The 72,089-nt window shown below is 38.2% G+C and overlaps 1 protein-coding gene across 1 annotated transcript; it reads left to right on the top strand.

The window, feature by feature from the left end:
- The first annotated feature begins 14,599 nt into the window (after window positions 1-14,599).
- Window positions 14,600-42,582, top strand: LRRC4C (leucine rich repeat containing 4C). Its single transcript, XM_055547819.1, has 2 exons — window positions 14,600-14,653; window positions 39,415-42,582. The coding sequence occupies exon 2, from the start codon at window positions 39,457-39,459 to the stop codon at window positions 41,377-41,379; it is 1,923 nt and encodes a 640-aa protein (XP_055403794.1). The 5' UTR covers window positions 14,600-14,653; window positions 39,415-39,456; the 3' UTR covers window positions 41,380-42,582.
- Window positions 42,583-72,089: the final 29,507 nt, after the last annotated feature.

The following is a 72,089-nucleotide window of genomic DNA, read 5'->3' as shown; positions in this document are numbered from 1 at the left end:
ATATGTGATAATTGTTAAATCGGTTGATATGTGTTGAAACAAAAGCCTTCTTATCGGGATAAGTTTGTCCTCATAACTTAAGTAATTAATATCTATCTTTATTAATTAATAATGCTCCTGAATTGCACTTCTCTTAGCTTGCCAGCTTTTAAAGGTGACCAACAGCCTTTATCTGACAAATGTTAAGTTGGGATAAACATGCAAATTGGCTGTTTTTCAACCTTTCAACCAGTCAGATCAGCTGACTACTCTTTACTATATGGAATGGATGTTTCAAGTACTCCCATAAAAACAGTTAAGAAAGGGAAAATATGGGGCGCATAGTAAAAGTGAACAACCAAACAGGCCAAAGTAGCCATATGAATCCTGCATTTGGTAAAATAATATATTTTTGTGGTCAAATATTGTATAAAACTCATGAGAACTCAGAAAGATTCATTGAGATTAACTAGTAGTACTCTATGGAAATGGAATAAATTCCCTTCAGTACCTTATTTTTCCCCCCAAATATTTACTGTTTTGTATTTTCCTAATCTTTGTGTCTTATCATGTTTCCCATCCCTTCCACACATAATTATTTTATCTCTTTCTTCCAGATTCTTTACATTGTTCAGCAATTTTGAATATATGACAGGATGTATTACCTCTGATTTTCAAATAATTCCTGAATGTACTGTCCTTTCATGAGTTCTTTTAGAAATACCAGATACTTGTGAAATATTTAAACATTGGAAATTGCTTGTTGCTGATTAAAAAATGATTTATGTGTATCAATTTGGAAGCCCTATTCCCAAGTTAATGGTTTATTTAGCTGCCATTGTCTTCATTACCAATCATTAGCAAAATGTGAAGCATAGCCAGGGAGAAATAAGGTTAAAATTTGAGAGCTTTATACTTGGAATTTCAAACTCTAAATCCCATGTTGTTGTTATTAGTAAAATTATAGTAACTATTATATTGAATAGATACAAATTATAGATGGAACCATAAGATGATTTCATTTTTCTCTCCCAATTAAAATTTGTCCTATTGGAACTAGACTTGCTTCTGCCCCTAGATGAAAACTTTCTGGAAATATTTATGTAATTATAAGGTCCTGTGGTAAGTAATTGAAATATTCAAATTATATTGATGCTTAAAACTGTAAACTTGTTTTAACATTGAGATTCCTGCCTTCTCTAGCACAGGCCTGGTTTTGAGTAGGAAGCCTCACATCACAGTCTAGGGTCTAGACAAGACTGTTTTCTTCTCTTTATTGTCACCTAGTTCTCTTTTCCTCCTCCTTTTCCATCTGCCAACTCTGCCCACTCTTCCTTGTTGGATCATGGTGAGGCAAATCAGGTTAGAGGGGGCCAGAATAGCTTTTACTTGCTTGGTACTGTCTTGAGTTAAGATGCCTTTGGGTTTGCCAGACATTTGAAACTGACTTTCTTACGGTGACATTCCATGCGCATGTGTTCTTTGGTGACCCACACTCCACTCTCACTCCCCCCAAATTTGCCTTGCTGAGAGTGCGAGTCTGTTCTCTGAAACATCACTGACTCCTTTGTCAGCCTCTGGGCATCCAGAAATACTCGCAGATTCCTTCTGGTAAGCTATTTACTTCCTGCAAGCAGACCTTTTGCATAGGATCTAAAATATCTCCAAGACTCTCATCAACTCCCTCAAATGTGTGAGCAACATTTGGTCTCTTGCCTTTGAGATTTTTTGCAAGGGATTTAGACAGAACCCCCTTGGATCCTCTCTACTCTGCCATCACAGTCCTATCTTTAATCTTGAGATGAGGGACAGGATTCTTCTACAATCTTCTCTTTCATGTTGATGACAGTAAGTCATGGCCCACTGACAAGTTACTCAAAAAGTTTCCTCTAATAATCTTCTTAAACCCTCTCTTTACTAGATGGAGGGTTGGGATGCAAGACCTTAAAGCTAGGCTTCAGCAGTATGTGTACTGAGAGCAAGCTTGGTTTAGAAATTAAACTTAATTTCTAAGAGATTAAATTGCCAACACAATTGTGCTGGATCACATAGAAAGCAAGGGAAAAACATTCCAGAAAAAACATCTACTCGTGCTTCATTGACTATGAGAAAGCCTTTGATTGTGTGGATCCAAACAAACTGAAAAATTCTTAAAGAGATGGGAATACCAGGCCACCTTACCTGTGTATCGAGAAACCTGTATGCAGGTCAAGAAGCCACAGTTAGAACCTTAAATGGAACTGATTCAAAATTGGGAAAGGATGATGCCAAGAGTATATATTGGCACCCTGTTTATTTAACTTATATGCAGAATACATAATGTGAAATGCCAGGCTGAATGACTCACAAGCTGGAATCAAGATTGCCAGGAGAAATATCAGCAACCTCAGATGTGTGGATGATATCACTCTAATGCCAGAAAGTGAAGAGGAACTAAAGAGCCTCTTGATGAGAGTGAAAGAGGACAGTGAAAAAGCTGGCCTAAAAGTCAGCTTTCAAAAAAACTAAGATCATGGCATCTGGTCCCATCACTTCATGGCAAAGAGAAGGGGAAAGAGTAGAAGCAGTGACAGATTTTATTTTCTTTGGCTCCATAATCAATGCAGATGGTGATTGTGGCCATGAAATTAGAAGATGCTTGCTTCTTGGAAAGAAAGCTATGACAAACCTAGACCATGTATTAAAAAGCAAAGGCATCACTTTGCCCATAAAGAGCCACATAGTCAAAGCTATGGTTTTCCAGTTGTCACGTATTGATGTGAGAGTTGGACCATAAAGAAGGCTGAACACTGAAGAACTGATGCTTTCGAATTATGGTGCTGGACAAAACTCTTGAGAGTCCTTTAGACTGCAAGGAGATCAAACCAGTCAATTCTAAAGGAAATCAGTCCTTAATATTCATTGGAAAGACTGATGCTGAAGCTCCAATACTTTGGCCACCTAATGCAAAGAACTGACTCATTGGAAGAGACCCTGATGCTGGGAAAGATTGAAGGCAGATGGAGAAGAGCGTGACAGCAGATTGAGGTGATTGGATGGCATCACTGAATCAATGGACATGAATTGGAGCAAACTCTAGGAGATGGAGATGGTGAAAGACAGGGAACCCTGACATGCTGAAGTCCATGGGGTCACAAAGAGTCAGACATGATTTAGCGACTGAACAACAACAACAGGATGTAATACTACCCACCCTTAGGACTGGGATGCATAGGATAGCTCTCTCCAAAGAAATCTTCTTTATGAGCTTTCTCTGGCCCATTGATATATCTGCTCTGTGTAAGAGGTTATGAGCTATGTGGGCACTTATAACTGTCTCCATTGTAAGTCTCCATTGTCTCCTTAGAATGTATCATCTACTGTATCTTGGTTCCTTGGCTGAAACCTCCATTTCAATATTCTTTCATTTATATAGTAAGACATAAAGGTGTAGTTTAGGTAGTGATTTTACAAAGGCATAAAAAAACATTCTTTTTTTTTTTTTAAATTTAATAGTCATTTGAATGACTTATCCTGTCCAAACATTATTCTAGGCTCAGGAAATAAGGTAGTGGACAAGCTATGTAATGTCCCTATACTCACAAGGCTCTTCCCTATAGCGCAAATGGTAAAGAATCTGAATGCAATGCAGGAGACCAGGATTTGATCCTTGGGTCAGGAAAATCTTCTAGAGAAGGGAAGGACAATCCACTCCAGTATTCTTGCCTGGAGAATCCCATGGACAGAGAAGCCTGGTGGGCTACAGTCCGTGGGGTCGCAAAGAGTCAGACACGACTGAGTGACTAACACACACAGATACTCATGAAACATATTCTTCTGAATAGCTTTAAAAAGGCAGAAAGTGGGGCTTCCCTGGTAGTCCAGTGGTTAAGGCTCTTCCTTCAAATGCAGGAGACAAAGGTTCAGTCGCTAACTGGGGAACTAAGTTCCCACATGCTGTGGTGCAACTAAATCTTCGTGTTACAACTGGAGAAGCCCACACATGCCACGATAAAGACCCAGCATAGCCAAACTATTTTTTTAAGAGAAAAAATAGATTTAAAAAATGTAATTTTAGAGCAAGAATATGAGTAGCTACGTGCAGATGAGTAGGGGGTCCTTTGAGGAACGTGTGTGAAGGAACATCTGTGAGAAAGTGACATTTGTACAGCAGTTATTCAAAGTAGTTGAGAATGATAGAACCTACATTGTGGAATGGGACTTCCCTGGTAGCTCAGATGGTAAAGAATCTATCTGCAATGCAGGAGACCTGGGATCAATCCCTGGGTTGGCAAGATCCCCCTGGAGGAGGGCATGGCAACCCATTCCAGTATTCTTGCCTGGAGGATCTCCATAGACGGAGGAGCCTGGCGGGCTACAGCCACAGACTCACAAAAAGTCAGACACGACCAAAGCAACTTAGCACACATGTTGTGGAACAATAAATAAATTGTGGAATGCATTTTAATATGAAAAGGTGAAGTGAAAGTGTTAGTTGCTCAGTCCTGTCCAACACTTTGTGACCCCATGGACTGTAGCCTGCAGGCTCCTCTGTCCATGGGATTTCCCAGGCAGAATACCGGAGTGGGTAGCCAGTCCCTTCTCCAGAGAATCTTCCTGACCCAGGAATCACTGGGGTCTCCCGCATTGCAGGCAGATTCTTTACTGTCTGAGCCACCAAGGAAGCCTAATTTAATATAGATAAGCACATCTGGAGAACTATGAATAAAATGTAATGAAAATTTGTATAAAACTTTCTGGTTCTTCCTCTCTTAGGACTTGGGAAAAAACTCATGTCATCTAGGGAAGACTTCGTGATCTGATCCAGTCAGGTTCCCTATCTTCCTCCTCAGTGGGTCCCACGCAGCTGGCCTGTACTGGGATGTTTGTGACCTTGTATCAGGGTTTTTATTACATTTGTTGACTATTCTTAGTCTCTGCTAATGAGATCGCTCAGAGTTCGCTTTGAGTATCACATCTTAATCACTTGATTTCTGCAGACGTTTCTTTTCTCCAAATAAACTCTCCTAAATGCCTGCTGCTCTGCGCTCATTAACCTGGGAATGGCTTCTCTAACTCCAGTTTGAACATTTTCTCTGACATCTGAGACTTCTGTCCTGATCAGGATTCTCTAAACAATAACAATGGGAAGGGGATTTGACTCTTGAGTGTGAAGAAGAAGAAGAAAAAAAAATCAATGACCAATTTCTATCTTTAAGGGGATTTTTTCCTTTATGTGGAGGTATGGACTTCACTCTCTTGCAGTGTAGCATAATTAAGATCCACCCTAACTCCACTGTCTGCCCAATTCCCAGTTAATAATTTCAAACTCAATAAGGTTTAGGTGACTTAAAGGTAACAAAATAATTAGTTAATGAGTAAATAACTGAGCAAAGAGATGAATATTCATCTAGGATTTTTTTTTTTTCTTGTACTCTTTTCCTTCTCTTAACCCACAATTATTGATACAGGTTTCATGATGAAAACAGCAGCCCTCATTTAAATAGCCCCAACATAATAGGACTGAATCTACATTTTCCCACATGCTGATAGGTATTAAATTGGTGACCTGTACTTTTTCTTTTCTTTTTTTTTGAAAGTATTTTAGGTACTGTGCTGCATTGGGTCGCAGCTGCAGCACACAGAATCTGCTGTTGCAGCACACAGGGCTCTCTAGCTTTAACACGCAGGCTCAGTAGTTGTGGCACATGGGCTCTCTAGTTCTGGTGTACGGGCTTAGTTGTTCTGCCTCATGTGGGATCTTAGTTCCCCTACCAGGAATTGAACCTACACGCCCTGCACTGCAAGGCACATTCTTAACCCCTGGACCATGAGGGAAGTCCTTGGTGACCTGTATTTCTAAACAATTGCCACTTTGATGGATCACAGGAAAGATCTCTCAGATGCACAAATGTTCTAATTCAGAGCCAGACAGCAGCAGTTCCTTTTCACTGCTGCCAGATACCACATGCCAGAGATATATTCTCTTGGTAGGTTTTAAGCTTGGTCTGGTAAGGTTATTTCTAACTACTGTTAGTTTTGAAATACCAAATCCTAAATTTTCCTTTGCTCTTAAGAGACAAAAGAATATCTCACAAACTGTAATCGATAAATTGAACACTTAGTTTCAGATGCATGTAGCTTTTGATGTTGAAATCATTCTGGAAAAAAAAAAAGGAACTTATTTAGAAATAAGCTTGAGAGGCACTTACCAGAAACAATATTATGTGGATGCTCTGGAATAGCTTCTATAAGATCACCAGCTTATACTGGAACAGCTACATATACAGAATAAGGACAAGGATTTTATTTTGCTTTGTTTCTCCCCCAGAATCCAAGAGAATATTCTAGGGTTCTATATACATTCTATCAAATGGCTCACTCAATATGAAGATGTGGCCTTTATCCAGGGACTTCACTTTATGAATCACAGCACATTGCCTCCTCCTTTCTCTGTCTTCACTGAACTAATCAGATACTTTAAATTTCAGTAGTCTAGCAGAACTTCAACCTAACCAGGGAGATGTCATACTTGATTGAGATTATCCTTTCTTCAAAAGACATTACCATAAAAATGGGTATTATTTTGATTAAGTCAATCTCTTTGTGTATTCAGAAGAGGTCCCCAAAGTAAAAAAGATAATCTGGAAATTATAGTTCTGTAGAAGTTAAGTATGGAATACATGCAGGCAACAGAGGTGGTAACTGTTGTAGTTAGGTTCTGAAACTTTGTTAGACTTGTACCCAGAGTGCCAGCTTAACCGGAAGAAAATGCAGAATCTCTGACATTCCTGGACATAAGCTGAATGTTATACTATTTTCAGGTTATAATCAAATCACTGAGGTTCTTCTTGGATGCCCTGGGTACTGAGTTGGAATGGGAAAGAACTGGAACAGTCTTGTTTTGACACAAGATGGGTCTAAATAAATAAATAAAATACCTATATCAATAAACACATAAATAAATAAAGCAAGACTGGTCACTGGGTAGGACACCCGCTTGAAGTAAAATGAGATGAGGCCCAACCAGCCATAAGGACTAGGACAAGGGCCAGACTAGGAAAGATAATAATATTTTCAAAGGTCTAAGAATAGCTAGGGAAGTGGAAGTGCTCTCTTGACACAAATGCTCACAAGCATGTGGAGCATGGTGGTGGGGAGATCAGAACAGCTGCTGTTTGGACTGCTACATTGGAAGGTGGCAGAAGGCAAATTTTTGGTTTCTTTTCCTGTCATCCCCATATCCCTAGACAAATATTCTTGCCATTACCTTCCAGGAAAAAGCCTTAAGTATCTAATTCTCTCTATTCTGCTGCCACTCTAGACCAAGCCATCTCTCACATGTGCTACTGACCTACTACTTGTGACTTCAGTCTGTTCTCGTGCTAGAAGTGTGATAGTTTAAAAATCAAATAAGGCTGTATTATTTTCCATCGTGGAACTCTGCAAGAGCTTGACACTGCATATAGTATACAAAGAAATTGCTTTCCTGACCTACCAGGCTTACCAAGTGAAAGTGTTAGTCGTTCAGTCGTGTCTTACTCTTTGTGATCCCATAGACTGTAGATTACCAGGCTCCTCTGTCCATGGAATTCTCCAGGCAAGAATACTGGAGTGGGTAGCCTATCCCTTCTCCAGGGAATCTTCCCAACCCAGGAATAGAACTGGGGTCTCCTGCATTGCAGGTGGACTCTTTCCCAGTGCTAATGTTCTATAATGAACTGAATATTGGCTCCCTAAAAGATGTGCTCACATCTTAAGATCCAGAACCTGCAGATGTGACCTTATTGAAAAAAATGACCTTTGCATATGTAATTGAGTATCTTGCAATGAGGTCATCCTGGATTATCCAGGTGGGCCTAATACAATGACCTGCGTCTTTATAAGAGACACTCATACAAGAGACACATGGAGAAGACAAGCAGGCCCTGTGAAGACTGAGGCAGTGGTTGGAATTGTGTAGTCATAGACCAGGAATGTCTGGAGCCACCAGAGCTGGGAGAGGCAAAGTAGAATTCTCCCTTAAAGTTTTTGGAGAATCCTGCTGATTTCTTAATTTCAGACTTCTGACTTCAATTGCTGGGAAATAATCAATTTATGTTGTTTTATGACATCATTTTTGTGATAATTAAGGAAACCAAAGGAAACTATTATACTCCTCATTCACATCTCTTACTCTTCTGCTTTCTCACTTTCTTCCTACTAGACTAGCCTATATTTTCCCTTATTATGTTTTAAGTACAACATGCTTCTTGTTGGAAGCATGTTGGACTGCTATAACAAAATACCACAGATTGGATATCTTATAAGCATCAGAACTTATTTCTCATACTTCTGGAGAGCAGAAGTCAGAGACAGGTTTGGTTTGCCAGTGTGGTCGGGTAAAGGCCCTCTTCCTAGTTGCAGACTCCTCATTGTATCCGCAAATGAGGAAAGGGCTAGGGGTCTCTCTGGAGCCTCTTTTATAAGGGCACTAATCCCATTCATGAAGGCCCCATCCTTATGACCTAATCACCTTCCAAAGGTGCCATGTCCTAATATCATCATTTTGGTTATTAGGATTTAACATATGAATTTGGGTGAGTGGTGGACACAAACATTTAGACTATAGCACTTCCTCAAACTTGGAGAATTTATGTTAGCTATTCTCTTTGCCTGGAATATTTTTCTCCTATATATATATTTATGTCTGAGTTCTTTCTTGCCATTCTTAAAGTTTAATGTCTCTTTTTCAGAGGGGGTCTTCCTAGACCAAATCCATGTAATATTTCCTATCAGTCATCCCTTGACTCATCACTCTTAAATTTTCATCTCAATACTCATCTTTATCTGATCTTTTCTGGTTTGTTTATATTATCTGTCTAAACCCTCAGAAGCAAGCTCTATGAAGCAAGACTTTTGTCACTTTCTGACTCACTGCAGAATCCTAAATGTCTAGAATCATCCTTGGTATTTAGGAAGCATTCAATTCATGTTGAATGAGATACCTAACAGAAAACCTATCAGTGCTGGAGGGGATTAAGTTGGTAATTTGGGGTATCTAGAAATGTAAAGAACAAGCCAGACCTTTAGTCACTGAGGGCCTCAGCTCTTGAATATTTTATAATAACAAAGACAAGAGTCCCTGTAAGAGGTTGCAAATAAATATGGAGGAATGGACTTGGGATAAAATTGGTAACATTTCCCAAAGTAATTCGAGAATAGAGTGTAATCTACTGGAGCATAGGATCAAAGATGAATTTGAAAAAATGATGTCATCAGGCCAAGTCTGAGAATTAGACTGGAGAAGATGGTTGGGATCTGTTCTGCCTATTGGTGGAGGTCCATCACCTACCATTAAATGATCCTAAAGACTAACAACATTGGAAATAAGTTAGATATGGGCAACCAGAGGTAAAACTGCAATTTCCAACTGCTTTGGAAGAGAAGAGACTTGGCCTTCTGATTAGCTGGGAATAATAGTTTTCTAGTGAACTAACTCTAGGGAAGTAGATTTTTCCTAACAGGGAGAGATCCTGATTAGGTTTAAGTTTCCTTTAGTACATGCTTACATTTGAATGCAAGAACTTAAAATGATCCAGTATGCTCTCAATGGTGCTACAGCAGGGTTATGTACAAAACCCCATACCCTACAGGGCAGGGCTCACACTGAGTCCCCACATTATCTGGCTATGGGTTAGGCACAGAGAAGATCCTGGATGATGCCATTATTCGGCCTTCTGTACCCTATCCATCTTACTGGCAACTAAAAAGCTCAATGAGGATATCCTAGTCCAATTCAGAAATTAAGTAATGCATATCTTCTGATGATAATGAATGTCCTATGAGAATAAAGTAAACCAGTAGCACTGTCTGTTATACACATAGGAGGTCTTGGAAGTCACTCTGTTGAAACCACCATCTTTGTGAATTTCCTACAGGTTGGTGAGTGCTCTAGTAAAGTATCCTTGGGGGGCCTTTGTGACTTTCTCATAGCATTATCTTAATGACAGCATCCAGAGACCCATGGAAATCCTATTTTGAGGCTTATAGTCATTTTAGAGTTTCCAGAGTTAGGATCTCTTGAGGTGTCCTCTCCAGCGGCATAATTTATAAAAGTGATTTCAGCATTTTTCATCCTTTATGACTTTCCCACAAGTTCTCCATTGTTCTTGTTAGCTGCATATTTGAAAATAAAATTTTTAAAAAATCAGGCTTTGAAAAGACCTTCTCTATGTTTGCATCTGTAGACATAAAAGCGGGAAAATATATAGAATGCATGGGTGCTGATGTTTTGTGTCATTTATCCTCATTTGTGAGGGGAAATGGGATAAGTCACTCATGACTGTACCAATCCTGGTCCATTCTTGATTACTGCACTCATGAAGATAAATGCCACATTTATGCAGGCCACAAGTATCCTGTGTCCTTTCCGACCAGGAATTTAGATCAGTCAGAGCAGAAGGCTGTGATTTGAAAATCAAGGACACTTTAGTATGTACCATCTCTTACTCCCACACATCTTGATCTCCAAAGTGAAACGAGGATACCACTAGGAGCCAAAAAAACTTTTATGTAGGATATAGATTCACATCCATGTATATCCTTTAGGTACTTCATTCTAAGTAAGAGTTATTTCCTGTGCGTGCCCAGAACAGTGTTTTGTAGTGGCCATGTACTAGTTAATAGAAGATGGTCTTGATTTTCCCACGCTTACAGATGGTATAATGAAGAGAATACTGTGGGGGAAAAAATGATGAGCAAATCGTTAATTCTCTCCATGGGAAAGTCAAATAACAAAGGAGGAAGTCACAATAGAACTATGAGAAGTCATAGTATTTGAGCAGTGATGTTAAGAGAAAATAGCATGAATACCTTGATGTACCAATGTCTGTACCATTGGATTTAGGGTTATGGCAGAGCAAGTGGTTGACTTTTCTGCTCGATGTTTGTGGACCTGATACAGATAATCAGTAGACATGACCTCTTTATATCCCAGTGCTGAATGTGCTTATTCTGGTTTTATTTTAATTACCCATTCACAAATTGAATGTTTTAAGCTAGAAGACTTTCCACCAAAATCAAAGTATTGGCTCTTTTTTGGTACATAAACGTTTTTACAATGAGAAGTAAACTGAAGAGGATTTCCATACATTTCAGAAATTTGATTGGGAAACTGAGTATTTCCAAAATCATTGTTCATCTTTGGGAACTATCAATATTAGCTTGGACTATATGAAATTGTTGATGTCAACAGGTTTTGATTACGAAATAGCAACTTTTTGAGGTTTGCTCTAATTGTACTGATTAATTAAGTGATTTAGATTCAGGATGTACTTTCACCACTGTTTTTTTCTGTATATAACCAACTAAGCTGTTTCATCCACTTATTTAGGAAATGCTTACTGAATGCACACTATGTGGCTGTAACTGGGCTGTGCACGCACATAAAATGGGATATAGTGCCTGTCACATTAGGACACATAGTCTAATGATGCAGAAAGACAAGTAAGTGCAATGTGGATGACTAACACGAAAGCTGATAATTGCTCAATAAATGTTCTTTTCATTTTCCTCATATGGAAGTAATAGTGAAATCTGTTCAAAGAACAAAAAAAGCAGTTTCCTATGAATTTTGAGAATGTTGGAAGAACTCACAGCATAAGTAGCTTCTTCCCTCCCTTAATATAGTCATGTTAAAAACATATATTGGGCAGAGCACTAGTCTAGGGCTCCAAAGATTTAACTTCCTATATCAATAGCTATTATATGTTAGCTTTTTAAACTTGATAAGATTATTTAACTTCCTTAAATGTTAACATCTCATCTGAAAAATGAAAAACAAAGTATAATCACTTCTGCGTACTTTCCATAATTATGAAGGTCTGATATGATAATGTATGTGAGAAGATGTTCTAATCTGTGATGAATAATAGAAACAAAAGTTATCATTCTCATAACCATCTTTCTTATTTCCAATCTCGTTTCCATGGTGATATGTAAAAAGTCAATGGTTTACCATCTTGATTTATATTTTCCATGTTCAGGCATGATCACATATTTAGGGATGTGCACCACATTCAACACCAGATCATCATTTCATAAAAGTGGGTAAATTTTTAGCCACTCTCCAAGTGTTTAGAGGTAGCACTAATGATAAAGAAGCTGTCTGCCAATGCAGGTGACATAAGAGATGTAGGTTCGATCCCTGGGTCGGAAAGATCCCCTGGAGGAGGGCATGGCAACCCACTCCAGTATTCTTGCCTGGGAAATCCCATGGACAGAATAGCTGGGGAGTGGGCTACAGCCCATGGGGATCACAAAGCATGAGGCACGACCTAACAACAACGACAATAGCAAAACAAGGAAGCTGTGTGTCCAGAGTGAAATGAGTAAGGTGATAGTGGTAGCAAGATAGGATTAAAGAAGGAGAGATGCAGACGAAAACTCTAAATGGCCCCCTAGGCCACTGGAAGCCCTGTATATTGAGTGACATCAGAAGCCATTGAGCACTGAGCAGAAGATCAAATGTGATCTGACTTTCATTTTGATAGGATCCCTCTACAATGTGGAGAAAAGACTCAAGAGGGGCAAGAACAGAAGCAAAGATACCAAATATTGAAATAGGTTGTTGAAATCATCCAATTATAATGGACTAATATGTAGCAGTGGATGTGAGAAGTGCCAAGACTCTTGATAACCAGAATTTCCATTGTATAGGCAATAGGCTGTAAAGGTAATAAGATATAGAAATAATAGGATGCAAAATTGGGGATGAGACCAAAAAATAAAGTATCAAGGGGACTTGGTCCTGAGCTCTTACAAGGATGGTCCCTGGAACCATTGTTTGGCACTCGGTAAGAGGTTAATTTTTTTTTTTTGGAAGGCATGAGTGAATGGAGTTGCTCTTAGAAAAGTCTTTGTTAGGGATAGGGGTTAAATTGGAATCAAGAGTTTTATTTTTTGACAGGTTGACTTTTGGTACCTTCAAGTGGAAGTCTTGCATTAGCAGTTATAGACATATACTACAAGTCTACATTGCCAGCTGGATATAAATGTTTGGCAGTGTTCAGTTTGTAGATGATTTCTAAACTCACTGTAGGATTCACTTAGAGAATCACTTAGACAAAGGAGAGGCTCACTAACAGAGCCCTGGTACACTCCAACGTTTAGAAGCCCCAGATCTAGCGATGGAATTTGAGCAGAGTAAACAGAGAGGTAGGGGAGAGAGAGAGCAGTTCCCTAGGAGTCAAGTGCAGAGAGTGTTTCAGGAAGGACAGAAAAGTCACTTATGTCAAATGTTGCTAATTTTCACCTAGCTGAAAACTAACAATCAGCCACTGGATTTAGTAATAAACACAGCTTTGACTCCCAACTCTTTGTTGCCCTCTCTACACATACTCACTCCTACCCACTGCCTTACCCTCACATTGTTATAAATACCAGGCATGTTACCTTCTAACTCAAATTTCATATTTCTTACTGAAGTATTGTTAATGGTTCCTGAAACCATGGGATTTAGGGAAACTTCCTGTAAGTCTGAGTTACGTGTTTTTCAAAACCAATGATATAAAATCCACATAGCATCTCTGAAATAAATGTTAAACATATTCAATTTTACTTATACAGTAATAATACTATTTGAGAAGTTTGAGAAGCTCTTTTACTTACATTATCTGTTCCAAACAAAACTCTCAAACATAGCAAAATGCGCAGCTTTGAAGCTTACACCATCAGACCAAACAGCTGCTAATGCCTCCTTGTTGGAATCAACCACAAACCCAGTCTTCCCTCCTCTTTATTCCTTGATGATTTTAACATCTGCCTCCCTGATGCTCTCTTCAGCCCTCCTCCTGATATAATTCTTGGTGATTTCAATATTCGTGTCAGTCCCTTGATCTTGATTGCTAATTTCATGGATTTCTTCCATCTGCATTTTCTAGTTGTTTCCGGTTTGTACCAACTGTATGGTGAAGTTTGGGCTAGAAAGATTTGTAATTTGTTGGCATTAGAAATCATTTAATTTACTTCACTATACTTTGCGAAATGCCAGCTCTATTCCTTTGTATTTCTTTGCTCCAAGTATTGTGTGACCCTCTATCTTTGATTCTAATTTTTGATTTACCATTGTCACAGGAGTGTTGGGAAGGGAATAGTGGTAGATGAGGGATGCACAGGAGGAAGAAATGTTAGTATCTCTCTTGCTTGGGGATGTAGAAAATATCCCAGTTAGGGTTTGCAGCAGTTGCCTATGTCAAACTCTTAACAGCCCATTTGATTTAATATTTCAGAGTATCTCTTTAACTATTTCCTATCCATCTTCAAAAGACATGATCTCATTTGATCTGAAGAGGTGGTTCTGAACAGGATGGAGGATCAGAGAGAAAATGTGACTTGCTTCAGGTTATACATCTAATAAGTCAGAACCAAGTATAGACAACAGATCTTCCAACTCTAAATGTGTTTTTTTATTGGCATTAAACAATGCATTGTTCAAAATGGCCAGTGGTTAAAATAGCTGCCTTGGCTTTTTGCCCAGAAGAATGTAAAAATACAGTGGCAATTTAATAAATATTGTCACCAGTGTGGTCTGTGGTGATGGGGGGAACAGCAGATCGAGAAATGTGCTGAATTATTCTAATGGATGCTTTTTCCCCTTCTTAGATTGGCAAACATACTGCCTGTTTACAGCACGGAGACCACAATGGAGAGCTAGGTGGGTGATGACTCATGCTAAATCTTTGCCACAATATGCTGAACGCTACAGCAGCAGCTGATGTGAAGTGGCTCATTATACACTGTCAAATCCAATAACAGCCAAAGACTGGCTTTGCTGCAGCACGAGCAACTTGTGGGAAGCCTAGCTACTGCAAACCACTACTGAATTGCAAAAAAAAAAAAAAGAAAAAAGAAAAAAACAACAGGCTTCAAGAGAGTGGAAGAGACAGAGTCACTGAGTCATATTTGCAAATTTCTCTTTGTCACTTTAGAAATGGCCTTCATGGTCCCAGCTTGATGCCAGAGATGGCTCTCCTTGGGATTCCTTTCTCTTGTGAGCACCTCTCCCTTCAGTTATATTTTATGGGCTAAAGATGATCTCAGGGCCACTGCGCATAGACAGAGCTGGAAATGTGGTTCTCTTCTGGAAATATTCCTGAAGCTCCCCCTCCCCTCTCCACCCTCCACCACCCAGTGGTGCCATTCACATAAACACATTTACCTTCTACTGCCCCACGGCATCTGTGGATGGTATTTCTACCTAATAGAGAAAGAAGATCAGGAGGCAGGAGGCAGAAATACTGCCTCCTTGCTTTAAGACTTAGGATCATGTGTATTTTTGTCTTCATTATACTGTGATCTCCTATAAGCAGGATCCTGGGTTTATTTATCTACTTAGTCTAATGTCTATGAGCCATAGTTGACCCTCTACAAATATTTATCAACAAAATTAATGTTGTTGATAAATATAAATACAATAAAATCCATAATGAAGCTTGAGTTTAATCTTCTTGCCTCCCTTGTTCCAGCCACAGGGCCTGACACATAGTAGGTAGACATCAGGTACTTGTTTACTGAAGGAACAAAGATATGAATGAGTCCATCACTCATATGGTTCCCTGCTGCCAAATTAAAGTCTCAGCAAACCTCTTTCAACCATCAGAGACAGAAAAGTCATGGCTTCCAGTCATTCTTTGCCAGACCACCAGGAATAATGCCCTCAAAGTGGTTGTTTATTTTGGAAAGCAGAAACTAATCTGAAGCTATTTTCTTTATTTTTATATTCAAATGCCTGTAAAACAGAAAAACACCAGAGACCTATTCATTGCTCACAAATGATCTATGGGGTAATAATGTGCTTGCTCTTCCAGCTGTGCTGCACTTTGGTGCCATCCTGAGTTTAATTGAAAATATGCTGTGACCTTGGTTTTGTTTGCTGGATATGGGGGAGGGGGTAATTGGCATGAAGCCTCCAAAGAACTCCCTCTTAACAAATGTCATTTGGCTAATTTGGGGTTCGCCTGCAGGAAATAACGTGTGAAGTCCTAGAAAAACAAGGTGCATTTAATTTGTATGCAACTCATATGAAGCTAATGATTTAAAAAAAAAAACACAACTTTTTTATTTAGCCATACTTATTCATTGAATTCTAAATACTGTGAGGATGATAATGATATTGTGTCTTACAGTTTCATGTTTCATCATAATTAAATAAACAGCTTATGAATCGCAGTCCAAAAAATGTCTGTGTTCCACTCTTAACTTAAGAGGGTTTCCATAGAAACCATGGGCCGCGAATTTAACTGACATTTATTGGACTTGAGGCTATATGTAGCATTGATAGCAGAGTTTTTCTCTGCCCCTCTGTGTATATGTCTTTCTTTTCCTTTAACCTTCACAACCATCTCTTCCCCTCTCGGTCCCCTCCCCCTCTCCACCTTCCTCCCCCCTTTCTCTTATTAGCAATGAGGAAGTAATTTGGACTCAGTTAGATTTAACAAATGCAATAATACTAAAATGAGCTCTGATACTTAAGTGTAATTGTGTTATTAGCTGGAAATGTTTTTCTTCAAAAACAAAAGAATTGAGAGTGAAGTTTACTGAAGTGGCGCATGCTTATAAGAAGAAAGCTTTAGCTGCCAGTTGAAAGTCTGCAGGCGACATATCACAGTCCACATTCATACCCCAGGGATGGTTTTTCCTTGATGTAGTTACCCCAGACTGATGTTTCTCTTCCGTCCTAATTTTCACTCTTCTAAATGGAACACATAATCATTGTGCTGATCATATTCCAAGAGAAAGGAGGAGTTTACTTAGAAAGACAAAAACATTCTATATACTGTGTAACTGTGCCAGAGAATTTACTAGGCACTTTCCTTTAGGTTGTCTTAGTTAATGCCACAAAATGTATAGCCAGGCCATGGACTGAGAGGAAAATGAAACTGGAGCAGGTGGTTGAAATTCAGGCTTCATCACAGTCTGGATCTAAACCTTGCATATAGCGCTTCAATACTCTGTCTCAGAAACAGACTCACAGACTTGGAGAATGAACTCATGATTATCAGTGGGGAAGGATGGGAAGGAGGGATTGTTAGGAAGTTTGGGATTGGTGTGTACACATGCATTTAAAATGGATAACAAATAAGAACCTACTGTATAGCACAGGGAACTCTCTTCAGTATTATGTGGCAGCCTGGATGTGAGGGGAGTTTGGAGGAGAATGGACACATGTATGTGTGTGGCTGAGTCCCTTTGCTGTTCACTTGAAACTATCACAAAATTGCTAATTGATTGTTTGTTTGTTAGTTGCTCAGTTGCCTCCAACTCTATGACCCCATAGACTGTAGCCCGCCAGGCTCCTCTGTCCATGGAATTCTCCAGGAAAGAATACTCTAGTGGATAGTCATTCTCTTCTCCAGGGGATCTTTCTGACCAGGGATTGAACCCACCCAGGCCTCCTGCATTGCAGGTAGATTCTTTATGGTCTGAGCCGTCAGGGAAGCCTTACTCCAATATACAGTAAAAAGTTTAAAATAAAATAGATAAATAAATATTCTGTCTCAGTTTCTCAAAGACAGAATGAATATGAGCATTTTTAAGAAATGGGGTTTTATTAGGATGAGAGATGCTAATACAGATAGTATACCTTAGTAGGTCCTTGTCTTCATCGCTTTATAAATGAGGAAAATGAGCAGCCAAAAAAGTGAGTCAGGTATCCAAAAGTTTCACAGCTAGTAGAAAGTGGATTCGTCCATTGCAGTGATGAAAAGGAGTGGACTTAGACCTAAAGTCAGTTACTAATTGTGCAATTTGAGGTAAGTGACAAAGCTCTATAGAGTATCCGTTTCATGCAGTTTTTATGAGGATTAAATAAAACTGTGCATGTAAAGTACACAGAGTCAGCCATATAGAAATCTATGGGCTATGCTTTTTACTTTTTCTCTCCCTCCCAACTTTCTGATTTGTTTTGTTTGTATGGACACAAAGTGAAAAAACAATCAGCCTCCTAACACTGTGTAATACATCTAGTTTTAAATTATTTCATAATTCATAAACTATTTCAAGCTATGCTGATAACAATGAGAAAGGCAAGGCCGATAAGATCGCATCCATTTTATAGGTTGGGAGAAGTGAAATTTAGAGTTGTTATTGACAAGGTTTCCATATAGTGAATGAGGAAATGGAGTTTGGACTTTGTTCCCTAGGATTTCTTTTTATAATTAAAACTCTCAAAGTCTATTATTCTTAATTTGGGTCCCATGTTCATGAAGTCCCATGTTCTAACTTACCTATCTAATCAATGGGCTTCCCAGGTGGCTCAATGGTAAAAAATTCGCCTTCAATGCAGGAGATGCAAGAGACTCAGGTTCAATCCCAGGGTTGGGAAGATCCCCTGGAGAAGGAAATGACAACTCATTCCAGTATTCTTGACTGGAAAATTGCATGGACAGAGGAGCCTGGTAGTCTATAGTTCCTGGGATTGCAAAAGAGTAGGACATGACTGAACACACACACACACACACACACATCTAATCAGTGTTGAGAGAGAGAACGTTTTAGCAGAAAAGAAGAAAGGAAGGTGAGGAGGTGGTAACTGCAAAGTCTGTCTCTTGCAGACTGTCTTTAGGTCATTCTCCCAGGATCCAAAGGGGGATGCAGAAATATAATCTTCAATTCCTGGTATTAATGAGGCATTGATTTTGTAGGGCAATGCATCTTAATATTGCTGGTTTAAAAAGGGCAGGGGGAGAAAAAAATGCTAAAGAAGCCAGGTATCAATCAGAGATGTGGGTAGGTACCTAGTGAGTTCAGAAAAGAGTATACAGCTAGGACAAGAGAGTGATGGGACAGGGTTTCTGGAGAGAGTGATTGTTCCTCCTCCTACTCTTCACATAGGCCCACATGCACACATGCATATTCAAGACTAAACAGAACAAATATTTCTTTGAAATATAACCATTGTATGGCTCCAGAGAGCTCCTGCTGCTGCTGCTGCTGCTGCTAAGTCGCTTCAGTCGAGTCCGACTCTGTGTGACCCCATAGACGGCAGCCCACCAGGCTCCCCGGTCCCTGGGATTCTCCAGGCAAGGACACTGTAGTAGGTTGCCATTTCCTTCTCCAATGCATGAAAGCGAAAAGTGAAAGTGAAGTCGCTCAGTCGTGTCTGACTCCTAGCGACCCCATGGACTGCAGCCTACCAGTCTCTTCCGTCCATGGGATTTTCCAGGCAAGAGTACTGGAGTGGGTTGCCATTGCCTTCTCCTAGCAGGAGGTAAAAATGTTAGCTCTGCCATTTTTATTCGTTCTGTGCTTCTGCTTGCCTTATGACCAGAATATTCATTCTGTGTTGTCTATAGAAGGATTTCTTTAAGCTCCTTTCTCCAATTTGTGTTAGTTTAGTTAAAACTAAATAAAATAATTCCCAAAGTCACTTAGCTAGACGCATGGAGATAGCAGTCCATCACGATGTACTAAAACCACAGGGACACAGAATGACACTATAGAAACCTCCTCCGAGTTGTGGAACTCCCTCTCCTGCTCAGGATTCCTCACAAAAGTTACATGACACATGGTACTATTGCCAAATTAGTGGAACTTAATCTCTTTCTTCTTTCTTACGTGACAGTGAATGATAAATAGAAAGTTTAATATTTTTTTCTTTTATGCCCTCATAGATCATCCTGTTAGTTTTGGGGTGGAGGAAAATGTGTAAGAAAAGGAATTCCTCCATGTGCTCTAGAGCAGGATTAACAAACTTTCTATGGAGGGTCAGAGAGTAAGTGTTTTGAAGCTGTATAGATTTTTTTTGCAAGCCATAGTTTAGCACAACTACACAATTTGGCACATTAATAGGAAAGCAGCCATAGGAAATACAGATATGAATGGGTGTGGCAGTGTTCCAATAAAACTTTTGACAAAAACAAGTAGTGGGCCAAATTTTGCCTGTGGATAGTGCTACTGATCTTGGAGGATTTTTGTTTTTTGGTGTTTTTTTTTTTTTTTTGCCTACATATCCATCCATCTTGTGTTTCTGTTCACGTGGCAACTACAGCTTAAAAGACAAAACTGGGAAGTGTGTGGTTACAACCATATCATAATTACCCTCATTTTGTGGGTTTTACTCTTTGTTATACTTATTTTTCGGAGAAGGCGATGGCACCCCACTCCAGTACTCTTGCCTGGAAAATCCCATGGACGGAGAAGCCTGGTAGGCTGCAGTCCACGGAGTCGCAAAGAGCTGGACACGACTGAGCGACTTCACTTTCACTTTTCACGTTCATGCATTGGAGAGGGAAATGGTAACCCACTCCAGTGTTCTTGCCTGGAGAATCCCAGGGACGGAGGAGCCTGGTGGGCTGCCGTCTATGGGGTTGCACAGGGTCAGACAGGACTCAAGAGACTTGGCAGAAGCCGCAGCAGCATACTTATTTTTGAATAAAGTTATCCTTTCAGTATTCCTGCGGCATAGGAAGGCATAGATAGCCCGTCTTCACTTTTTAGAAGGGCACAGACAATCTAAGTGGCTTGCATTAGAGGTGTCGCCCCACAGCTATAATATCTGTATCGGGATATGACTGTCCCATTGTGGGTTTTCAATTGGATTATTCTCTCTACAGTGCATTCTTTAGGGAATAAAGATTGTGGGAGAGATAACCAAAAAGTAATTTTCACTATCTAAATCATGAAGAAAGTAGCTAACTAATGGCTTGAATAAGGACATGCATAGACTTCTCTACTTTCTTACACCATTAAGATACCATAGGATATCCAGTTCTTTCTTGCTTGTATATTCCTGAGTTTTTTCCATGATATATTTTTGGAAATAATTCATTGTAGGCAAATGAATAATAGGGAGTTCTGGCTTTGCTTGGTACTGTGTTAACTGAAGCTTGTGCATCCTGGAACTGAGTCCTCATTTTGCAAAGTTCCATGGTAACTGAGAGCAAATCTGTTATAAAAGAACTGTGTAAAAAAAAAGGGGACTTGTTTTCAATAATGCATGACCTCTGGTTAACACGGCAGGCAGGGAACAAAATGAGGACTGCCTTGAGTAAATAAATAAGAATCTTATTTTCAAATGCCTGCATTTGTCATATAATTCCCTCTTTTGTGGTCATTAAGGGAAAACAAAGAAATCACAGATGACAGTCACTTCCAGTGTCTAACATGTCATCACCCAGGTTTCCTCATTATGCAATGTGAACAGTGTTGAGGTTACATGAAACCAGTTCCAGGTTCAAATAGGAGGCCATCCCTGCTATCTGTATTCTGATTAAACAACACTGCCTGGAAATCACAGAAAGAGTCTACTCTGTTTCCTCCCCTTGCTCACATCTCATAACCAGACTCAATTAAAGACTTTCCTTATCATGTTTTTCTGGGTCATTTGGGTGAATTTATAAAACTCTTGTCATGCTGAAAACTGAAAGGGGATGGCCCTGAGATCTTCAATAGGAGCCAGGACCAAATGTATAGGACTTGTTTTAATGTTTTCAGTTCAGTTCAGTTCAGTTGATCAGTTGTGTCCGACTCTTTGCGACCCCATGAACCGCAGCAGGCCAGGACTTCCTGTCCATCACCAACTCCCGGAGTTCACCCAAACTCATGTCCATCAAGTTGGTGATGCCATCCAACCATCTCATCCTCTGTCGTCCCCTTCTCTTCCTGCCCTCAATCTTTCCCAGCATCAGGGTCTTTTCAAATGAGTCAGCTCTTTGCATCAGGTGGCAAAAGTATTGGAGCTTCAGCTTCAACATCAGTTCTTCCAATGAACACCCAGGACTGATCTCCTTTAGGATGGACTGATTGGATCTCCTTGCAATCCAAGGGACTCTCAAGAGTCTTCTCCAATGCCACAGTTCAGAAGCATCAATTCTTCAGTGCTCAGCTTCCTTTATAGTCCAAATCTCACATCCACTCATGACAACTGAAAAAACCATAGCCTTGACTAGATGGACATTTGTTGACAAGGTAATGTCTCTGCTTTTTAATATGCTATCCAGGTTGGTCATAACTTTCCTTCCAAGGAGTAAGTGTCTTTTAATTTCATAGCTGCAGTCACCATCTGCAGTGATTTTGGAGCCCAGAAAAATAAAGTCAGCCACTGTTTGCACTGTTTCCCCATCTAATTCCCATGAAGTGATGGGACCGGATGGCAGGATCTTAGTTTTCTCAATGTTGACCTTTGAGCCAACTTTTTCAGTCTCCTCTTTCACTTTCATCAAGAGGCTTTTGAGTTCCTCTTCACTTTCTGCCATAAGGGTGGTGTCATCTGCATATCTGAGGTTATTGATATTTCTCCCGGCAATCTTGATTCCACCTTGTGCTTCTTCCAGCCCAGCGCTTCTCATGATGTACTCTGCATATAAGTTAAATAAGCAGGGTGACAATATACAGCCCTGATGTACTCCTTTCCTGATTTGGAGCCAGTCTGTTATTCCATGTCCAGTTCTAACTGTTGCTTCCTGACTTGCATACAGGTTTCTCAAGAGGCAGGTCAGGTGGTCTGGTATTCCCATCTCTTGAATAATTTTCCACAGTTTATTGTGATCCACACAGTCAAAGGCTTTGGCATAGTCTGATCTTTTAGAGAGTCCCAAATATATACAGATGTGAAGCAGTCAATGATGGGTCAAGAATCAGGAGACCTAGTGAGTGTAAAGGGAGTCTCACCAAGTTAAGGACTGTGCACCAGATATAGGAAAAAAGCATGCTGTCATGTCAGCCTATATTTTAGGTAAAAAACAGAGCTTAGTACAGGTCCTTATTAACTCAAACCTCAATTATTGACATAATTTTGTAGTTGACCTTCAGGCCTTACAGTGCTCTCTTTCCTAGCCATATCCCATATTATTCAAATTTGCTTTTCCATACTCTTATTGTTCTATTCCTTACCAACAAAAGGAAAAGAAATTAAGTCCCGGCAACCCATCCCACGAATCAATATAGATTCCCATTTCTTTTGTCTATTCTTCACAATCTTGTGTTATTTTACTTACTCTACGTTATCCACCTGTTTTTCAGTGTAGATTCCTAGTAGAAATCAGGTTGTATGTCTAGAAATCAGATTGTTTTATGTTTATATTCGCTGCCATACTTTTCCCACCCACCACATGCCTATTTTCCTGCAAACTCTCTTGTGTTTCTCTCTCTGTCTTTGTGTGTGTTTCCTATTACATGCATTCTTCCCTTGCAGTTTCTGCTGTGTTCCTTGTTTACCCCCTTATGAATCCCACTAAACTGTACTTATTTTTTTTTTTTTTTTTGGATGTGGACCATTTTTAATGGTCTTTGTTGAATTTGTTACAATATTGTTTCTGTTTTATGTTTTGGTTTTTTGGCCTCAAGGCATGTGGGATCTTAGCTCTCTTACCAGGGATCGAACCCGCACCTCCTGCATTGGAAGGCAAACTCTTAACTACTGGGCCACCAGGGAAGTCCACAAACTAGAAGATTCTTGATGGGTGGGTGACACTTAGCCCTAAGTGTCAAGACCTGAGGATGCTGCTTGATACTTGGAAAGCACTCAGCAAATATTACTGAAGGAATAAATGCCTATTTTTTTTCTCTCTTGGAATGTCAGAACTTTTGCTTATCCAAATGTACATATCCTACTAAATCTCATGTCTACATAGCTGTTACTGACTGTTTAAATCTTACTGTTTCTCTCTAAACACCAGCCTCCTTGTAATTATCCACACAGTCACATACACACTCAAGATACACAATGGCATTGGTTCATGAATATTGTTTATGTTAGGGATGTCTTAACAGAGTGTTTCAAATGATCAAATGACAGGCAATTACAGAGTAGGAGGAGTTCCCTCAGAGGTAAAATTCATACAGTGCTGGTGAACTAACTTAGAATCATGTATTATTGGAGCTGAAATGACCTTTGGAGATTATCTTTCCCAGCATCCTACTATGAAATGAATCCCAGACATCTTTACATATATATCTAGGTATATATGTATATATTTACACATATGTGCTGCTGCTACTACTAAGTTGCTTCATTCATGTCCGACTCTGTGTGATCCTATGGACTGCAGCCCACTAGACTCCTCTGTCCATGTGGTTCTCCAGGAAGATTAGTGGAGTGGGTTTGCCTTTTCCTTCTCCAGGGGATCTTCCTGACCCAGGGATCGAACCCGGGTCTCTATGTCTTACCTGCATGGGCAGGTGGGTTCTTTACCACTAGTACCACCTGGGAAGCCCAGGTATATATGTATGTATGTGTACGTATATACATACATACATATAGGGCTTCCCTGGTGGCTCAGTGGTAAAGAATATGCCTGCCAATGCAAGAGACACAGGAGATGCGGGTTCAATCCCTGGGTCTGGGTCAGGAAGGTTACCTGGAGTAGGAAATGGCTACCCACTCCAGTATTCTTGCTTGGAAAAGTCAATGGACAGAGGAGCCTGGTAGGCTATAGTCCAGGGGGTCGCAAAAAGTCGGACCTGACAGATTGACTGAGCATGCCCATATGTACATGTTTGTGTGTGTATATATATATGTGTGTGTGTGTGTGTGTGTGTGTGTGTGTGTGTGATCACAATCTAGGAAATTAAGGCTGTGTACAGTTTAATAATAACAGGGAAGAAAGTACTTGACAAAGTATTAGAAGGTGATTTAAACATCTGAATTTCTTTGTATATGTGGTATTTATTCTCTTCAGATTCTTTGCATGGCAATTTAAATTGTTTTAAAAATAATTACAAAAATCCATATGCTTTTTGGTTGCTATTGTTAGTTGGTTTATTTTCAGCATAAGAAGGCAATGATGACCTTGGCACAGGGCATTTCCTAAGGATTCTCGATCAGTTGGGTGTTAATGGCTATCAGCTCCTCTCAGCTAAGTCCAAAGGAAGCATGGAAATCTAGGTCATTAACTGTATGACCAACTTCCAGAAATCAAATCCTTCTTTACCCACCTCACCAAGGACTTATACTTAGGATAGGTTTGTTGGATTTTCAAAAGCTTCTTTAGTTACTTGCCCTTTCATTATCCCAGACAGAAAATGTATAAAACTATTTATGTCAATATACAAATATATGTAAAAAGACAGAAGAATAAACATTAGCTTCTGTGGACCCACAGGGGAATGTCATTATTAGAAAAATAAGTTTTCATATTTTGATTAAATGTAATTATAAATATAATTGGAAACACTCACCCTCTTCTATTTGTTTCTTTTATTACCTTTTTCAAATTGAAAGATTAGAGAGAATCATTCTATTGTGCATCCTGAGAGGCTAGAACATGTGTCCAGTTTTTGCAATTCAACCTCATTAAACATTAGATTTTTTTCTTTTTTGGTGGAGAGGGTGGTTCTCATTAGGGTTTAGTTGTTTTTGCTTTAATGGAATATTATTTTTTGTGATCCCTGTTATACAGTTGACCTTCACTAATAGTAATAACCATTATTTTCTCCTTTGGCATTAGTTATGATTATCCAAAATATTCTAAGAGATAGATAAACATAGCAATTCAGCTAGCGAAATGAAAGAAAGTTCTAGAGCAGAGAAGTCCCTGTTTCTTTTCTGTGGAGGAAATTCTGGATCCTATTTCATTGTGCATCATTCTGATTCTTATGCTGACACAAATTTTTTAAAGAAATGACACGGAGTGACAAATTATCCCTGAATACCAATGTTTAAGGTATGTAATAGGTCTCATCATCACCAGAGAAGACTGCACTCCAAGACTTTTCCCAATGGACACTTGTCTGGAAGAATTTACTCAAGACCTCGATCAAGTCTTTAGTTTCTTCATTTCAGAAATTTGGTTCTGGTAGCTCATCGTGAGAAGGGTGTAGTCACACTTACTAAACACATAGGAAATATAGAATAGAGACCAGAATGCTAATTGGCTAAATTATAGCTAGCACTATAACAAACCCTTCAAGTACTTTTTAGTCTGTCAAATCTTTTTCTGTACAATTTAAACTTTTTTGAATCACAAATCTTTTTGAAAATGTGATGACAAAGCCAATGAATAATCTTCCTATAAAAATATACAATCACATTTATATGAAAATTTACATATGATTTCAAGAGATTTATAAATAGTTTGAAAACCACTCATGAATGTCTTAGGAATCCAGGGATTGAACTGTGAATTTTCATGGAAAATCAAATTATAATTAAATAAGGTGGTTGATAAGAAATCAAACTAAGAAAATGTGATTGTATGATTTGGATTGCTTTAGCATCAGATTACGATAGCCTGATGCATCAATCATTCTCCACAATTGGATTTCAGCTGTCACCAGGATTAGACAAACAACAAGAAAAAGAGCAACGGACATTCATACAGCATTGACTGTGTACCAGACACTGTTCTAAATCCTTCTTTATATATTAACTCATGTATGCTCACAAATGGAGTATATACATCAAAATATCATATCCAACCTATAGGCAGTTGTAGAGACAAGTAATACACACATTTCAATCTCTTATTTTTTAAAATCTATATTCCATTAATATTCACTTAGTTATGTAAGTAGTTGATAATCTGCACCAACCAGTTTTTTCTTGAGCGCATTATTCTTCCTTACTTCCTTTTCTTCCCTCCTTTCTTTCTCTCTGTTTCTCTCTCCATACACAGATATTTAGTATATACCATGTGCCAGGAACTCAGATGTGGTTTAATAAACTTTAGGATACAGTTTATTGCTGATAAGGATAGAGTTTTATTTTTTATCCTAAGCAATTGTTTTTAATCACCCATATACATGCTGATTTTTGATAATCTACTTCATCTCAAAGTTATTGTATTTATGAGTTTTTATGGAGGGATAGGAAGACAATAAGTTATTAATGAGTCCCCTCTTTACCATTTGTACTAAGTTGTGTGCCATTTTTATTTTTTTGTTTTGTTTTACATATGGGTCTTATCACTAAACCTTGATAAAATTACTTAATAAACCTGGCTCCTGACTATGAATTTAAATGTGGACTACATTCCACAATGCAATTCAGCAGATATTTACTGAGTGCCTAGACATCATCCAATCCCTGCCTTTAAGAAGCTTATGATTAACTAGATTGAATGCATTCCCAAACATTTGCATTCAAACACAGATTTGATAAATGCTGTAGTTTTGGCATTGCAGATCCTTAGGGAAAGGATGGATTAATGCTGTCCAGTAAAACCAAGGAAGATCTACTAGAAATGGTCACTGTAAATTAGCTCTTGGATACAATTTTGAAAGAAAAATCCAGGTAGGACTTCCCAGGGCATGGGAAAAACAGGAGCAAGACTCCAAAGTAGAGAAGTAGGGAGTATATTTTTAGAATCAGAAACAGACTGTAGCCTAGACTGTACTATGGATAACAGTGGGGGAGGAGATGAGGAAACAGTATGGCTGAGCATTGTGGAGTGTCTTACGTGTCACATTAAGACAGCAGTTTTCAAGAAGTCACATTCGCCGCCCCCCAGGGGCATTGGCAATATTTGGAGGCACTGCAGATTGTCACAATTGGGGGTGCTACTGGCATCTAGTGGGTAGAGAATGTAAGAGATTTAGTTTTTATTCTGTAAGCACTGGGAGACTATTGCTGGGTTATGTTTTCTTGGACAGTTATTTGCCGAGGTCCCTGTGTGTTTTTACACAAAGTGTGCAAAGCATTACTTTGAAAATCTCCCTCAAGAACAGTATGAAAAGACTAATGTTGGAGATAAGGAATAGTATGCATGAATCAGTTGGTTAACCTTGAATCTGAGTAAAAAGAAAGAATGAATAGGAAAAGAGGAGAACTGAAGTTTTCCTGTGTGGAGAAGGCTCCAGACTTAAAAACTATTAGTGCACAAATGAATGCAGGCATTGTTACAGGCAGGCAACATTTCTGATCATTGGAATGGTCTGATTTCATTTCCTGAAGAGTGAAATATCAAGCAGTATATGACGCTTGAGGTTTTAAGCTTTTTTCCTTGGCTATGCATTTCACTAAACCAACACAGCCGACAACTATCATAAAAATGCAAACGCAGACCTGAACACCTCGAATCCCACCCTTTAATTTGAGAAACAGGGAGTCATCTATATTTCATTTCTTCATAAATAATCAATATCAGAATGTGACTATGATTCAAAGGATTCATAAACAGTCAAAAGCTTCGTACTAGGTACACTTTAGCTCTCCTGCATCATGTGAGGCTAAAAAAACAGGGAAAAACAAATTAATTTTATCTTTAGCCTTGCGAAGTCTTTGGCTGTATTTCTAGGTCTGCTTTCCTAACATGAAATAGATTTGACTTTTTGTTGCTAAGGCAAAGTTGGAACTGTCACCGCCTACCCCAATACTTTGCCTCATCCATCTTGTTCTTTTCGATTGTGACAGAAGAATTAGATCTTTCTCACACAAGGATTTTCTAATTAATGCTTCAGATGTGTTCTAGAAGCAGGGGTGTAATGATCAAGATACTCTTCCATTTTAAAGAAGATATGTAGATGATTTGACTTTCTGCTTATAAGAATTCTTATTTTCTGCTCTAAGTGGTCTGCCCCAATGGAGGGCCTGAAAGCTGAGTCAAACCTCCCTAGTTCTGCAATGCATCTGAGTGCCACATGAAGCAAGGAAAAGACTTCATTGCATTATCTAGTTGGAATTTTCAAGGCAATCGTGCTATTTTAGGCACATACAGCAGAGGGCATTGTCTGGCCAAACTTAAAACTGCTATTGACAAGAATAGATGAAGAAATAGAGAAGGCTTTTCCTGCAAAATAAATAAATAAACAAAGAGGGCAAGGAGACAGCGGAATGACCTTTATATTGCTTTGTTCTCTCCAGCTTTTCTTTGTAGGAAGACCTCTATGAAAATAACTAAAAACTGAACAAGGATCATTCCAGAAATTAATGAAATTTCTATTATATGAGCTTGTTGTTGTTGTTTAGTCATTAAGTCGTGTCTGACCCCAAGGACTGTAGCCTTCCAGGCTCCTCCAGATTTCCCAGGCGAGTATACTGGAATGAGTTGCCATTTCTTCCTCCAAGACATCTTCCTGATACAGGGATTGAATCTGCATCTCCTGCTTGGCAGGTGGATTCTTTGCCACTGAGCCACCTGGGAAGCCCCTTTGAGTGAGTTGGACTCTACAAGATGCTAAGGATCAATTAGTAAATATGACATTATTTCAGTCCTCAGTGAATGGATAGCCTTAACTATCTATACACTGTTTCTGTCTGCTTGAACACCTATGCATTCTTTCCTGCATTTAACAAATGTTCGATGAGTATTTTTTGGAAAAATATCATTATGGTAGATAAGATATTTCTCCAAGGAATTTAGCATTCTACTCAGATGAGGCAAGCAGTAAGAAAATAAACATTGATGTGTATGAGGACAGTATCAAATTAGAAGTACTCTGATGAAAATTAAAAATGGTAATCTGGGGACTATCCTTATGGTCCAGTGATTAAGACCCTATGCTTCCAGTGCAGGAGGCATGGGTTCAATCCCTCGTCAGGGAACTAATATTTCATGTGTCACATGGAGTGGGCAACACATTTTTTAATTATACAAATAAAAATGGTAATCTGATTGATGGTGATAGAAGATCTGCTTTTTTGCTTTAGGCTGAGCGATCAAGAAAGAATTTTCTGAGAAGATAAAATTTAAAGGGAATCTTGAACGACAAGGGATATCAATCATGCAGAAACCAAAGAGCAGCTGTTGCAGGCAGAGGGAAACAGTGCAAAGGTCCTGAGGGAGGAAAAGGCTTGGGACACTTGAGGAATGAAGGAAATTCAATATGGTTGAAGACAGAGGGAAATGAGAGGAGTTAAAAGATAAGAGGATAGGCAAGTATCAGATAATCATATATTAGAGGCAAAAACTATTTACATTTTCTCCAAAAGGATGTGAAGCTAATAGGAGCATTTTCAACTGGAGCATGGCATGAGCATATTTATATTTTTAAACTTCAGTCTAAGTGCCGTGTGTACATGCTCAGTCTCAGTCTTGTCAGAATCTTTGTGATCCCATGGGTTATAGCCTACCAGGCTCCTCTGTCCATGGGATATCCCAGGCAAGAATACTGGAGTGGGTTGCTATTTCCTACTCCACTAAATGCTGTATGAAGAATTAGCTGTGGTACAGCATTTGCAAAAGTAGAGAAACTTATAAGAGGGTATTTCAGTGGTCCAAGTTGGAAATGAAGAATATTTTATCTAGGAAGGGACAATGAGGAATATACTTATATTTTAATAGTGAAGTCAATGTTTTAATAAGTAGGGTTATGGTGAATGTAAATAAAGAAAAGAAACAGTCAAAGAAGATCCTTACATTTTTGCCTTGAGCATTTGGATGTATGGTAGTGGCATTTATGAAGGTATAGGGCAGGTTTGGGAATTTTCTTTCAGTAGATGCTATAGAATATAATTCATAAAATCCTCTCAATGTCTATTAATGTTACCATCACTCCCACTTAGGAAGGTGCAGCTCAGAGAAAGCCAGTTTACCAAAGAATGATTAGTAATACTTGGCCAACCCTCTAACCCACCGGATTTCACTCTAAATCTGATTTTTGTCCCACTGGGTTTTGCTAATATAGATTGGACGTCTTTCTATATTTCAACATAAAGTTGAAGTGCATTATATCATCAAAGAACAAAAGCTTAATGTGTATTTAGTCATTCTCTGTATATAATTTACAGTGTGGACATGAACCACATTAGAGATTTTTAAAAAGTTTATCTTTCCTTATTTGTGCATCAGAGTTTCAAAGTGATCGTCTGCTGCCTCTATGTAACCTGATAGTTTTTAATGTGATTGCATACAGAAGCTAATTTTGCCTTTATTGGTATTTCATCCTCTACAGGATTTCATGCAGGACTGATTAATTTGAGGCTATACATGTTTCATAATGTATAGATATTGGATTGATATCTATATCAACAGGTAATCGGATTGAAGATCTGTTCCATTCAGTTCTAAAGTAATGCTAAGGATGTCGATATTGAACTCATTTGACTTTTCCATCGACTACTCTTCTCTCCAGTTTCTTTTATGCATAAGGGCAGAGCCTCCCTAAAATAATGTTCTAACCCTTCCCTGCTTAAGAGCCTGGAGTTTCTTTCTAAGTTTCATCATTGAAGCAAATCCAAACTCTCCTACCAGACATGTAGTGCGCCTCAATTGGGCCAACTTAACAATCTAAATTCTATTGTATAAGTCACCCGCTTTCATTAAGTCATTTCTCTTTTATTTCATGCTCCTATTCCCCTGGTTTTGTTACAGTTGCTGTTATTTAGTTGCTTCGTCCTGTCTGAGTCTTTTGCAACTATATGGACTGTGGCCTGCCAGGCTCCTTTCCATGGGATTTCCCAGGCAAGAATTCTGAAGTGGGTTGCCATTTCCTTCTCCAGGGGATTGTCCTGATTCAGGAATTTAATCCACATCTCCTGCATTGACAGATGGATTCTTTACCACTGAGCCATGTGGTAAGACCTTCTGCTTTTACAAGTCATCCATTATCACCTCTACCACCTGCCTCAATACAAAATTATATCCCCTTAAGGACCTACATAAAATCTCAAACCCTCTTAAAACTTTCTATGGTTATCTATGACATCTGACAATGTTTTATGGAATTTGAATATTGACTACATTGATTTACATTAGTTCCTAGATACATATATGTGTGCTTTTTATTTTTGATAGGTATCTATGCTTTTGTATTATAGCTTCAGTAAGTTTGTAAAGTTCTAAAAGGTATGGTCACCTTAGACTCTTTTATATCCTTTTTTATACTCAACAGAACGTAGCAACATATTGGCCACATCATTTATTATGTTTTTTCTTACTTAAAAAAACATATACATATAGTTTTCTCCACTCATTGCTTCTTCTTATCTAATGATGTTGTAATCTTCTCACCTCTAAACACATGTAGGTTGTTTTTTTTTTTTTTTTTTACTGTAAGTCGAGCAAGTCATCTAGAAAAGTGAAATGTAGACCCAGGTGGTTTTTCTTTCCTTAAATATCAATTTTTTTTAAGTCTCAACATTTTCTAGAAACATTGCAAGGTCAGTGTATATAGCCAAAGAGCCTCTTGTTGACTTGACAGGTTGAATACCTGGGTTACAGCGATTTAAACCTTGTATCATTTCCATTACATTTGCCTTGAGGGTCAGCCCTGGGCATATTAACAAAAATTTTCTTTCCCTGAAAATCTGCAGAACCATATATTCCTCTATGAGGGGTGGAAAGCTCAACAGATTTGCAAAATTGGGTTTCAGATGGGAAAAAGTTGAATTATATTAGGAAATATTTGTAAAATAAATTTGATTTGGAGGGATGAGCTACCTTTGATAATGGTGCTATTTAATTTGTTGTTTTCCCTTTTCCTGTGTATTATAGCACTCTTAAAAATTTAAAGAGCTATCTTGAGAAATGATTATAATAGAAAGCTTTCTTAGTAAGATGAGAATGAGCCTCACTTCCTTTCTTACAAGCAAATCATGTCACCTCAGCTTACTTTGTTCTTTTTGATAGGTCTCAGATATATAATGGTTTAAGCAATTAGATTTTTTTCTTTTACCATTTCTTTGCTGTTGGTTTTGGAAGCAGGAGTAGTGAGAGATAGATAAAAGGAGAGGGAGAGAGGAGAACGAATATGAAAATATCAGGTAGGTTTGACTACATGTAACCAGAAAAATAATGAGCTGTTTATGATGTATCGAACTGATTATTACATATAATAATAAAATAGAGAGGAAAAACAGTTACAGGATTCGTTCATGTAGCTGCTTGTCACAATATCAAGAATGCAAATTCTTCCCTCTTTCCATTTTTTCCTTCCTTAGCACAACAGCTTTGTCCTCAGGCTGCCTGCTTTCTTGGCCACAAATTGTCTGTAGCAATTCTCAGTATCTTATACCCACAACAACATCCAGAAACAGAATAAAAAACTACTCCTTCCCCTGTCTTTCTTCTATTAGGGGGAGATAAATAAAAATTCCCAGAATCCCCTCAGCTGACCTCTGTTTGCATCTTATTGGCCAAATGGTGTCACATGTTCAGAACCAACCAGTCTCTGGCAATAAGAATGGAACAATCAATGTTTGTTTAGACAAGAACTCAGCAACCAATAATCCAAAGTTTAGCCCACCATCTGTGTTTGTATGCTCTGTGAACTAAGACTATTTAGAAATTTTAAAATGGTTGAAAAAATATTAAGAATTAACCTTTATTAAAAAAAAAAGAAAACTGTAAAAAAAAAAAAAAAGAATATTTGAGACATTTGAATGTGCATAGTTTAACTGGAAGATAGCCATGCACATTCATTGACTTTTTGACCAGAGCTATTTTCAAGCTTCAGTGGCAGAGCAGAGTGGTAGCAACTAGAGACCATATGGTCTGAAAACCTAAACTATTTACTATCTGGCCCTTCACAGAAAAAGTGTGCTTAGTCCTAACTTAAGCCAGATTCTAGTAATACATCAAGGCTGGATAACCTTCTCCTAAAGAAGATAATATAATTCTGTTTTTTGGGTTTTTTTTTTTTTTGTTGTTGTTGTTTTGTTTTAAGAAGAGACTGAATCTTTCTGAACAAAATTTTCTAAGGAAAGAGTATGGGAGTAGGATACTGGGTATACCACATATTCAGAGAAGAAGACAGAGAGATTGAAGTTCAAGCATATTTCAAGGGAATAACCCAACTTTAGTTTCATAAAGCAGTTGATTCTGAAAATGTTACTAGCAAGAGTGGTTGGTAAGACAGACCTGAGTCTTCTTCCTTACTAAGACCCTACAGAAGTCCAGGAGAGTCTGAATGAAATGGTGATGATTAAGCCATAATTTATTGAGAATTCGAAGTTTAATTTTTAGGATTTTTCAATATGGGAACTTGATGAGGATCAAGTAAGAACCATAATACAAAGATCCAGGATTGGAGAAAACACCAACATAAGGCAAAAGATCCAAAGAATCTTAGAGCACAGTTAATGCTTTCTATGAAAGAGTTGAAGGATCTTTGGGCAAGTTTCGCTAACGACCGTGAAACTGTTTGCTTTAGCAGGAGAGTTTCAGAAAAGGATAGAGTTGCTAATAGAAACCATGGAAGAGCTAAGACAAGTTGATGTTGATGGCGAGGTATGATCTGGAGGTCTCAGTGTCCATTCTGAGTATGGGGGTTAATGGTTTGGCTTCTCAATGCTTACAGAGGTCCATTGCATGTATATATGATAGTGAATGTGTGGTCTACTGAGATATGAGGACTGACTGGGGTTAAGTAAATTCATCTTTCTCCCACCTCACTTGAAATCTAGTTCCAATGTCTAGACAGCAGTCTTTGCTGACTTAGCAATGATACTGTGCTAAATAAAGCATCCCCATTAGCTACTCTCCCTCCTGAGTCCCTTCTGTGTCTCTCAGTGCACTGAAGCATGGGTAAGCAAAGAAGAAAGGTCTCTTGACAAAGTCAGGATATCCTCTGGGACAAGGCTAAGAATATTATTAGTTTAATTCAAAACCCACACAGATCCATTTGTAAATAAATGCTGGGAGATGACATCGTAATGGATAGTGAGCACCTTTAAATTAATTTCCTTTTGATGTGATAAAAACATCTTCTGAAAGAGATGTTGAAACCTGGCTTTTGATGTAAAGTAACATAATTTAGATTTTAAAATAGAAACCTTTTGTTGATAGTAGTTTATTCAATCCTGGGTGTGTACCAAACTTTATTTGCTACAGGTTATAAATTAGCTTTGAACCAGCTATAATTCATAAATCACTATGACTGATTTGCAGGCAATCTCATTAATTGAAATAGCAAAAAGGCCTTGAAGTAAGCAAGAAGTAGAAAATAAAACAACCCAGAGACTGAAAAAAGGGAGACACATATACTCTACAATTAAGAGCAATGCATCATATTTGGATATGTTTTACTGATAGTGTGTTTCTGGTCATTCCAGTTCATCCTTACCACAACTTCGAATAATAGGTATTAGTGTTATTCCTATCTTATCTAAGAGGAAGAAGCTTACATCACTTTATTGTAATATGTATTAAATATTTATTCAGTATTATATATTACTTATTATGAGTCAGTAACTTTGTATATATTATATGACAGTACTAAAAAGAGCCTATTGATTAAGTAGCTCTGCTACTTTTACAGATGGGGAGAGTAAATTACAGACAGATGAAGTAACTTTCCCATTAATAGGGTTGTGGGTGTTCAAGCAGGCATATGAATTCATGAATTCATCATAAGCCTCTTCTCTTGCCCATTGGACATGGTTGTCTTTATTATTTCATATTTTAAAGGAATGTTGCTGCTGCTGCCAAGTCGCTACAGTCGTGTCCGACTCTGTGTGACCCCATAGACAGCAGCCCACCAGGCTCCTCCTCCCTGGGGTTCTCTAGGCAAGAATACTGGAATGGGTTGCCATTTCCTTCTCCAATGCATGAAAGTGAAAAGTGAAGTCGCTCAGTAGCAAATGGCAGAGTAAAGACTTACCTTTTTCACTTTGTGCTATTTCCAGCCCACCAGTTATTTTGACCTCTAGTACCAGAGACCCTAGGACTCTAGGGAGAGTCATGGGCTTGGAGGTGGGAGGAGGGATAGAAAAGTAAGGTCCTAGGACCCCCATCCTAAAAGCATCAATCAGTTAGTATATTAGAGTTTAGGTGATATTCTTTTTTCTTTCCCTTCCTTCCTTCCCTTTCTCCCTCTCTTTCTTTCTTTCAAATTCCCAATTACCTTCAGAAGTGTGTTTTGAGAAGACGGGAACACATGAATGAAAAACTGAATCACAGGAATGAAAATTTTTCAATGGTTATGATTTTTGGCAACTTAAATAGCATCCTATTTTAAATGGAAATCTACAAGGGTTTTCAAGGTCGTGTTTCAATTTACAATGAAAGGTACCTCCTAATCTAACTCAGAGTGAGAGGCCTACCAACCACACTGTTGTGATATGAGTAAATTCAGTGAGTTCTGGGACATAGGGTCTGTCTAGTTGCCTGGAATCTAACCCTGGGATGATGAGGGCAGAGGGGTAGTGGCTTGAGAGTAAATAGCACAGTAAGAACTGATAAAGGAAGTGGTTGGGGTACCTGCTTCAGAATGGTTGGTTTAAATATGGCAAGCATGCCTGTAGGTCTGCCTTTTACTATCTGTAGAATCTGGCTAGCCTTTGGATGGGCAGAACCCTGGTGGCTCAGATGGTAAAGAATCTCCCTGCAATGCAGGAGAACTTGATTCAATCCCTAGGCCCCCCTGGAGAAGGGAATGGCTACCCACTCTAGTATTCTTGCTTGGAGAATTCCACAAAGAGAGGAACTTTGTGGGCCACAGTCCATGGGCCGCAAAGACTTGGAGACGATTGAGCAACTAACACTTTTTATTGGTTAGGCTGACTCTCCAGATTCAGCAAGGCCTTGATATCAAAACATCAGAAAATTCAGAAAATATGCATATACAAAGTGTTGGAATTAGATAGTAAATGTTTTGTACTTTTTCAACAGTCATTTTATTTAGTGTCTACAGCACACTAGGTACTCTGTTGTCCAGAGGCTAAGAAGAGACATGGCCACTGTCCCTAAGGAGCTCACAGGCTAGTGCAGGAAACAGAACCAGGGACAAATGATCATAGTACTAGATGGTGTGAGAAGTCAACTTAAAGCTGCAAGAACTTGGAGGGAAGAAGCAAGTCCTGAAAGAAAGAGTAACAACTCACAACCTACTGCTCAAGTTTCTTTGCTGCCATAGGGAAGGAGACCAAAACAAGCTGCTAAAGCCAGAAAGCATCTGTGATTTTAAACCTCACGTTCATAAGACTCAGGTCCCTTTCTACAGTCTGTCAATGTGGGTGTGTGTTTAAGAGTTGCTCATGACAGACATCTTTACTGAGTGAAGCATCTCCTATTTTTGGAAGAGTCTCTTCTCTGTCTTGTGTACTCTAAGTAAATGCATTTATTTACAAATGCTAATTTACACTGAGACTCTTACTACTGGTAGAAGGGTTATATCCTAGAATACAGCCAAGTTCTCAAGACCTTGGATGGTATGCATAGAAGTGGCCAAGGAATTCCAAGTATCTCCGGCATTGACTTCTCTCCAAGTTTCATTTAGAGCAAGTGGAAGATTTTACTAATCTTTCTCCTTGCTGCGGGTTTCTTATAGAGCTTTTCTGTCTAATATATTAATGTAGCATTGCCATTCTTGAAAGCAAAGCTGATGACAGCATTTCTTTGTATAAACAGAATATTGAATAGTCATTTGCAGGATAAACAGGAATGCTTACATTGAGTCTTGATCCGATCTCATCCCAACTTCTTTCCCATTCTCTTTCCTGGACCTTCCAGTCTCCTGCTATAGGGGATTTTATGGTTACTTGGTTGTACTAGTACTTTCTTATTTCCTTGTCTTGGTTCAGGCTGGTCCCTCTGCTCTTCTTTCCTTTATCAACTTCTACAAAATCTAGATCAGATGACTCTCCTCTTTCAAAATCCCCTGACTTATTATACCATCACAGATTTAGTTGCTCTGACTTTAGTGCCCATGTGCCAATGTGGCTTGGTCTCATAGCAATGAACATATATTATTGTGTTTCATCTCTTTGCCTATCTGTCTTACCTTCTGAATTATAATTCCCTCAAGGGTGAGGGTTATATTCTTCACTTTTGTATGCTCATCATTTAGCAAAATACCTAACTAAGGAAAATAACAAAATGGTAGTAGTAGTAATAGTAATGTCTATTGAGTTCCTTCAGTATGGAAGGCATTATTCTAAGCTCTTTATGATATTATTTTTTTTTTGACAATAACACTAAGGGTTATATAATAATATCGTCCCCATGGTGCAAGTGAGATTGAGCCGTGGAGAGGATAAGTCACCTGCCCAAGGTGACACATAGTAAATACTAAATTACTGTCTTAGTGCCTTTTTGAATTGGTTATGATAAGTCTCCACATTTTGTTTTTCTTCCCAAGTGATTCTTAGAAGAGGCACTGTTTATTGAGGAATTTGAGAAAAGTCATCACACAGGTACCCAATTCATAATAAGCCAGTTGAATTGGGGTGTATACTGGGTAACACAAGCTTTGGAATTCCTCTGTGCTGTAAGAGATGCAGAAAGTAAGTTGTTTTATTTCCCTTCTCAGAAATCAATAAGAGTAGGGGCATAATACATATATAATCCTGTTATATTTAATACTATGATTTTTTTTCTGTACATAAACATTATGTTTCATGAGATGTGATTTAATTGGTAGTATGTCTACCTATAGGTAGCAGTTGGCTCTGTTGTTGTGAGTTTTATATACGAAAATCTCTAGAAATTTACACATATTTGTGCATGTTATTATTTCAGTGTATTTTCACAGGTACCATACATTAAGTTGCCAGTGTTTACAGCTGAGGTGATCCCCAGAGGAAAGGTATTTTAACAAAAATAAATGTGAAAAATATTTTGCTTTTGCCATCATTCTTGAAGAAACTTTTTTCATGGAATGTTTGAGATCGTATTCTCCTGGACCAGTGAGATGAATATCTGACCCTGATTCTCTACTTGTTAACCATGTGACTATATGCACGTTACTTCCTCTACAATTAAATGTCTTCTTGAAAATGGAGGCTATAACAATTCCTTCCTCAGAGAAGTGAAGTAAGGAAAAGAAAGGATCAGGTCATGAAGCCTGTGCAGTTACAAAGGACTCCATATTCAGAAGGGCCCGTGCTTGACTTAATGTTCTATTATAACTGATTTGAAATTCTTAATAAGATTATTAAGACTTCTTTTGGATGTGGACCATTTTTAAAGTCTATTGTGTTCTGTTTTATGTTTTGGTTTTTTGGCCAAAAGGCATGTAGGATCTTAGCTTCCCAACCACGGACTGAACCCACACCTCCGGTATCGGAAGGCAAAGTCTTAACCACTGGCCTATCAGGGAAACCCTTGAAATTCTTAGTAATTTTTGACAAGACATCCCATGTTTGCATTTTGCCTTGAGCTCTGCAAGTTATGTAGCCATTCTTGGATTGTTCATGAAGTCTATAGCCTATGGCACATAGACTACTCCTCAATAAAATGTCAGCTATGAATAATTTTGCAAGGGAGTTTTTAGTTTATTGGTATAGCCCCCCAATTTTATTTTCTGAACTTTTCCAATCTGGTCTGGACATTGAACCTAATGACAGGGTACATTTCATGTGTTCTCATGCATTCAGGTTACCCTTGGTTGATAAACACTAGTCAAACCCTCTACCTCATTCTTCCATTTCTCTGTGATTGCACAAATGATGGAATGTGGGCTGTGACTGGCTGATAACTCAGAGTATGGAAACACTTCTTAATAAATATGAGCCCCGTTGCTCAATACATGGCATTAGATTTATTGTTATCTTAGTTTGAGAAATGAAGGCTTGAGCTGATACACTGTCTCACTGACAATGACTCGAGAAAGACATTTGGAGGAGATCTAATACTCTTTTTTGCTCTTATTGCATTGCAGATTATTTGAACTCCAGAAGGACCAACACCAGATAAATTATGAATGTTGAACAAGATGACCTTACATCCACAGCAGATAATGATAGGTCCTAGGTTTAACAGGGCCTTATTTGACCCCCTGCTTGTGGTGCTGCTGGCTCTTCAACTTCTTGTGGTGGCTGGTCTGGTGCGGGCTCAAACCTGCCCTTCCGTCTGCTCCTGCAGCAACCAGTTCAGCAAGGTGATTTGTGTTCGGAAAAACCTACGTGATGTTCCAGATGGCATCTCCACCAACACCCGGCTGCTGAACCTCCATGAGAACCAAATCCAGATCATCAAAGTGAATAGCTTCAAACACTTGAGGCACCTGGAAATCCTACAGTTGAGTAGGAATCATATCAGAACAATTGAAATCGGGGCCTTCAATGGTCTGGCAAACCTCAACACGCTGGAACTCTTTGACAATCGTCTTACGACCATCCCGAATGGAGCTTTTGTATATTTGTCTAAACTGAAGGAGCTCTGGTTGCGAAACAACCCCATCGAAAGCATCCCTTCTTATGCTTTTAACAGAATCCCTTCTTTGCGCCGGCTAGACTTAGGGGAATTGAAAAGGCTTTCATACATCTCAGAAGGTGCCTTTGAAGGTCTGTCTAACTTGAGGTATTTGAACCTTGCCATGTGCAATCTCCGAGAAATCCCTAACCTCACGCCGCTCATAAAACTAGATGAGCTGGATCTTTCTGGGAATCATCTATCTGCCATCAGGCCTGGCTCTTTCCAGGGGTTGATGCACCTTCAGAAATTGTGGATGATACAGTCCCAGATTCAAGTGATTGAACGGAATGCCTTTGATAACCTTCAGTCACTGGTGGAGATCAACCTGGCACACAACAATCTGACATTACTGCCTCATGACCTCTTCACACCCTTGCATCATCTAGAGCGGATACACTTACATCACAACCCCTGGAACTGTAACTGTGACATCCTGTGGCTCAGCTGGTGGATAAAAGACATGGCCCCCTCCAATACAGCTTGCTGTGCCCGGTGTAACACCCCTCCCAATCTGAAAGGGAGGTACATTGGGGAGCTTGACCAGAATTATTTCACATGCTATGCTCCTGTCATTGTGGAGCCCCCAGCAGACCTCAATGTCACTGAAGGCATGGCAGCTGAGCTGAAATGTCGGGCCTCCACGTCCCTAACCTCCGTATCTTGGATTACTCCAAACGGAACAGTCATGACACATGGGGCATATAAAGTGCGGATAGCTGTGCTCAGTGATGGCACATTAAACTTCACGAATGTAACCGTGCAAGATACAGGCATGTACACATGTATGGTGAGTAATTCTGTGGGAAATACCACCGCTTCAGCCACCCTGAATGTTACCGCAGCAACCACTACTCCCTTCTCTTACTTTTCAACTGTCACGGTAGAGACTATGGAACCTTCTCAGGATGAGGCACGGACCACAGATAACAATGTGGGTCCCACTCCGGTGATCGACTGGGAGACCACTAACGTGACCACCTCCCTCACGCCACAGAGCACAAGGTCAACAGAAAAGACATTCACCATCCCTGTGACTGATATAAACAGTGGGATCCCAGGAATTGATGAGGTCATGAAGACTACCAAAATCATCATTGGCTGTTTCGTGGCCATCACACTCATGGCTGCAGTGATGCTGGTCATTTTCTACAAGATGAGGAAGCAGCATCATCGGCAAAACCATCATGCCCCAACGAGGACTGTTGAAATTATTAATGTGGATGATGAGATTACAGGAGACACGCCCATGGAAAGCCACCTGCCCATGCCTGCGATTGAGCATGAGCACCTCAATCACTATAACTCTTACAAATCTCCTTTCAACCACACAACAACAGTTAACACAATAAATTCAATACACAGTTCAGTGCATGAACCGTTATTGATCCGGATGAACTCTAAAGACAATGTCCAGGAGACTCAAATCTAAAACACTGACAGTTACGGAAAACAAACAATAAAAAAAAAAAAGACAGTTTATTAAAAATGACACAAATGACTGGGCTAAATCTACTGTTTCAAAAAAGTGTCTTTACAAAAAAAAAAACAAAAAAGAAAAGATTTATTTATTAAAAATTCTATTGTGATCTAAAGCAGACAAAATTATGTGTATTCCTCAGAACCTGTTTTTGCTGCACTTATTTACTATTTCCCACATCTCGTCCCTGCCTTCCCTATCGCCATATTTTTCATAGGAGATCTCAATTCCCTAAAGAACTGGTCTAGGAAATTTTGTAAGAATTCTGTTATACTTTGAGATTTTTATGGTGAATTCTAGTGGTGAGATCCAGTCTATTTTGTCTTTCTTTTATTTTTTTCTTCTCTCTCTCTCTTTCTTTTCTTTCCTCCCTCTCATGCCCTTATGAAGTAGTCCAATGGGGAATGCAGTATTAGAAATAGATTTTTAAGAGAGAACAAGGAAAAAATGCAAGATCTTATATTTTTCATGTAATGATCTGTTCTGTATTTATGAGGAGGACCATTCAATGGGAAAGAAAAAAAAAAGGAAGCAAGCAACAGATTAATTTACATATGAGCATCTATAAAACCCATGATCTTTTAAACAAATCTAGAATCTGATTTGTAGTGCAAAAACTAAAAATAAGATTATAAATAAAATATTGTTGGTTTTTCTGTACCTGGATACAACTCATTTGTAGTTTGGCTCAAATGTAAGAAACTTGAAGGAAGCTAGACTTCCTGCTTTCTGAGAAAGGTGATACTACAGTAATCTTCAGTCACAGCACCAGTCTCTACAGGGTCCTGTGTGATTAGATGACGTGAGTTTCTGATCTATATTTAAGGATTGTGGTCTTCTTTTCATTAGTGCCACCCTTTGTAGAATGCTCAGATTTTTAGATTTTTGTGAAGTAAATTCAATTCCACTTGAAAGAAAGTTTCAGTATAATTTATTCCCTGGCTCCTAAATAAAAATATTCTGTCTAGATGAAGTATAGTCACAGAATGCTAAACTATCCAAGTTGAAAAATCATTGTTGGTGCTGAGTGTCAACAAACTCAGTTCAATTCAACACTGTTAAAGACCTACTATGTGTTAAACACTGATGTTAGTGCTGTGGACACATTATTAGAAAGACCTGGTTTCTGCACCTGAATCACTCATGACCTATATGTAACATCATTGAAGAAACATCAGTTGATTACCAGGGGCCAGCTCTAATTTTCCTGTTAGGTGGCAGGTGGCAGGATCCTAGAGTTTTGAAATAATCAGGTTACTGTTATGACCAAAACCTCCTCATGATTTTTTTTTCCATTCTTCTGGAAGAGCTGATTCTGTTCTTCCAAATGCAGATTGTAGAGTGGTAAAGAAGTGTAAGTATGGATTTGATTTGCTACGGCCAATGGATGTTTACCAAGAGATAGCAATGCTAACACACTAGTAATTCATTAAAGGTACTTCAAGGAACTGGAGATATTTTTGGTATGAGAATATCCACTAGCTTGCAAGTTAAAAAGGAACTTTCTAGTTACTGGTACCTCAGCACTCTCCTGATATTTTAATATAGTATATGTCTGACTTTTGTCTTTATCCATGTGAAGCATAATGAAAACAGTCGTGTAACAGTGTGTTAGTCGCTCAGTCGTGTTGGACTCTTTGCACCCCCATGGACTGCAGCCTGCCAGGCTCCTCTGTCCATGGAATTTTCCAGGCAAGAATACTGGAGTGGGTAGCCATTCCCTTCTCCAGGGGATCTTCCCAAATATACACCTCTCATTGCTGGCCCTTGAAATCTGCCATATCATTGGTGAGACAAGTGTTAAACTAGAGAAAACTAAGATAAGCTGGAGAAAACCTCAGCTCCTAATGAATGAGCAGCTTGGATACTCACACATAACTCTAGCTGGACATGACACCAGGGTTTTGGGATCTCCAGGTGTGAAAAACCAATTGTTACTAGCAAAATAGGTCAGAGAACTGGGAGGAAGAGATAGCAAACGAATGAGACCACACAAGGATCTCACCTCTATTTTTTGAGCACCAGTTCTTTAGTGGCTTTTTCTTCCTCATATCCTACCTTTCTCTGTTAGGAATACAATTCATATTAGCTTTTACTGTGGAGAAGACTCAAGGGAAAACACATGTTGGCTGTCATTTGTCAAGTGATTCAGTATTGAACGTGCTTCATATTTCTAAGCTGCGGATCAGCTTGGAAACCAACCAAACAACTCACCAAGGAATATCAAGTGCTAATACAAAGAAGACTGGTATAAACCCAGAAGGAAAAGAATCTTGCCTTCTCTACTTGGTTTCTGATCTCTGTCTTTGCTGATTATAAACTTTCTTTCATTTGAGCTTTTAATTCTTAAGAAGTTAGTTCCAGCATACAATTCCTCTTGAGTAAACTCTGGGAGTTGGGGATGGACAGGGAGGCCTGGCATGCTACAGTCCATGGGGTCGCAAAGAGTTGGACACGACTGAGTGACTGGACTGAACTAAACTGTGAGGGGTGGCTAAGTAGTTAGATAAATTCTACTAGAATAAAAGGTGAATTTGCACTAAAAATTTAGGTAAGAAAGTCAAGAATACTTGAATACATATTAGAATTTTTTTTAAAAAAATCTACATATATTGATGAAAGATTTGTTAAGCCACATTTGACTTTTCCAGTCAATTTAGAAATACTTTTGACAAATGGTCCTCACTGCAGGTTTTAGGGATGAAGGGCATAGTGCTATAAAAGTATTATTTAAAGGACACTAAAATGAATTCTATGACTTTATGAGTTTATGATTAGCAGTGCCTATATTTGCTCTGCATCATGTACTAGTTTGGGGAGCTTCAACAAGGTAGCTGTGCTAACCAGAGTTCATCACTCAAAATGGACTTCCTTGGATCAGCAGAAAGTCCATTTCACTGTTTAAATATCTGGTCTATCCTTGTAGCAAAACGCACTTTTTATGTCTGCTACTGTTTTTATTCTACCCAAAGGTGACCAAGCGGCAGTATGCTTAAATACTCATGTGCATCAAAAATATGTCATTCACAATTAACCAAGTTAAAATAATGTAATGATAATTTTAGTATATTTTTCCTACTGAAGATATGCAGTTGACTTTGAGAAAATATCAAAGAATGCTTTAGAAGGAATCTTCTCTAATATTTTTTTTTTTCTATTCTGGACTCTTGCTCTTTTATAACTGGCTATCACCTCAAACTCCTAAATTCTTTTGCATGTGTCCAAACACATTTATTGGTGGCAAAATATGAGAAGAATTTGGTATAATTTGCATACATAGGACCCAATATAGCTTTAATCATTTTTCCTCATATTCTGAACATTCTAGAATCAAATGTCATCTTTTCCAAAGATTAAAGTTGGTAATTAGAATTTTGGACCATTGGTTAATGATTGGAACATTGATCAATTCTTTTTTTGAGGAATTGCTTAATTGCTATAATTGCTTTTAGGCTTTATAATCAAAGAATCAAAAATCAGGACATTATTTGAGACCTGCATACTCTTAAATTCTGAATTTAGATCTGTTGATAAATAACTTGACAATGGAAGGGTTATTTGTATGGGAGAAAGAAAATGAAGAAGACATTTATAGAAAAAGATTTACTGAAACATGAGGAAAGTATTAGGTGCATGGCATCAAGCTACCCAACATTTCCAAAGTAAATATTGATCAAGGTGAAAAAAAAGTTAAACATTTTATCCTCTTAGCATAATCTTCAAAATACTTAGACAATTCAAAGAGTCAGATGAGTGCTTATGGACAGTGTGGTGCTTTGAAACAATGTAATTTTTAAATAATGTTTTAAATTGTATATTTGGTGCTTCAGCTTACTGGGATTAATAAGGATATTGAAAACAATTGTATCACTAAATATCACAGGTATAACACATGAATGCTTGATTGAGGAGTCATAGTCTTCTAGAAAGCCAGGTGTCTGTTTTTCATAAAATAAATTTTCACAGAGTCAAATCTCTTTTTTTAAAAAAAATCTCTCCCCAAGGTTTATACACATTCTTATATTTGATTAGAATATGATTTCTGTACAAAAGCAACCAGATAAAAATAAGTCAAGCTGTTGCCTTAAAACATCAAATTACCTTCTGTTTTTTTCTCTTCTGCCATAATAAGAAATATGAATTCCTGCACACTCTGTATTAGATAGAAGCCAGCTGTGATGCCATTGTCTTTCCAGGATATAAAATAAGATACATCTGGTTCTATGAGAGAAAAAAGAAATCTCCTAGAATTACTGATAGTACACTGTCAATTAAGATCCAAATGTAGAAGGTCAAAGAAGCATTCTTAAAACACATTTAAAAACCAGTTCCCATCATTTTGTGTCTTTAAGTGCTGCTAACCAAACTTTTTAGATTTCAACCTTTCTTAAATTATTTGAGAAAATATACAAATTACATATAAATTATATAATTAAATTGTATAACAAGTGCCTAACAGCAGTGAGAAAACTCCATTTTTTTTTTTTTTTGCCTTAGTCCAGAATAAATAAAAAGAAAAGGAGAGAGAGAGAGAATGAAGTGTTGCTGCAAAGATAGGCGATGCATTAAGCTATGAGAGCACATGTTACTGGAAAATCCTTCTATTTTATAAACCTTATTAATGCACAGTAAATGAGGATACTCATGCATCATCTGGGCAAAATACAGAAAGCAAAGCTCTACAAGACTCCAGACCCTGAAGATTTTCTTTCAACATTTGGTCCAGTAATTTAGTTTCATTTTCCAGGTTATTAATGCTACACTGTATTATATATTTGATGTTGAATCGCTGAATTTGAATTTGTCCAAATGGTATCAATCCTGTCCTTATCTGGTTGGCTGAAGTAGTTAATATATAGCTTTTTACTTAGATCAAAGAGAAGATTCAATGTTATTTGACAGAGAGGGGCTGGTCTCCGTGGAGGCCGCAGCGCCCATTTTGATTTATGTCCTCCAACCCTGAAACTTGGCAGAACACCCACTAGCTCAGCCCTAGGAGATCCTGACAAAAATCCATCCATTATGGGAATCCCTACCCTTTATCATGTCTATGTATCGGTAAGGCTTCTGAATGACAATTAGTAATTCTTTCTTTTCGGTCCTTAGTCCCACATTAAAAGTGGTAAATTAAAATGGAATTTAATTTCCATTTAAACACAGTTGGTAATTTTGTAAAGTGTCTAATTCTCTGAGAGAAATAAATGAAGCTTAAATTGAACTAAATATATTAAAGCATACACAAGAGTAATTATGATGTATTTTCTGGTATATACTTTTTTATGGTAGATACTATAAAACTTTAAATCAAATAATTTGTTAACACTACGGAAATCATGGGTTTCTTTACTAATGGAATCATTATGAAAAAATTTAACTATAACAACATTTGTAAAATGCCTCAAAAATCAAATGTTGAATTGGACTTCCTGGTCCTATGGCTAGTTCTATTTTTAAAAAATAAAGTTTTACAAAATGAAAGGGAGAAGTAATAAAGTTTCTCTTTCCAGCAGCCCTCAAGCAGAAAAACGCATGCATGTAAAGATATTTCTTAACATAAATGGATGTTAACAAATGAACTTTAGTTAATGCTGACCATAAAAATATCATGTAGCTATGCATTTCCCACTAAATTTTTTTCAAGAGTTTTGCAAATAAGTCACTCTTAAAAAGTTAATGCTAGCCTTTATGACAGAGAAGGCAATGGTAACCCACTCCAGTACTCTTGCCTGGAAAAATTCCACGGGCGGAGGAGCCTGGTAGGCTGCAGTCCATGGGGTCGCAAAGAGTCAGACACAACTGAGCGACTTCACTTTCACTTTTCACTTTCATGCATTGGAGAAGGAAATGGCAACCCACTCCAGTGTTCTTGCCTGGAGAATCCCAGGGATGTGAGAGCCTGGTGGGCTGCCGTCTATGGGGTCGCACAGAGTTGGACACGACTGAAGTGGCTTAGCAGCAGCAGTAGCCTTTATGAGATCAATTGCATTTTGTTTTTTTAGGACAAATCTTTATGTAGAAGTATATTTTATTCCTTGCTTTCTTTCCTTAGCATGTTTTCAAAATTTCTACAAGTACTATAAAATGAGAATATGTCATTTCTATACAACATTTAGTTATTCAATCTGGAGTTCAACCCTATCAATATTGGGGACAACTTGCAGAAGTGAATAAATTATTTCCTAGGCACTTCCAGAGTGATGCCTCTTTTAAATTTCTATTCTTGAGTTCCACTTTAGAGATTTGATTTTTTTTTTTTGAAATTTGATATTTTTTATTATGATTAATATGTCTTCTACCTTCAATAAAATGGAAGAAAGCAGGAAATTCACAATACTGAAAAATACAGATGCAGAATATATATATATATATATATATAATTTTATGAACATAAACTTGTTACCATACTTCCTACTGAAGACAAATGCCAATATAGATTATCCATCAGACAATAAATGCAACTAAGATAAAAATCTCATTTATTAGTCAACATGGTTTCAATTTATTGACATCATTAAACTTTTATAAAATTCATTTTCTAATAAATCCTGAGAGTGATTTGTGATAGTTATTTAAAAGCCATATTAGTAATCAGAGAAAGCTCTGATGTTCAGAAGTGGAAATCTACAATTAGATAAATGTCAAAGATAAACTGGGCTTATGGAATTTAGTGGGATGCCATTAGGTATTCATAGGATAATTCAAAAATAAAATCTCTGTGCTTTATAGCTCAGAAAGTGCTTTCACCTGTTTTCTCATGTGTTAAGCCATGAAAGAATAGTATGTAAGTGCATTTTAATTAATGTATCAAATTTTCCCTGAATAGTACATTTGTCTCTATGTAAAAGGATTAATATTTTGAAGCCATAACCATAGAAAGAGAATAGATTATTGGAGGAAAAAAGTAAACGGTAAAGTATAGAACATGGTGAGATTATTTTTGTATTATAATGAATTCATGCACACAGTGAATAGGAATTGAGAAACTAATTGAATTCTAAGCCCTGTTCAAGTCTCTGGTTATACAACAGTGAGCAAAACAAAGCCAAGCCTAGGTGATTCAGTGACCAATTCAGTTTGGTTTGCCTAGACTTTCCTTGTTTTACCACTGGATGTCCTCTATCCCAGAAATAATTTAGCTCAAGGCAAACCAGGACAGCTGGTCAAACTACTTACAAACCTTGTGTGTGTGTGTTTGTGTGTGCTCAGTCATGTCCAGCTCTGTGACCCCATGTGCTGTAGCCCACCAAACTCTTCTGTCCGTGGAATTTTTCAGGAAGGAATACTGGAGCAGGTGGTCATTTCCTACTCCTGGGGAACTTTCTGATTCAGAAATCAATCCTGCATCTCCTGCATTGGCAGATGGATTCTTTATCACTTCACCACCTTTACAAATCTTTTGTTGTTGTTCAGTCCCTCAGTTGTGTCTGATTCTTTGCAACCCCTTGGACTGTAGCATGCCAGGCTTCCCTGTCCTTCACCATCTTCCAGACGTTGCTCAAACTCATGTCCATTGAGTCGGTGATGCCATCCAACCATCTCATCCACTGTCATCCCCTTCTCTTCCTGCCTTCAATATTTCCCAGCATCAGGGTCTTTTCTAATGAGTTGGCTCTTTGCATCAGTTGGCCAAAGTATTGGAGCTTCAGCATCAGTCCTTCCATTGAATATTTAAGGTTGATTTCCTTTAGGATTGACTGGTTTGATCTCCTTGAAGTCCAAGGAACTCTCGAGTCTTTTCCAACACCATAGTTCAAAAGCATCAGTTCTTTGGTGCTCGGCTTTCTTTATGGTCCAACTCTCACATCTGTACATTACTGCTGGAAAAACCATAGCTTTGACTATATGGACCTTTGTTGGCAAAGTAATGTCTCTGCTTCTTAATACACTGTCTAGGTTTGTCATAAAAACCTTATCATCAGGTTATTATCTTGACTCTATTAATCATATTAATGTTCTTATGTCATTGCTATTGACAATGCCAGATAACATTGGCCACTAGTATGCAGTGGTCAGAACATTTGCCTCTAAGTTGGTCAAGTCATAAAAGCAAATGCTTATAATGTCAAACTCTGTACAAAGTTTCTATGTTGTTCTCTGTAGATGCAACAGAAGTACAGAAGGCACCACTTGCCCTCTAGTAGGAATTATAGTCAAGGATTGACAAGGATCATATCATTATGGTACTTTATCTACACTCATTATCTCCAGTCCTTACAAAGCTCTGTAAGGTAGACATTATCTCCACTTTAGAGATGAAAAGCATTAGCGTAAACTCTTTCCAAGGCACAAAAATTATATAGAAAATTAAGACTGAAAGAAGAATATTGGTGATTTAGCAATGGCATTTATTATTCAGAATAGACGTTGTTAACAGTCTCCTCAGGATACGTTATCTCTCGCAATCTATTAGATCATGTTCTAGAAAACAGCCTTCTTCTTGGGGATGTTAGTGTGGGTGTTAGTCGCTCAGTCATACCCTACTCTCTGTGACCCCATGGACTGTCTATGGAATTCTCCAGGCATGAATACTGGAGTGTGTAGCCATTCCCTTCTCCAGGGAATCTTTCCAATCCAGGGATTGAATCCTGGTCTCCTGCATTACAGGCAGACTCTTTACCATCTGAGCCACCAGGGAAGCCCCTCTCTTTGGGGATACAATTTGGTAATTGGGTATTAGCCTTACTTTTTCCTTCAAATGTACGGATGAACTAGGTAGGCCAATTCCTTTGAAGCACTGGATTGGTTAATATGGCAATGTTTTGAATATTGACCAATATTGAATTTCACAGAGGCGCTTCAAATGGGAAACATAGATCAGCTAGCATTCAAAGATAAAAATGAATCAGTCAAACTAGTTTTATCATAATTAATGAGGTTTAGGTATTTTAAAAGATTGTATTATGATTTACTTTTACATTCTAATCAAAAGTCATTGATGGATATATTTATGAATAACACAGTAACTAAAAAATTATGTTCCAATTCCTTTCTGCTAAAAAAAAAAAATCCCTTTAATGATCTTAATTGTTATGTTTACATGAACATATATAAACCACTTTCATGAAGTCAATATTTATCTTCATTAGAATACACACACTAAACTGCTTATATGAAAACATATAATCTGTTTTTATGAAGTCAATATTTATCTTTCTTAGGCTACAACATACTAAAGCTATCTAAACTACTTAAGAGGTGAACACCAGGCAATGTTTTAGTAGCTCAAAGAGAGAAAAAACAGAGCAAACCCCCAAGTCTAGAGCTTAACTTTTGAAAACTAGAGAGTCAAAGGGACAATTCTGAATTTTAAAAAATTAATTAACCAACCAAGTACTCCTGACACATTTAAGCATCTATATATCAATGTTCATTTGTTGTTTTTCATACTTAGTAAAAGCATTACTTTTAATTTATGAGGAATGCAGCCAAAGTGAATATATAAGAAAAAAAAATAGATCGGTACCTGAGAGAACTAATGGTCAATATGCACCAGCAATGAAGTACAGTGGAAAGTTTTCTCTCCATATAAAGGCATGAGTGATAGACTTGAGAATAGGGCTCTGGTTGAAGACGTTTTAATATGACATAAGTGGTTGGCTTAAAATCTTTGACACTTTTTAGCATCTTTTCATTGCTAAATACACTTATTTGTTTATTCATGAAACATTCATTGAGTGCCTACAATGAGTACATTTGTCAAAAATACAAAGAATAAGGACAGATTTTGCATTCAAGGAGTTCTGTACTATAGTATTGCAAATATAATATGATGCATTGAATGGAAGAGACATACAATGTAAGCAGAAAGAAGGGCAATAGACCTGGGCTGTGTGATTAAGGGAGGGGAACTCAGGTTTGCCTCTTCTATGAAATGAAGCCTGCGTTGAGTCCTACTGGATGTCTAGGAATTAGGTGAAAGGAGGGTATTCATCAACTTTTCCATCACAATGGACAGCAAGGTCAAGGAATAAACAATATCACATATGGTGGAATTCCAAGTGGTTTGGTGTTGGTGGAGCAAAATATGCAATTTGGAGGTTGTTAAAGACAAGCTAAGACAATGATTAAAGATCTTATAGAATATGTTGACCTATTGAATTTAGCTTATAGATGATGATGAACTATCAACATTATCTAAGCAATGTCGTGGGCTCCTCAGATTTGAGCTTTAGATAGGCTGCCTATATGCCAGAAGAAAATTTCAAGGAGGGTGTTTCACTACAACTGTAAAGAGATGATTAATGGAAATTACAGGCAGGTGGGATGTGCTGAAGGATCCAGTTAAAAAACAAACACAAAATCAAGTTGCATTGGCTGGACTTGGTGTCTCATTGGAAGGTGGGGACAGGAGAGGGAGACACAATTTCTTAGATTTGTTTAAGTAGTAGAAATACAGAGACAAGTAAGGGTTTGTTGTTGCTGTTCAGTCACTCATTTGTGTCCGACCCTGCAACTCCATAGACTGCAGCACATCAGGCTTTCTTATCTTCCTTTCCTTTCACTATATCCCGGAGTTTGCTCAAACTCACGTCTCTTGAGTTGATGATGCCATCCAATCATCTCATCCTCTATTACCTCCTTTTCCTCCTGCCCTCAATATTTCTGAGCATCAAGAGTAGAACATGTTTATAACTGTCAATTCAAGTATAGTATGCTGTTCAGGGTGGTGGCTTGGGTAGCAAGGTTTTATCTAAATAGTAGATATAAAAAGTTTGAATACTGTCAAAATCCAAAATCTTCACACTGAATGATACAAAGAAGAAAGATAAGTTTATTGCAAGGCTTTCAAGTTGCAAGCTAGGAAACTCAAGTTCTGAGGTGCTCACAGACTTGGGGATGTCTATGGGGTAAATGCAAAAGCTACCTGGCTTTTTTAGCTGATGGGTTGACTACTATTCTTACATATTTGAGTCAGAATCTCTGAGTTATGTAAACAAGTTTAGAGATGGGGTGAAAGACTTAATGTTTGGAGACTGACTGGTAATCTCTGCTAACTTCTTAGAACAGAGCCATACATTTCAGTCAGGTTAGGTTAAATTTTGTTTGTGCAGGTGCTTGACTGTCTCCATTTTGTCCCTGACATAAGTGACTTCCTTTTAATTTAGTTCTACAATGCTGATGGGGAATCCAAGTAGAGTGGTCCAGAAGGAAGTATTTTTGGATTAGTGACATTTATCTTGCTGTCATCAATATAAAATTTGGAGTGAAAGATGAGAGAGTGGCACCACCCAGTACTCAGTGGGTAAAGGATAGGACAGTGAGAAATAGCAACATTTGATAGGTGTGGTAAGGAAGAGAAAATTTTTATTCAAAATCCATTAAAGAAATATTCCAAGAGTCTTTACTACATGCCATAGTATGATAAGTGCCATAAAGTAAAATTTTAGCATCAGAAAATTGAGGGTGTAAAACAAGGGAATTTATTTAGCCTAGGAGCTTTCTTTAATGCAGGCATGCATGCTCTGTCACTAAGTCATGTCCGACTCTTTGCGACCCCATGGACTGTAGCCTGCTAGGCATCTCTGTCCATGGGATTATTTGACTTTTAAAGGGGAAAGAGAAGAAATTAATTACTGCCAGGCAAAGAGGAGTGAAGCAAGGAAAAGTAACAGGAGAGCCTTATGAAATAGAAACTGATGTGGGCTAAGTTCCTAAGATTTAAAGAAGCAGATGAACAAGGAGACAGAGAAGAAAAAAATGAAGAGGAGAACCAAGAGATTTAGAAGAGCCAGACAAATAGAGTTTTACAAAGAGCATAAATACAATCATATAAAAAATTTTAAAATAGCCGCTGAATTGCCAGTCAGGAAGTTAGTGATCACTTTAGCAAGAACAGTTTTAGTAAATGATTGTATGTGTTGATGTGAGTGAGTGAGAAGGGGAAAATATTACCATGGAGAGAGGAAATTAATTGACAGGGCATAAGTGGAGTCAATGAGAGAGACTACTTTGATGGAATTTGAAATGAAAAGTGGAAGTAGATAGATTCGAGGGAGCTAATATTAACTAGAATAAGAAGCAGACAAAGGTCAAGGGAAGCTAGCTGCTAGTCTAAAGAATTTAGACTTAATTCCATAAGCAATAAAGGAGCCATGGAAAAGAAAAATACACGTGGACAAACACTTATATCAGAATGATTAATTTATGAGAATGCAATGGTCAGTCCATGAAGTTGTCAATCTTGATCTAGCTAGACTTGAAAAAATGACAGAAAGATGCCCTAAATTTTTTAAAAAATTAACTGTAGTCTCTGATCTATATGACAGGGGTGAACCATTGTTAGTGAGAGATAAAGAAAATTTCCTGAATAATCACAGACTCATGATCTCTATATCCAGACTGCTTTATAATTCAGAACATTTTGAGAGAATAAGAAACAGATACTTTTGATAAGTTTCCTGAATAACAAAGAATCCATTTTAGGAGGTTCTTTCATATTTTTATATATAATGGAGTAATAAAATTAGCATTTAATTGAAGACTAATGGAACATGGTTTCAGTGTGTCTGCCCTCGGATGCCCTCTTGCAACACCTACCGTCTTACCTGGGTTTCTCTTACCTTGGACGTGGGGTATCTCTTCACAGATGCTCCAGCAAAGCGCAGCCGCTGCTCCTTACCTTGGACGAGGGGTTCTCCTCACCACCGCCCCTCCTGACCCTGAATGTGGAGTAGCTCCTCTAGGCCCTCCTGTGTCCGCGCAGCCACTGCTCCTTGGATGTGGGGTTTCTCCTCTCGCCACCACCCCTGACCTCGGGCATGGTGTCCTCCAGGCTTCTGCCCCTGACCTCGGACGTGTGGAAGCTCCTCTCAGCCCCGCCTGTGCACCATCACAGCCGCCCAAGCTTGTGCGCCGTTTGGAAAACTCAGCAGTGGCCACAGGACTGGAAAAGATCCATTTTCATTCCAATCGCAAAGAAAGGCAATGCGAAAGAATGCTCAAACTACCGCACAATTGCACTCATCTCACACGCTAGTAAAGTAATGCTCAAAATTCTCCAAGCCAGACTTCAGCAATACGTGAACCCTGAACTTCCAGATGTTCCAGCTGATTTTAGAAAAGGCAGAGGAACCAAAGTGCCAAAATCCCCTGGATCATGGAAAAAGCAAGAGAGTTCCAGAAAAATGTCTACTTCTGCTTTATTGACTATGCCAAAGCCTTTGACTGTGTGGATCACAATAAACTGTGGAAAATTCTGAAAGAGATGGGAATACCAGACCACCTGACCTGGCTCTTGAGAAATCTGTATGCAGGTCAGGAAGCAACAGTTAGAACTGGACATGGAACAACAGACTGGTTCCAAATAGGAAAAGGACTACGTCAAGGCTGTGTATTGTCACCCTGCTTATTTAACTTATATACAGAGTACATCATGAGAAATGCTGGGCTGGAAGAAGCACAAGCTGGAATCAAGATTGCCGGGAGAAATATCAATAACCTCAGATATGCAGATGACACCACCCTTATGGCAGAAAGTGAAGAGGAACTCAAAAGCCTCTTGATGAAAGTGTAAGAGGAGAGTGAACAAGTTGGCTTAAAGCTCAACATTCAGAAAATGAAGATCATGGCATCTGGTCCCATCACTTCATGGGAAATAGATGGGGAAACAGTGGAAACAGTATCAGACTTCATTTTTCTGGGCTCCAAAATCACTGCAGATGGTGACTGCAGCCATGAAATTAAAAGATGCTTACTCCTTGGAAGGAAAGTTATGACCAACCTAGATAGCATATTCAAAAGCAGAGACATTACTTTGCCAACAAAGGTCCGTCTAGTCAAGGCTATGGTTTTTCCTGTGGTCATGTATGGATGTGAGAGTTGGACTGTGAAGAAAGCTGAGCGCCAAAGAAGTGACGCTTTTGAACTGTGGTGTTGGAGAAGACTCTTGAGAGTCCCTTGGACTGCAAGGAGATCCAACCAGTCCATTCTAAAGAAGCTCAGTCTTGGGTGTCCATTGGAAGTACTGATGCTAAAGCTGAAACTTCAATACTTTGGCCACCTCATGTGAAGAGTTGACTCATTGGAAAAGACTGATGCTGTGAGGGATTGGGGATAGGAGTAGAAGGGGACGACGACAGAGGATGAGATGGCTGGATGGCATCACCGACTCAATGGACGTGAGTTTGAATGAACTCTGGGAGTTGGTGATGGACAGGGAGGCCTGGCGTGCTATGATTCATGGGGTCACAAAGAGTCGGACACGACTGAGCGACTGAACTGAACTGAATGGAACATGAAATTCAACATATTAGGGAGTACATTATGGGAATGAAATTAGATTGTGTGTGTGTGTGATAAGTAGCTTCAGTTGTGTCCAGCTCTTTGCAACCCCATGGACTGTAACCCAACCTTGCTCCTTTGTCCATGGGATTCACCTGGTAAGAATACTAGAGTGTATTGCTATACCCGCTTCCATCTTCCCTGATCCAGGGATCAAACCCACATCTTTTATTTCTCCTGAGTTGGCAGGCAGGTTCTTTACCACTATTGCCACCTATTAAATAACTAATTGCCGTCATGGTAGCTCAGAGCAAAAAAGCACAGTTGCCATTTTCCAATAAAGTGAGATAAGAACTGTGGTGAATGGGAGAAATGAAGGCTTTTATAGTTGTGAGTGGGCTTTCCTGGTGGCTCAGACAGTAAAGAATCCACCAGCAATGTGGAAGACCTGGGTTTGATCTGTGGTTTGGGAAGATCCCTTGGAGGAGGTCATGGTAACCCACTCCTATATTCTTGCCTAGAGAATCCCCACCCATGTTCAGAGGATCCTGGTGCACTATAATCCATGGGGTCCCAAAGAGTCAGACACAACTGAGATACTAAGCACAGCACAGCACAGCACAGTGCAGCACAGCCTAACTGAATACAATACAGAGATTATGATAATGTAAAAAAAAAAAAAAAGTAGTGAAAACCCAATATGAAATGAATAAAATTGCTAGGCACCAGATTACAGGTTTCCAGAATGCAGATAACTATGGCAAGATGTGAACACCAAGACATAGACAAGAAGCACTATAATACATCTCTTCCATCTCAAGGGCCTCTCAGTTAATGTTTAATTGTATCACATGTAGAATTAATATTAGGATCTGAAAGCTTTTCAAAATTTTTCATACTTGTTCCAAGAGAAAGGTTAACTATGTAAGTAAATGACAATGATTTTTAATTATTTTTCAATAAAACATTATCATCAAGCTATCTGTTCAAGCTGACAGCAATATACAGCAAGATATCTATTTACCACACAATAATAATTGACTTTGTATTAATAAGCAACATTTAGAAAAGGAGACATGGATCATCTTTGCTGAGACATGATGACTGGATTTGCCATGCTTGAAGTGCAGACAAGAGTGAAATATTTCTGTTCCTCTTCGTCTTCCACTATCTCCCAGAATTTGCTCAGATTCAAGTCCATTAAGTCTGTGATGATATCTAACCATTTTAAACTCTACTTCCCTTTTCTCCTTTCTGTGCTATTAAATGATGAAAAAATCAAGGATGCTGAGCAGGTAACATCACCTGGATGGAGATAACAATTGTAGAATTGGGACACATTAGAGGCAAGGAGAGGAGTTTTTGTTTTTGTTTTTGTTTTTTTAATTTTATTTTATTTAACTTTACAATATTGTATTGGTTTTGCCATATATCAAAATGAATCTGCCACAGGTATACATGTGTTCCCCATCCTGAACCCTACTCCCTCCTCCCTCCCCATACCATCCCTCTGGGTCGTCCCAGTGCACCAGCCCCAAGCATCCAGTATCGTGCATCGAACCTGGACTGGCGACTCGTTTCATATACGATATTATACATATTTCAATGCCATTCTCCCAAATCATCCCACCCTCTCCCTCTCCCACAGAGTCCATAAGACTGTTCTATACATCAGTGTCTCTTTTGCTGTCTCATATATACACAGGGTTATTGTTACCATCTTTCTAAATTCCAAATATATGCATTAGTATACTGTATTGGTGTTTTTCTTTCTGGCTTACTTCACTCTGTATAATTGGCTCCAGTTTCATCCACCTCATTAGAACTGATTCAAATGTATTCTTTTTAATGGCTGAGTAATACTCCATTGTGTATATGTACCACAGCTTTCTTATCCATTCATCTGCTGATGGACATCTAGGTTGCTTCCATGTCCTGGCTATTATAAACAGTGCTGCGATGAGCATTGGGGTACACTTGTCTCTTTCAATTCTGGTTTCCTCAGTGTGTATGCCCAGCAGTGGGATTGCTGGGTCATAAGGCAGTTCTATTTCCAGTTTTTTAAGGAATCTCCACACTGTTCTCCATAGTGGCTGTACTAGTTTGCATCCCCACCAACACTGTAAGAGGGTTCCCTTTTCTCCACACCCTCTCCAGCATTTATTGCTTGTAGACTTTTGGATCGCAGCCATTCTGACTGGCGTGAAATGGTACCTCATAGTGGTTTTGATTTGCATTTCTCTGATAATGAGTGATGTTGAGCATCTTTTCATGTGTTTGTTAGCCATCTGTATGTCTTCTTTGGAGAAATGTCTATTTAGTTCTTTGGCCCATTTTTTTGATTGGGTCATTTTTTTTTCTGGAGTTGAGCTGTAGGAGTTGCTTGTATATTTTTGAGATTAGTTGTTTGTCAGTTGCTTCATTTGCTATTATTTTCTCCCATTCTGAAGGCTGTCTTTTCACCTTGCTTATAGTTTCCTTTGTTGTGCAGAAGCTTTTAAGTTTAATTAGGTCCCATTTGTTTATTTTTGCTTTTATTTCTAATATTCTGGGAGGTGGGTCATAGAGGATCCTGCTGTGATGTATGTTGGAGAGTGTTTTGCCTATGTTCTCCTCTAGGAGTTTTATAGTTTCTGGTCTTACGTTGAGATCTTTAATCCATTTTGAGTTTATTTTTAGGATCTTTAGAGAAATTACAGTCTCAATCTGTAAACATAATACTAGTGGCTTGAATTTTCCATTAGTTTCTTTATGGTTCTCTGACTGGATGCTTAGCAGCATGCATCCATGGAAGTCCATTGTCATTTCATTTCATGCCTTCTTAGTGTGTCACAAAGTGGAAAATTTAGTGTAGATTTTAGATAGATCTTTTTTGCCTGGGGTTGATGATCTTTAATTTCCATATTTTAATTGATTAATGAAAGTTCACTAAACATTTAAACTCTATATCCATTTTGATATTTGGCAAAACTAATACAATTATGTAAAGTTTAAAAATAAAATAAAATTAAAAAAAAATAAACTCTATATCCAATGAAACAAATATATCTTTTTACCCTTTATCTTTTTATTCATTTGGTCATGAAAGCATGACCATAAACATATTTGTAAAACACATGATTTTTATTGTTCCTCATCTCATTTGACACCTGGAAATCTTTGTCTGGCTATTCCATGGCTATGGAAAATGTCCTACTTTTAAAAAATATTTGCTTTATAAGCTTCCTTTCAGCATTTGGCACAAATATTGTTATTTAGCCATACTTTCCTTGGATCAAGTTATACTCTATTAGATTTATCCACTTGTCATTGAGTTCCAATCATAAATTTTTGGAATAGAAATAGCCTAAAGGAAAAGGGCAAAATATCATCAAACCATTGCATCTGTTCCAATTCCAACTATTCAGGGTTTCGATTTCAAATATTTTTATTTTCATAGTAGCCACCTAATTGCTAGTTATTACACTTTAGCTCTTATTTTTAGGACTCCAAATTCCTATACATTTTTTACTTCTTTGAAATTTCAAGACTGTAATATTTGTGTGTGTGAGGCAGGGGCAGGGATGCGGGGGGTGGGGGGGGTGGGGAGGCTGTAAATCCATGTGGTTCTTTCCCATGATCATATTCTTCTTTCTTTTGCTGCAAAGAGGGACACATATTTTTAGTGAATGCATAGAAGAGTAGTTTATCTCTTCTAGCAGTTTAATAGCTTAAATTCAGCAGAGGAGAAAGCTGAATAGTGTACTTTCGCTTTTTAGCAATTTGTACCCTGGAAGTGAAAGTTGATCAGTCATGTCTGACTCTCTGTGACACCGTGGACTGTAGCCCTCCAGGCTCCTCTGTCCATGGGATTCTCCAGGCAAGAATACTGGATTGGGTTACCATTCCCACAGATTCATTATTATTTGAGCCACCAGGGAAACACTGGCTTCAGACAAATTCAAAATAGTGAAAATAAAATGGTTTTTACTTTAAAGCCAGATCATTTTTATACATTTTTATTTTTCTTTTCCATCTGAGAAAAAGTTTTTCCCCAGTATGTAATTAGTGTATCTACATTATTGATAATGTTAATTAATATTATTGTACTTTTGTTAAATTTTTAATAGATAACATTTATTGAATTATTAGTTCAGACCACTCTTAAGTTCATGAAATTGTTTCTATATTCCTCAAGTTTCCCAGTTGCCCCATCATTAAGACTGTGTGATATCTTTATGTGTGAGAAGAGAGAGAGAAAAATAAGGAATGAATTTAAAGAGTCTATCCTAGAGAGAGAAAACTCAGGCCAGAATTGCATATCCTTTTTATTCCTTTTCTTATAATTCCTAGTCTCAGGGAATAGGCACTCTACTATATTTGTTGCTTACATATAAAGACTGCTTTATTAAATCCTGTTTGATTAATAAGTTCCTCAAAGAAAGAACTGAAGAAAGAAGCGAATAATATAATTTAATTTCACTCAGCCTCTCTTTTACAGATCCATAAAAGGGAACGTGCCCCACAAAGGTTAATCATACACAAAAACTCTGGTCCTAAACCATTTCTGTGTCTTGGAAATGTGTTTCAGCATTAGAGAATCCTTTCAGTGACCTGAAACCCAAGACTTTGAAATGTGGCCCTGAAGAAATCCATTAGGGATGTAAAAGAAATCATTGTGAAAAGCAGAGTTTATGATTTTGCAAAGTTGATGCCGAGTCTGTCTCTCTTTTTAATACTTCTAAGGACTAGCTTCCTCAACAGAGCTGAGTTAATGTGGGCTCTTAGGATGTCACCTCCTGGCCTCAATCATATTTCTGCCAAGCAGTGTGTTTTAAGTCTGAAGACTTTTAGAAAATGTCTACAGGATGCAGTTCTAGAATTTTGAGTTCATTTGCTTTTCTTTAAATCCATGGGTTGGGGGAGCTTGAGAAATGGAACTCTTGGTTATGATTATACTGAAGCACAAAGGTGTTGCATAGGAGGATGCAACAAATTTTAAAGTAAAATGCATATGACAGCTACCAAACACCATAGAAATATGTCAGTTAATTTTAAAGGAAACCTTCACAAAACAGCTTTTTTTTTTTTTTATTTCATGTCATCAAACTTATATATAGTTTTGTGGTTATTTTTGTCCAATTAGTCTCCCTACTCTTTGTTGATTAATGGGTCAGAAGGGATCTTAAAAGCTGCAGACTTATTTTAAATGTGGTTTCTTTTCTGTCAAATTTCCTTTGGACTTACCCAATCCCTTGATTTTTCTAAAATATGCTAGCAAAAAGTTTCAGAAATCTCAAATCAACTGACCAGAAAGCAGCAGATACATAAAAAATCTTGCAAACTATATAGACAATCTCCAGATTAGTGATGTGGGTCCAAGAAGCAGAATTTCACTTTCAAAAAAAGGTTATTTGAATCAGGATCAGCAAACTACTCCCTACCTGTCAATAAGTACCATTAGTAAATAAAATTTTATTGGAACACATCAAAGCCCATCAGTTTATATACTTATTGTTTATGATTTCTTTCACACTATAATGACAGGGTTTAGTTGCAGTTGGGACAATATGACAAAAAGTCTAAAGTATTTATTATTTGACATTTCATAGGTAGTCTCCAACCCCTGGTTTAGGAAGAAATTAATTAGTCTCTATGATCATAAGCAGTCAAACAGTAACTTATATGGATTAAAAATTTGAAATAGTTGACTCAGTCCCATATTTGCATTCTTTAGAAGCACCTTTTCCTCACTTTCCCATTTATATACTGCCCATTAGTATTATAGATATTGAAACAGTGTGCTATTTATGCATAAGTAAAATTTTGCACTGGACACTTGCCCATGACTTAAAACAGGTCTTTGAAATGCCTTCAGTGCTTCATTGGTTGCAGAATTTATTACCACCTTCAATGTTTTTCATTGCATCAAAGCGAATTAACAAGAATTTCATTATCAAAAGAAAGCTAGCCCACAGGTTTTAATCAAGAAGGTTTTCTTTTTATGAAAAAAAGAAATAAAGTCAATGCCTCTAAAACACTAGTATTCTCTAGAAACCTTCACATTATTTTATGCTGAGCTTATACATTGATTAGATGATTCAGTTACATGCTGTTTTCCTGAAGAAATATTTACTTTGCTGTGTTGATGACTCGTTTTCAATCAGAATTATTAGGGGAATATAGTTAAGCCTAAAAATAAAAAAAGACAGGTGTTCAGGCAACCATGATAAATTTAAATGGCTTGATTACTTCCCTGTGGTAGATGATTTGTTTTATTGTCTAATAACACAATTACATTGCGTTCTACTTCCATCTATAGTTACATCAAAGAGAAGATAAAAGAATAAATTAAGCTGGTTTCAAGTACGTTTTGGGTAATAATTGCAGAGCATTTGAAAGTTGGCAGGCCAGTTGAAATGTGCCCCAAATTCACTAAATCTAATATCTAATATTTTGAGGATTCTGACTTGACATATATTTCAACTTCAATCTATCTTCCAAGTGCTTTGAAACAAGTTCCAAATCTCCATTTGGAATAATGAGCAATAAGGAAATTTTTCTTTGCCTGGTAGTCCTGGAAAAGAAAAGCTCCTATACAGATTATTTTCCCATAAAGATTCTATACATAGCCTCTGCTTCCCACTTTACTGTTTCTACTCAGCCTTTCTTAATTCTGACTCTAGATTAGAAGCACATTGGAACATTTTTCAAAATTGTGATATTCACGTTCCATGCGTGTTTCAGAGATTCTGATTGAACTGGTCTATGATGGAGCTAAAGCAGCAATTTTTTTAAAAGATCAGCTTACAGTTCTGCTATAAACTAGAGGTGAAAACTGCCAATCTAAATGCTCTAGTAACCATAGGCAGATTAATCTTACATAATGGTGCTGCTAGTGGTAAAGAATCTGACTGCCAATGCAGGAGATACAAGAGACATGAGTTCAATTCCTGGGTTGGGAAGATACCCTGGAGTAGGAAATGGCAACCTGCTCCTGGAAAATACCTTGGGCAGAGGAGTCTAGAGGGCTACTGCTTATGGGGCCACAAAGAGTCGGACATGATAACACACAGCACACACACACACACATTGGCAAACCCAACAGAGTATCAGTAGAAGCAAAGCATAAAGCTTCCAGTGGAGGTTAAAATGGATTTGGAAGGGTTGATGCTAAAGCTGAAGCTTTAATACTTTGACCACCTGATGCAAAGAGCTGACTCATTGGAAAAGACCCTGATGCTGGGAAAGACTGAGTGCAGGAGAAGAGGATGACAGAGGATGAGACTGTTGGATGGCATCACTGATTCAGTGGACATAAGTTTGAGCAAACACGAGGAGACAGTGATGGACAGGGAAGTCTGATGTGCTACAGTCCATGGGGTTGCAAAGAGTCAGACACAACTTAGCGACTGAACAACCACAACAATACTTGTTGACAGCTGAATGATTATAAGTGTGTATCCATATAAACTGGCTACTTGTGCAAAGTATAGTCTTAGTTGCCAACTGTGTACTTTTATGATGAGTTTAAATGACCAACACAATCCCTGGGGCTCAAAGGAGTTAATATTTTTCAGATTGTGTGTATAGATGGGACCTGGGATGCAGGAAAACAAAGTTGTGATTTCCCACCAGAAGACATCTTTAAGGATATGACAACCACAGGCCTTTTATAGGATAAGAAAGATAGAAGCTTCACAGAAAACAGGAAGCTGAATTTTATAGATAATTTTATAGGTAAATTTTGTGGTCGAGGAGGTTTAATCTCCTATCATGTATTTCTCCTCAGACAGAGGAAGATAAATGGAGGGGGGGAAGAATGAAGAACTTTACCTACAGATTTAGCAATATGGTGAAAGTTTGTGATTCTGCTTCTGGATATTTATACTGAAGCCTGTGCTGAAAATATCCTCTTAAGAGATCAGGTTAGAGGATGAAAATAAAGGCACTTCAAAAAAACTTTAGAATCTTCCCGACCCAGGGATCAAACCCAGGTCTCCTACATTGCAGGCAGATTCTTTACCATCTGAGCCACCAGAGAAGCCCTTATTTCTTCATAAATGTACTTAAATGACTTTTAACACCTCAATATTTCATTGTCCTCTTTATTAGAAAAGTATTCGATTTATAGCTCTTTTTAAAACATTGTGTTTTATCTCAAATGTTTATTTCACTATCAGTGTTGATACTTCCTATGTGATTAATCATGTTACTATTCTTTTTTTTTTCCTTTCTTCATCCTTTCTTTTTCTCATTTTTATTCTTTATTTTAATTTTAAACTACAAATCAATGTATACTATTTTTAACTTTTTATTTTATATTGGAGTATAGTTGATTAGCAATATTGTGATAGTTTCAGATGTATGGCAAAATGGTAATATATACTGTTTCAACAGAAGAACCAATAAAAAAGAAAAATATGAGAATGTGACACTTACTACTCATGTGTGCTAGGGAACCAACCTAAAAGTCTAATCTTTTTTATCTTTCCTATGATTAGTCTGCCTAAGCTACTGATAGGAAATATATATATATATATATATATATATATATATATAAATATATATATATAATAAAATACTGCCTTTTGTTGTATAATATTATATATGAGTTTTCTACAGGAGAAAGCATATTTCTTATAGCAACAACTAAGTAAACAACTCTATAGTAAAGTCCTTAAAAGTTTAAGCCCCTGGATTCAGAACGTCTATTCAAATCTCTTCTCCACCACTCATGAGAAATAAAACAAGTTAAGCTCTGAAGCCTCAGTTTGTTCATCTATAAAATGGAATAATAGCCTAATGACACCATGGAGTAGTTACGAGGGTTTATGGGAGGTAATATATCTTAAGTAAAGTATTAGCATGGTCTCTGACACTAAACAATTGCTAATAAAATAGAATTTTAAAAACAGGCCAGCTATTATACTGAAGAACCTATGTATTTTAGAAAAACAGCAAATTTATAAGTTGCTTTCCTCCAATCTAGGCAACAGATATTTCCCAGTGTCCTGGGTTAGCACTGCTTACAGCAAGACCCCACTAGACGCCAAGGGGGACCAGAGCTGTAACAGATTTATTTCAGGGAATTGTTTGACCTAAGTTGGATGTGACTGTATTTTAAAATCTTTCCATATGGAAGAAGATTCAAATCAAAGATAGATATTGGTACCGATGGAATTACTCAATGACTTTTTCAGATGTTTTGATTACAGGGAAGGAAGGGCTGTCTATGGGTGGATAAGGTCAGTCTAGTAGTTTACCTGAGTAAATAAGAGATCCGGTGAGAAAGCAATAATTTTTTATTTTCTCAAACCCTTTCCTGAGATAAGCTTATACTTTACCCTTCAGGAGACAGAGAGACACTCTCTGTTAAAGCTAGTTAGTCTGTTTCATATGGCTAGGTGTATATCTTATCTTTAATAACTAAAGAGCCTCTTGATGAAGGTCAAAGGGGAGAGTAAAAAGCTGGCTTAAAACTCAACATTCCAAAAACTAAGATCATGACATCTGGTCCCATCACTTCATGGCAAATAAATGGGGAAACAATGGAAACAGTGACAGACTTTATTTTCTTGGGCACCAAAATCACTGCAGATGGTGACTGAAGCCATGGCATTAAAAGACACTTGCTCCTTGGAAGAAAAACTATGACAAACCTAGACAACGGATTAAAAAGCAGATACATTATTTTGCCAACAAAGGTCCATATAGTCAAAGCAATGGTTTTTCCAGTAGTCAAGTATGGATGTGAGTTGGACCATAAAGAAGGTTGAGCACTGAATAATAGCTGCCTTTGAACTGTGGTATTAGAGAAGACTCATGAGAGTCCCTTGGAGAGCAAGGAGATCAAAACATCAATCCTAAAGGAAATCAATTCTAAATATTCATTGGAAGGACTGATGTTGAACCTGAAACTCCAATACTTGGGCCACCTAATGCGAAGAACCAACTCATTGGAAAAGATCCTGATACTGGGTAAGATTGAAGGCAGGAGGAGAAGGGGATGGCAGAGGACAAGATGGTTTTGATGGCTTTTTTGACTCAATGGACGTGAGTTTGAGCAAACTCCAGGAGATGGTGAAGGACTGGGAAGCCTGGTATGATGCAGTCCATGGGGTCGTAAAGAGTCGGACATGGCTGAACCACTGAACAACAACAACAAATATTGAATAGGTTCTTAACAAACATGGAGGAATGGATGAATGGGCAGATGGATGAATGGGTGTATGAATAAAAGGCATGGCCCTCCCCCCTACACTTCTGCTTTCTACTGGAAAACACAAACAAAAAATCCAAGAAAGTGCATAGACGATTTTGCTTAAAGAAGCATATCTTTAAGGTCGGTCTGAACATCTCTAAGAAATTCTCATTATTGGAATTCCCTGGTGGTCCAGTGGCTAAGACTGCACTCTCTATGCAAGGGGCCCAAGTTCTATCCCTGGTCAGGGAACTAGATGCCACATGCCACAACTAAAACCTTTATGTAAGGCTCCTCAGTGCCACAAGTAAGACCCAGAACAGCCAAATAAATAAATAACCTAAATATTAAAAAGAAATTCTCATTCTTGTATTGGCTTCAAATTTAGATTCTTATATTGGCTCTAAGTTTTCAAATCTCCTAATTGGGGCTGGCTTATAGTTCCTCAATGATATGGTGCATGGAGTACTTGAAAAAAATGTGTGTGTGAAAAAATATTTTTCCAAATAATTATTATTAACTTGGTAGTTTTATTAAAAAGAAATGGAGAGGGAGGATGCACTAAGATTGACCTTTATATCAGGCTGGCACAATGTAACAGTATAAGAGATATTTGATGAATGAGTGAATGAATCAATGGATAGTTGAAAGCATCTATATAAAATTAAGTCAAAGCTGAGCTGCTAGTCCACACTATGTCTTGAATTACAGGTGAAAGAAGATTGTCTATACACTATGCAAGGAGTTATCAAACTATAGCAGTGGCTTAAATCCATCCTTTTCACCCTGGTTTTGAATTTCTCATGTCAATACCAAATTTATGGAAGTCTGTTTTCTCACTGAATATCTCAATACCTTCATGTATGCTTACATGCTCAATCATGTCTGACTCTTTGCAACCCTTTTAACTTTAGCCCATCAGGCTCTTCTGTTCATGGGATTCTTTTGGCAAAAAACCTGGAGTGTGCTGTCATTTTCTCCTCCATAGGATCTTCCTGACCCAGTGATCAAACCCATGGCTCCTGTGTCTCCTGCATTGGCAGGTGGATTCTTTACCACTAGCGTCATCTGGGAAGCTAACAACCTCTGTTTTGCCTCTTGGCCCACAAAGAATGAAATATTTACTATTTAGTGTGTGCATAAATTTATTATTTAGTTTGCTGGTCCTGTGCAATATTAGAAGCTCCAAGAATGGTGGGCCAAATATCATATATAGACTATTACCTACTCAGCCCCTCTCTCTCTGCCTGGCACAGTGATAGACACTCACTCGCTGACTATTTGGTGGATGAATCGATCAATAAAGGTGTTAACATATTCTTCACTTTACTCCTAAACCTCACCTGCACCAATTTTCAACAGAGACAACATTTGTCATTAGAGTTCTTAAAATTTTATTTAAAATTTTACCAATATAGGAAAAATAATTTTTTTAATCGTCAAATTTTAAAAATACAAATTGTTCAAAGATATTTGAGAAACATAGTATATGTAATGACAGGAAATTGTTTTTTTAGTTGCTTCTAGAGGCAGAATGTACTTCTATTTGGGGTCATCCAATGTGTATGTCTTCATGTGGATATTGCATAAAAGATTATTTTAAAGAGCAGAAAAGCTTAAGCATGGAGTTTGCCTGAAAGCCTATGTCTTTTGCTGGTTTCTTCTTTTGTTGGAAAGTTTCAGGTGGGGAATATCACATACCCAGTTCTGCTAGTGAAACCACTGAGGAGGCCCCCTGGCTTCCCTCTGTGAGGTGTTCACAGTGTGGAAAGATTTCTTAATACAGTTTTCTGGACATAAGAACCAGGTGACTTAAAGCTAGCACTTTCCAGATCCCCACTACAAATATAATGGAACCTATTTAATTTGATGTGCCTTTTATTACTATTTATAAAATCTATCAGCCTCCATGTTCGTATTTCTTTTCCCCTTTGATTCAGTTTAGTTCAGTGCAGTCACGCAGTCATGTCCAACTCTTTGGGACCCCACGAACCGCAGCACGCCAGGCCTCCCTGTCCATCACCAACTCCTGGAGTCTACCCAAACCCATGTCCATCGAGTCGGTGATGCCATCTGACCATCTCATCCTCTGTTGTCCCCTTCTCCTCCTGCCCTCAATGTTTCCCAACATCAGGGTCTTTTCAAATAAGTCAGCTCTTTGCATCAGGTGGCCAAAGTATTGGAGTTTCAGCTTCAACATCAGTCCTTCCAATGAACATCCAGGACAGATCTTCTTTAGGATAGACTGGTTGGATCTCCTTGCTGTCCAAGGGCCTCTCAAGAGTCTCCTCCAACACCACAGTTCAAAAGCATCAATTCTTCAGCACTCAGCTTTCTTTATAGTCAAACTCTCACATCCATACATGACCACTGGAAAAACCATAGCCTTGACTAGACAGACCTTTGTTGGCAAAGTAATGTCTCTGCTTTTGAATATGCTGTCTAGGTTGGTCATAATTTTCCTTCCAAGGAGTAAGCATCTTTTAATTTCAAGGCTGCAATCACCATCTGCAGTGATTTTGGATTTCCGCTTTGATCATGTAGGTGAAAATATTTTTTCCTTTGATTATTTTATTTCTTTTTGTCTTTTAATATAGATCACTTCAAATCATTTTTTTGAAGTCAGTAAGCTAACTGTAATTGCTAAATATATTTTAAAAAACATGCTTATAATCTTGCTTCTGAGACATATCAGAGTTAAATAATAACTTTCTCACCTAAACCAAACAAGAAATGTGTATTTATTTACAGGTGTTCACACAACAGCTTCTCAGGTAGCACTAGTGGAAAAGAATCTTCCTGTCAATGCAGGAGACATAAGATATGAAAGTTCGATTCCTGGGTTGGGAAGATACCATGGAGGCGGGCATGGCAACTTACTCCAGTATTCTTGCCTGGAGAATCCCATGGACAGAGGAGCCTGGCAGGCTACAGTCCATAGGATTGCAAAGAGTCGGATCCAACTGAAGCAATCTAGCACTCAGCACACCATAGCATTCATGGAGTTCTGGGTAGGGCTATGAAGGGAAAGCCACATACCTATTTACATACTAAATCAATAAAAGTTATAAATTAGGCCACACAATACGTGCTCATTTGTGTCTGACTCTGTGATCCTATGGAGTCAGTCATTTGTGTCTGACTCCAAAATTAAGCTAACAAACTGGAAAACAAAATACATTGACAAATCTGCCTTTATTCCAGAATGGAAGACAGGGGAGCATTTGACTTTCTTGGACCACCAGAACATGGTGATTTGGGGGGGAGATTCATGCTGAAACCCCATCTCCTCTTCTTGCAACCCAGTTTCATCCAGCTCTTCCAGGGACCACGAAGACAATAAATCTCCCAGATCCACCACGCTGGCCCTCCCTTGGGACCTGAAGCATGCCGTAGTCTGCCTTCAGTTGGCCCAGGGATATTTGGGTGGAGAAATCTGGGGTCCTGGGCAACTGATGCATAGATTAGAACGTGGGTGCAAACATTAGTGGGTATGTTGTCTTGAACGTTTTCCCTGTAATGTCTTTACTCCATAGGAAAGCAGAGTCCGACAGCCAGAGTGGGTCACCTGAATGCAGGGAACCCTGGCGTACGCTCCTCTCAAGATTGGTTCTGTGTAGTGTAGGAAAGAATATTGGCATTGAAGTCAACTGTAGTTTCCAATATCAATGCTGCTTCTCATTCACATTCTGACTCTAATTAAATTACCCAGACTCTCTGAATGTGATTTTCTACCTGTCAACTTTCCTGCGATGTTGTGAGAAAATGAATACAAAGCATTAGCACAGTAAGGCATGTCCAGTAGACATTTTAAAAATATGAGTCCCTTTTACTATTGTGCAATTTAAAATATCTAGTAATACCTGTAAAAGGCCCAGGCTTGTTCCTGGTGCAAGAAAGTATACAAAATATTATAAAGAAGTAGTTGGTAGCTTTAAATAAAAACACAGTGTTTGCTGTGTGCTGAGCTAAGCGTTTCATTTAAATGATGGCAAATCAACCCTATGAATTAGATGCATTTGTATTCATTTTACAGAGGAGTAGACTGTGTGGACATACAATTTAGTTAGAAAGTAATAGACCTGGGACTAAAATTCAGGTTTAACTCCATATTCTATGATTATTACCATTCATAACCTCAAGGAGTTTGGCAGAGTAGAACAAATATAAAGCAAATCAGCAAGAGACCATTCAACAATTAAGAATTAAATTTACTACAGCAAAACTCAGCTATCAATTATTAGCATGTGATGATAATAGAGCCTTCTCAGAAAGCATTATTTTCAATTTGAAATATATATTTTCTGGAAGGGATTCTTCTTCCAGTATAATTAGTCCATAGCTATTGTGAACACTGTAAAATTAAAAGATGCTCGTTCCTTGGAGGAAAAGCTATAACAAACCTAGACAGCATATTAAAAAGCAGAGACATCATTTTGCCAGCAAAGGTCCATATAGTCAAAGCTATGGTTTTTCCAGTAGTGATGTACAAATTTTAGCTTTAGACTGTAAAGAAGGCTGAGCACCAAATAATTGATGCTTTAGAACTGTATGCTGAAGAAGACTCTTGAGAGTCCCTTGGACTGTAAGGAGATCCAACCAGCCAATCCTAAAGGAAATTAACCCTGAATATTCATTGAAAGGACTGATGCTGAGGCTGAAGCTCCAATACTTTGTGAAGAGCTGACTCATTGGAAAAGACCTTGACACTGGGAAAGACTGAGAGGAGGAGGAGAAGGAGGCAACAGAGGATGAGAAGGTTGGATGGCATTGCAGACTCAGTGGACATGAGTTTGAGCAAACTCTGGGAGATAGTGAAGGACAGGGAAGACTGGTGTGCTGCAGTCTATGGGTTGCAAAGACTCAGACATGACTTAGTGTCCATTGAACAAAACAAATTGGGAACACAGCAGCAAACTCTGTTGACCTTTTAAGAGTTGAATCCAGGCTGAGCTGTACACAAACATATTACAGAAAAGACTAAATCTAGCACTGTCATTTTAATATGAACAAAAAATATCACAACCTAGGGGTACTTCTTAAAAGGTAGATTCCAAGGCCCCACCCAAGTATAAGGATTCAAATTCTCTGACTTGAGGCCCAGGAATCTGAATTTTAACAAGCACTCCAAGGCAATTCTTAGATCTACTCATTTTGGACCCCTTAGTCTTGGTCTGATTTAACTGGTGTACGGGATGAAGCAACTTGAATATTTTAAAAACTGCTTCCTAGGTGATTTTAATTTTACAGCCAAGGTTTAGAACTCTTGATAGGAAAAATGTCTCTCTTGAGAATGGTTAGATATCAGGTAGAATGAAGTTAAAGTACCAAAATTGCCCAGATATAATCAGTGAGTCTCTTCCTTAACACTTAGATGTTTACTAAGTGCCAGGCCTGGTGCTTGAAATTGAGCATCAGGAAAAAAAAAAAAAAGCAGTGAATCTGCTTTCACATATCCTAAAGCTGATGGAAGAGCCTTGTGAACACCAAACAAATAGCAAAATGATACAGATTTGAATTAACTGCCTGTGTTCATGGAGGGGATTATTTATTTATCTATTTATAATTTTAAATGTTTTTGATGTGGTAAAAGTCACATAATATAAAATATACTATTTTAAGCATATTTAACTGTATATGTCAGAGGCACTAAGAACATTCACATTGTTGTGCAACTCTCACCATTATCCAATCTTTCAAATTTTTCACTTTCCTAAACTGAATCTCTGTCCCAATTAAACACTAATTCGCATTCCCCCTCCCCAGCCTCCTACCCCCTGGCCCCTAACATCTACTGATGCAATTTCTGATTCTATGAATTCGACTATTCTGGCTAACTTGTATAAGTAAAATCAAACAGTATTTGGTGTACGGAATGTATATTGGAATGAAATATTTTAGTTAACTTAACATATGTCCCACAAACAGACTGTACCTTCTTTATTTTTCCTTTTGCCATAGAGTAGGCCCTCACCAGCTGTCTGCTTCGACATAGTCAGGGCTATACATCAATCCCAATCTCTCAATCTATCCTGCCCCTCCCCCTTGGTAGCTATACATTTATTCTCTATGTCAGAATGAGAAAAACACATATCATATATTAATGCTTATATGTGAGGCTTCCCTGAAGGCTCAAAAGAAAAGAATCTGCCTGTCAATACAGGAGACCCAGGTTTGATCCCTGGTCAGGAAGATCCCCTGGAGGAGGAAATGGCAACCCATTTCAGTATTCTTGCTTGAAAAAGCCCATGGCTAGAGG

This window comes from Bubalus kerabau, chromosome 15 (assembly GCF_029407905.1).
Source record: "Bubalus kerabau isolate K-KA32 ecotype Philippines breed swamp buffalo chromosome 15, PCC_UOA_SB_1v2, whole genome shotgun sequence".
Classification (NCBI taxonomy): domain Eukaryota; kingdom Metazoa; phylum Chordata; class Mammalia; order Artiodactyla; family Bovidae; genus Bubalus; species Bubalus kerabau.
Note: the sequence above shows the minus strand (reverse complement) of the source record. Positions and strands in the feature narration are given on the sequence as shown.

What these genes read in the sequence shown, in the direction of transcription:
- LRRC4C (XM_055547819.1), top strand. Translation starts at nt 39,457, where the DNA reads ATGTTGAACAAGATGACCTTACATCCACAGCAGATAATGATAGGTCCT.